Source organism: Eurosta solidaginis, chromosome 5 (genome assembly GCF_040869045.1).
Source record: "Eurosta solidaginis isolate ZX-2024a chromosome 5, ASM4086904v1, whole genome shotgun sequence".
NCBI classification, from domain to species: domain Eukaryota; kingdom Metazoa; phylum Arthropoda; class Insecta; order Diptera; family Tephritidae; genus Eurosta; species Eurosta solidaginis.
The window spans coordinates 24,331,409-24,403,497 of NC_090323.1; the positions used below are offsets into that span (position 1 = coordinate 24,331,409).

Below are 72,089 nucleotides of genomic sequence, written 5' to 3' on the forward strand. Positions count from 1 at the left end.
ATAATAAATAAGCAAAAACATTTCATTCTATATTTCTGGAATTTGAGCAATAAAAACACTTCCGCATTTGAATTAAAGCGATCTATAGAACAGAAAATTTTTATTTTTTTACCAGTCAACCCATTTAACCTTGAGTAAATTTTTGGTTAGAAGTGCCTAATTAAAATTTCAATGCCCTTAATGAGAAAAATAAAAAATATTTATACAGCTTTTTAAAACGGGCGTTTTTTATACTTAGTTGGATGGTGTGAATAATAAATAAGCAAAAACATTTCCTTCTATATTCCGGGAATTTGAACAATAAAAACAATTCCGCATTTGAATTAAAGCGATTTATAGAACGGAAATTTTTTATTTTTTTATCAGTCAACCCATTTAACTTTGAGTAAATTTTTGGTTAGAAGTGCCTAATTAAAATTTCAATGCCCTTAATAAGAAAAATAAAAAATATTTATACAGCTTTTTAAACGGGCTTTTTTTATATATAGTAGGATCGTGTGAATAATAAATAAGCAAAAACATTTCATTCTATATTGCTGGAATTTGAGCAATAAAAACACTTCCGCATTTGAATTAAAGCGATCTATAGAACAGAAAATTTTTATTTTTTTATCAGTCAACCCATTTAACCTTTAGTAAATTTTTGGTTAGAAGTGCCTAATTAAAATTTCAATGCCCTTAAGGAGAAAAATAAAAAATATTTATACAGCATTTTAAAACGGGCGTTTTTTATACTTAGTTGGATGGTGTGAATAATAAATAAGCAAAAACATTTCCTTCTATATTCCGGGAATTTGAACAATAAAAACAATTCCGCATTTGAATTAAAGCGATTTATAGAACGGAATTTTTTTATTTTTTTTTATCAAGCAACCCATTTAACTTTGAGTAAATTTTTGGTTAGAAGTGCCTAATTAAAATTTCAATGCCCTTAATGAGAAAAATAAAAAATATTTATACAGCTTTTTAAAACGAGCGTTTTTTATACATAGTAGGATCGTGTGAATAATAAATAAGCAAAAACATTTCATTCTATATTCCTGGAATTTGAGCAATAAAAACACTTCCGCATTTGAATTAAAGCGATTTATAGAACGGAATTTTTTTATTTTTTTTTATCAAGCAACCCATTTAACTTTGAGTAAATTTTTGGTTAGAAGTGCCTAATTAAAATTTCAATGCCCTTAATGAGAAAAATAAAAAATATTTTTACAGCTTTTTAAAACGGTCGTTTTTTATACTTAGTTGGATGGTGTGAATAATAAATAAGCAAAAACATTTCCTTCTATATTCCGGGAATTTGAACAATAAAAACAATTCCGCATTTGAATTAAAGCGATTTATAGAACGGAAATTTTTTATTTTTTTATCAGTCAACCCATTTAACTTTGAGTAAATTTTTGGTTAGAAGTGCCTAATTAAAATTTCAATGCCCTTAATGAGAAAAATAAAAAATATTTATACAGCTTTTTAAAACGGGCGTTTTTTATACATAGTAGGATCATGTGAATAATAAATAAGCAAAAACATTTCATTCTATATTCCTGGAATTTGAGCAATAAAAACACTTCAGCATTTGAATTAAAGCGATCTATAGAACAGAAAATTTTTATTTTTTTATCAGTCAACCCATTTAACCTTGAGTAAATTTTTGGTTAGAAGTGCCTAATTAAAATTTCAATGCCCTTAATGAGAAAAATAAAAAATATTTGTACAGCTTTTTAAAACGGGCGTTTTTTATACATAGTTGGATCGTGTGAATAATAAATAAGCAAAAACATTTGATTCTATATTCCTGGAATTTGAACAATAAAAACACTTCCGCATTTGAATTAAAGCGATCTAAAGAACGGAAAATTTTTATTTTTTTATCAGTCAACCCATTAAACCTTGAGTAAATGTTTGGTAGAAGTGCCTAATTAAAATTTCAATGCCCTTAATGAGAAAAATAAAAAATATTTATACAGCTTTTTAAAACGGGCGTTTTTTATACATAGTTGGATCGTGTGAATAATAAATAAGCAAAAACATTTCCTTCTATATTCCTGGAATTTGAACAATAAAACCACTTCCGCATTTGAATTAAAGCGATTTATAGAACGGAAATTTTTTATTTTTTTATCAGCCAACCCATATAACCTTGAGTAAATTTTTGATTAGAATGCCTAATTAAAATTTCAATGCCCTTAATGAGAAAAACAAAAAATATTTATACAGCTTTTTAAAACGGGCGTTTTTTATACATAGTGGGATGGTGTGAATAATAAATAAGCAAAAACATTTCCTTCTATATTCCTGGAATTTGAACAATAAAACCACTTCCGCATTTGAATTAAAGCGATTTATAGAACGGAAATTTTTTATTTTTTTATCAGCCAACCCATATAACCTTGAGTAAATTTTTGATTAGAATGCCTAATTAAAATTTCAATGCCCTTAATGAGAAAAACAAAAAATATTTATACAGCTTTTTAAAACGGGCGTTTTTTATACATAGTAGGATCGTGTGAATAATAAATAAGCAAAAACATTTCCTTCTATATTCCTGGAATTTGAACAATAAAACCACTTCCGCATTTGAATTAAAGCGATTCATAGAACGGAAATTTTTTATTTTTTTATCAGCCAACCCATATAACCTTGAGTAAATTTTTGATTAGAATGCCTAATTAAAATTTCAATGCCCTTAATGAGAAAAACAAAAAATATTTATACAGCTTTTTAAAACGGGCGTTTTTTATACATAGTTGGATGGTGTGAATAATAAATAAGCAAAAACATTTCCTTCTATATTCCTGGAATTTGAACAATAAAACCACTTCCGCATTTGAATTAAAGCGATTTATAAAACGGAAATTTTTTATTTTTTTATCAGCCAACCCATATAACCTTGAGTAAATTTTTGGTTAGAATGCCTAATTAAAATTTCAATGCCCTTAATGAGAAAAACAAAAAATATTTATACAGCTTTTTAAAACGGGCGTTTTTTATACATAGTGGGATGGTGTGAATAATAAATAAGCAAAAACATTTCCTTCTATATTCCTGGAATTTGAACAATAAAACCACTTCCGCATTTGAATTAAAGCGATTTATAGAACGGAAATTTTTTATTTTTTTATCAGCCAACCCATATAACCTTGAGTAAATTTTTGATTAGAATGCCTAATTAAAATTTCAATGCCCTTAATGAGAAAAACAAAAAATATTTATACAGCTTTTTAAAACGGGCGTTTTTTATTCATAGTGGGATGGTGTGAATAATAAATAAGCAAAAACATTTCCTTCTATATTCCTGGAATTTGAACAATAAAACCACTTCCGCATTTGAATTAAAGCGATTTATAGAACGGAAATTTTTTATTTTTTTATCAGCCAACCCATATAACCTTGAGTAAATTTTTGATTAGAATGCCTAATTAAAATTTCAATGCCCTTAATGAGAAAAACAAAAAATATTTATACAGCTTTTTAAAACGGGCGTTTTTTATACATAGTGGGATGGTGTGAATAATAAATAAGCGAAAACAATTACTTCTATATTCCTGGAATTTGAACAATAAAACCACTTCCGCATTTGAATTAAAGCGATTTATAGAACGGAAATTTTTTATTTTTTTATCAGCCAACCCATATAACCTTGAGTAAATTTTTGGTTAGAATGCCTAATTAAAATTTCAATGCCCTTAATGAGAAAAACAAAAAATATTTATACAGCTTTTTAAAACGGGCGTTTTTTATACATAGTTGGATGGTGTGAATAATAAATAAGCAAAAACATTTCCTTCTATATTCCTGGAATTTGAACAATAAAACCACTTCCGCATTTGAATTAAAGCGATTTATAGAACGGAATTTTTTTTATTTTTTTATCAGCCAACCCATATAACCTTGAGTAAATTTTTGGTTAGAATGCCTAATTAAAATTTCAATGCCCTTAATGAGAAAAACAAAAAATATTTATACAGCTTTTTAAAACGGGCGTTTTTTATACATAGTGGGATGGTGTGAATAATAAATAAGCAAAAACATTTCCTTCTATATTCCTGGAATTTGAACAATAAAACCACTTCCGCATTTGAATTAAAGCGATTTATAGAACGGAAATTTTTTATTTTTTATCAGCCAACCCATATAACCTTGAGTAAATTTTTGGTTAGAATGCCTAATTAAAATTTCAATGCCCTTAATGAGAAAAACAAAAAATATTTATACAGCTTTTTAAAACGGGCGTTTTTTATACATAGTTGGATGGTGTGAATAATAAATAAGCAAAAACATTTCCTTCTATATTCCTGGAATTTGAACAATAAAACCACTTCCGCATTTGAATTAAAGCGATTTATAGAATGGACATTTTTTATTTATTTTCTTTATCCGTCAACCCATTTAACCATGAGTGAATTTTTGGTTAAAAGTGCCTAATTAAAATTTCAATGCCCTTAATGAGAAAAAAAAAAAAATATTTTATACAGCTTTTTAAAACGGGCGTTTTTTATACATAGTTGGATGGTGTGAATAATAAATAAGCAAAAACATTTCCTTCTATATTCCTGGAATTTGAACAATAAAACCACTTCCGCATTTGAATTAAAGCGATTTATAGAACGGAAATTTTTTATTTTTTTATCAGCCAACTCATATAACCTTGAGTAAATTTTTGGTTAGAATGCCTAATTAAAATTTAAATGCCCTTAACGAGAAAAACAAAAAATATTTATACAGCTTTTTAAAACGGGCGTTTTTTTATACATAGTTGCATGGTGTGAATAATAAATAAGCAAAAACATTTCCTTCTATATTCCTGGAATTTGAACAATAAAACCACTTCCGCATTTGAATTAAAGCGATTTATACAACTGAAATTTTTTATTTTTTTATCAGCCAACCCATATAACCTTGAGTAAATTTTTGATTAGAATGCCTAATTAAAATTTAAATGCCCTTAATGAGAAAAACAAAAAATATTTATACAGCTTTTTAAAACGGGCGTTTTTTTATACATAGTTGCATGGTGTGAATAATAAATAAGCAAAAACATTTCCTTCTATATTCCTGGAATTTGAACAATAAAACCACTTCCGCATTTGAATTAAAGCGATTTATACAACTGAAATTTTTTATTTTTTTATCAGCCAACCCATATAACCTTGAGTAAATTTTTGGTTAGAATGCCTAATTAAAATTTCAATGCCCTTAATGAGAAAAACAAAAAATATTTATACAGCTTTTTAAAACGGGCGTTTTTTATACATAGTTGGATGGTGTGAATAATAAATAAGCAAAAACATTTCTTCTATATTCCTGGAATTTGAACAATAAAACCACTTCCACATTTCAATTAAAGCGATTTATAGAACGGAAATTTTTTATTTATTTTCTTTATCCGTCAACCCATTTAACCATGAGTGAATTTTTGGTTAAAAGTGCCTAATTAAAATTTCAATGCCCTTAATGAGAAAAAAAATACAAAATATTTTATACAGCTTTTTAAAACGGGCGTTTTTTATACATAGTTGGATGGTGTGAATAATAAATAAGCAAAAACATTTCCTTCTATATTCCTGGAATTTGAACAATAAAACCACTTCCGCATTTGAATTAAAGCGATTTATAGAACAGAAATTTTTTATTTATTTTCTTTATCCGTCAACCCATTTAACCTTGAGTAAATTTTTGGTTAAAAGTACCTAATTAAAATATCAATGCCCTTAATGAGAAAAACAAAAAATATTTATACAGCTTTTTAAAACGGGCGTTTTTTATACATAGTTGGATGGTGTGAATAATAAATAAGCTAAAACATTTCCTTCTATATTCCTGGAATTTGAATAATAAGACCACTTCCGCATTTGAATGAAAGCGATTTATAGAACGGAAATTTTTTATTTATCCGTCAACCCATTTAACCTTGAGTAAATTTTTGGTTAAAAGTGCCTAATTAAAATATCAATGCCCTTAATGAGAAAAACAAAAAATATTTATACAGCTTTTTAAAACGGGCGTTTTTTATACTTAGTTGGATGGTGTGAATAATAAATAAGCTAAAATATTTCCTTTTATATTCCTGGAATTTGAACAATAAGACCACTTCCGCATTTGAATTAAAGCGATTTATAGAACGGAAATTTTTTATTTATCCGTCAACCCATTTAACCTTGAGTAAATTTTTGGTTAAAAGTGCCTAATTAAAATATCAATGCCCTTAATGAGAAAAAAAAAATATTTATACAGCTTTTTAAAACGGACGTTTTTTATACATAGTTGGATGGTGTGAATAATAAATAAGCTAAAACACTTCCTTCTATATTCCTGGAATTTGAATAATAAGACCACTTCCGCATTTGAATGAAAGCGATTTATAGAACGGAAATTTTTTATTTATCCGTCAACCCATTTAACCTTGAGTAAATTTTTGGTTAAAAGTGCCTAATTAAAATATCAATGCCCTTAATGAGAAAAACAAAAAATATTTATACAGTTTTTTAAAACGGGCGTTTTTTATACTTAGTTGGATGGTGTGAATAATAAATAAGCTAAAACATTTCCTTCTATATTCCTGGAATTTGAACAATAAGACCACTTCCGCATTTGAATTAAAGCGATTTATAGAACGGAAATTTTTTATTTATCCGTCAACCCATTTAACCTTGAGTAAATTTTTGGTTAAAAGTGCCTAATTAAAATATCAATGCCCTTAATGAGAAAAACAAAAAATATTTATACAGCTTTTTAAAACGGGCGTTTTTTATACTTAGTTGGATGGTGTGAATAATAAATAAGCTAAAACATTTCCTTCTATATTCCTGGAATTTGAACAATAAGACCACTTCCGCATTTAAATTAAAGCGATTTATAGAACGGAAATTTTTTATTTATCCGTCAACCCATTTAACCTTGAGTAAATTTTTGGTTAAAAGGCCTAATTAAAATATCAATGCCCTTAATGAGAAAAAAAAACATTTATACAGCTTTTTAAAACGGGCGTTTTTTATACATAGTTGGATGGTGTGAATAATAAATAAGCAAAAACATTTCCTTCTATATTCCTGGAATTTGAACAATAAAACCACTTCCGCATTTGAATTAAAGCGATTTATAGAACGGAAATTTTTTATTTATCCGTCAACCCATTTAACCTTGAGTAAATTTTTGGTTAAAAGTGCCTAATTAAAATATCAATGCCCTTAATGAGAAAAACAAAAAATATTTATACAGCTTTTTAAAACGGGCGTTTTTTATACTTAGTTGGATGGTGTGAATAATAAATAAGCTAAAACATTTCCTTCTATATTCCTGGAATTTGAACAATAAGACCACTTCCGCATTTGAATTAAAGCGATTTATAGAACGGACATTTTTTATTTATCCGTCAACCCATTTAACCTTGAGTAAATTTTTGGTTAAAAGGCCTAATTAAAATATCAATGCCCTTAATGAGAAAAAAAAAAACATTTATACAGCTTTTTAAAACGGGCGTTTTTTATACTTAGTTGGATGGTGTGAATAATAAATAAGCTAAAACATTTCCTTCTATATTCCTGGAATTTGAACAATAAAAACACTTCCGTCTTCGAATTAAAGCGATTTATAGAATGGAAAATTTTTATTTTTTCATCAGTCAACCCATTTAACTTTGAGTAAATTTATGGTTAGAAGTGCCTAATTAAAATATCAATGCCCTTAATGAGAAAAACAAAAAATATTTATACAGCTTTTTAAAACGGGCGTTTTTTATACTTAGTTGGATGGTGTGAATAATAAATAAGCTAAAACATTTCCTTCTATATTCCTGGAATTTGAACAATAAGACCACTTCCGCATTTGAATTAAAGCGATTTATAGAACGGAAATTTTTTATTTATCCGTCAACCCATTTAACCTTGAGTAAATTTTTGGTTAAAAGGCCTAATTAAAATATCAATGCCCTTAATGAGAAAAAAAAAACATTTATACAGCTTTTTAAAACGGGCGTTTTTTATACATAGTTGGATCGTGTGAATAATAAATAAGCAAAAACATTTCATTCTATATTCCTGTAATTTGAACAATAAAAACACTTCCGTCTTTGAATTAAAGCGATTTATAGAACGGAAAATTTTTATTTTTTTATCAGTCAACCCATTTAACTTTGAGCAAATTTTTGGTTAGAAGTGCCTAGCTAAAACTTCAATGCCCTTAATGAGAAAAATAAAAAATATTTATACAGCTTTTAAAAACGGGCGTTTTTTATACATAGTTGGATCGTGTGAATAATAAATAAGCAAAAACATTTCATTCTATATTCCTGGAATTTGAACAATAAAACCACTTCCGTCTTTGAATTAAAGCGATTTATAGAACGGAAATTTTTTATTTATCCGTCAACCCATTTAACCTTGAGTAAATTTTTGGTTAAAAGTGCCTAATTAAAATATCAATGCCCTTAATGAGAAAAACAAAAAATATTTATACAGCTTTTTAAAACGGGCGTTTTTTATACATAGTTGGATCGTGTGAATAATAAATAAGCAAAAACATTTCATTCTATATTCCTGGAATTTGAACAATAAAAACACTTCCGTCTTTGAATTAAAGCGATTTATAGAACGGAAAATTTTTATTTTTTTATCAGTCAACCCATTTAACTTTGAGCAAATTTTTGGTTAGAAGTGCCTAATTAAAACTTCAATGCCCTTAATGAGAAAAATAAAAAATATTTATACAGCTTTTAAAAACGGGCGTTTTTTATACACAGTTGGATCGTGTGAATAATAAATAAGCAAAAACATTTCCTTCTATATTCCTGGAATTTGAACAATAAAACCACTTCCGTCTTTGAATTAAAGCGATTTATAAAACGGAAAATTTTTATTTTTTCATCAGTCAACCCATTTAACTTTGAGCAAATTTTTGGTTAGAAGTGCCTAATTAAAACTTCAATGCCCTTAATGAGAAAAATAAAAAATATTTATACAGCTTTTAAAAACGGGCGTTTTTTATACATAGTTGGATCGTGTGAATAATAAATAAGCAAAAACATTTCATTCTATATTCCTGGAATTTGAACAATAAAAACACTTCCGTCTTTGAATTAAAGCGATTTATAGAACGGAAAATTTTTATTTTTTTATCAGTCAACCCATTTAACTTTGAGTAAATTTTTGGTTAGAAGTGCCTAATTAAAATTTCAATGCCCTTAATGAGAAAAAAAAAAATATTTATACAGCTTTTTAAAACGGGCGTTTTATATACATAGTTGGATCGTGTGAATAATAAATAAGCAAAAACATTTCATTCTATATTCCTGGAATTTGAACAATAAAAACACTTCCGCATTTGAATTAAAGCGATCTATAGAACGGAAATTTTTTATTTTTTTATCAGTAAACCCATTTAACTTTGAGTAAATTTTTGGTTAGAAGTGCCTAATTAAAATTTCAATGTCCTTAATGAGAAAAATAAAAAATATTTATACAGCTTTTTAAAACGGGCGTTTTATATACATGTAGGATGTGAATTCATTTATTTATTTTTCAAAGTACATTGATTGTTACATTTATAATGATAATGAGTTAAATAAAGTATTTTATGATTAAAATATGTGTTGGATGAATTAAACTGTATATTGGCGTGTTACTTCGTTGAAATTCGTACGTAAACTAACTTGTCGTCTTACCGGTTTTTACTCGTCCGTCTCGTTTAGGTTTAAAAGTCAGGGTTGTATTTGTACATCTGGGTTGCATTTTTACGTCTGGGTTGTTAGTCGCTATGAGGGTTGTACGTCACCGTAAGTACGTCCACTTCTGGTACGTCCCTTATCCGTTCCTACAATCGGCCGTCCTGACATTCGTTCGTCCCCGAACGAAGCTTGCCATTTTTTCATAAATTCCGCTACTGTCGTCGTCCGGTTTGGCCCTTCGTGCTCGCCTACCTTTTCGACATCATACCGACCGTGATTTAATTTGCGGACAACTTTATAAGGACCTAGGAATTTTTTCTTAATTTTCAGAGCGGAACCATACTGTGTACGCTTTATAGCTACTAGCTCGTTTTCTTCATACGTTTGTTCGGCTTTTCGTTTTGCATTAAAACTTTTCCGATTCTCTTCGTGAATTGCCTGAATGCTATCCTTTGCTGTTTCCCTAATGCGTTCGCGCTCCGTCTCCAATTCTTTTATTGCGTCATCCACAATAAACTCATTTAAATCTATATCTTTTGTTAAACGCATATTAAGACCTGTCAAAAGTTTAAATGGGGATACTTTCGTGCTACGACTGGGACAATTATTTAAAAACTGTTGTACATTCCCAACGGTTTTGTACCATTGGTCCGGATTGTTCAAAGAAAGTTTCGTCAACATTGGAATTACGGTTCGGTGGATACGCTCCACTTGACCGTTACCCCTCGGAACTCCTGTCGCTATATAGAGGTGTTGTATACCTTGCTCACTACAGTACTCTTTAAAGGCTTGTGAAGTAAACGCTGCACCTCTGTCAGTTACAATTCGTTTTGGGTTTCCAAAAACGTTGGCTAGTTTGCTCAACCTGTCAACTACAGCTGATGCTCCCGTATCTTTTGTTGGGTATAACCAAACAAACTTGGAGAATGCATTTACGACTGTCAAAATATGGTTATAACACTTTGTTGTAATTGTCAGAGGTCCTAAGTGGTCTAAATGGTACGTGCATAACGGTTGATCATCTTTGGGAATTGGTGTGAGAAACCCCTCTTTCTTACCCATTTTTGCATTTGCCACAATACACTCTACGCAACTGGTTACAATCTTGGCTACCTTTTGACTAAGCTGTGAAATATAGTATGACCTTTCTATTAACTCCTGCGTTTTCCGCGCAGCACAATGACTCTGCCTATGCACGGTTTTTATTATATCCTCTTCCATCTGACAAGGCACAACCACAAGCTCTTTGGAAGGGTCTTTGCATAAGATGCCATGGGATATATAAAAATCTTCATAGGGTCCCTTTTCAAGAATCGTCCTAACAGCTTTTATCCAATCGTCGTTCAACTGAGATTGCAACAACCGATGCCTTAAGGTATCTTCCATATGTAAGCAATGCATTCTGCTTAAGGCATCTACATGCCTCATCTGAGTTCCAGATCTGTGTACAATTTGATAGTCAAATTCTTGTAAGAAAATCGCCCATCTTGCAATACGAGGCGGCACGTCTTCTTTGCGCATCGTAAGTGCGAAAGCGTTACAATCGGTAACGATGGTGAACTTAACACCTTTCAAATAAATTCGCCACTTTTTAAGAGCAGCAATTACTGCCAAAACCTCCAATTCATATGAACTGTAGTTCTCTTCTGCGTGACTTGTTTTTCTACTTAAAAACTGAACGGGATGAAAATTTTGGTCTTCACTCCATTTTTGCATGAAGATCGCCCCATAACCAAATTTTGACGCATCCGTGTGAATCTCCGTCATTGCGTTAGGGTTATATAACCGAAGAACTGGTGAAGTGGTTAAAATTCTTTTTAACTTTTCGAAAGAAGCTACTTGCTCTTCTCCTATTATAAAAATACTATCTTTTTTTAACAAGTCAGATAAAGGTCTTGCTAAAATTGCATACTTGTTTATGAACCGCCTAAAGTATGACGTTAGTCCAAGAAAACGTTCGAGAGTTTTCTTATCCCTCGGAATTGGGTAGGACTCTATCGCTTGTATCTTTTCTTCAGATGGCCTAATTGTACCTTCCTCAATGATGTAGCCCAGAAAGTTAACTCTTTTCTCTAAAAATTGGCATTTCTTCCATTTGATACGTACACCGTACCGCGACCCTACTTCTAAAACGCGTTTCAATTTTAGCAAACCCTCGTCAACATCTTGCGATGGAATGATGATGTCATCCATATACATCGCAATAGTCCCATCTTGTATTAGTTCTCTGAACACAAAGCTTACAAACCTACAGAAAACCGCCGGCGAGTTGCATATACCAAACGGAACGTATTTAAATTCGTATTGTCCATCGGGTGTCACAAAAGATGTGTACTTCCTTGAATCTTTGGCGACTGGAACATGGAAGAACCCATCTTCCAAGTCCAATGTTGTGAAAACCTTACCTCTTTGCAACCTGTCCAGCACGTCATCGATGCGCGCCATGGGAAAATTATCTCGGATAATTTTTTTGTTTAACAATCGGTAATCACAACATAATCTTTTTGAACCGTCTTTTTTCCCTACTATTACGATGGGAGATGCGTAGTTTGAAAAGCTTGGCTGGATAATATCTGCTTTCAACCATTCTTCAACTTGTTGGCTCACAAAATTTTTATCATCCAAGGCCAATCTGCGTGGACGCTGAAATACAGGTACTTCGTCACTCAAAAGTATCTTCATTTCAGTTTGGCACTTTTCGATACGTTGTGGCTTGTAACTTTGTATTAATTCTTGAATAATTGTGTTTTCGCTGTAGACTCCTGCAGTCATACATAACTTTGCAAACTCTTCTAATAACTCCATCTTTTTTCCCTCACTACTTTCTTTTGATTCTGATAGCGTACTAATCCTCTTCTCGAATTTTGTACCTTCTGGCTTTACACTAATATTAACTTTATCGAGTACTGATGTACCTATAAATACTGAATACGGAATCGCGTTTTCACTAGTAATGTGAAATTTTTGTAAGAACTTCAAGTCATCTACTTCAAGCTCTGTGACGAAACTACCGCACGTCGAAAACTCTTTTGCACAAGCGCCGTATAAGGTTCGCTTGTTGTCGGTAACCTCACCGCTGAAATTAATTTTGTTGAACACATCACGCCGGATTAGGCATAAACAACACCCTGTATCGACCAAAGCATCAGTTTCCAACCCACCCACCTTTACAATTTTCACTGGCAACTTTATTTTTTCCTTTTCCATATCTACAACATTAATTTTGTCAGACTCTTTTTTAACTTTCACGATTTCAGTACTCTTACACTCAAAAGACTTGTGTCCAATGCCATTGCACTTAAAGCATTTAGTTTGTTGACTGGTGCAGTCACGAATGAGATGTGTGCTACTTCCACATCTAAAACATGGCCTTGACACCTTTTGAGCGCTAGAAGTACTTGCTGAACTCTGGATTGGTCTAGAGTTTTGATTGGTCGTTTTGCAATGAATTTTCTCGTAAATTTTAATTTTTTCTTTAAGCTCGCCAACGGTCTTTGCCTCATACAAAACCGTTTTGTTTAGCCTGGTGTCTACTATGCCCTCTATAAAGTATGATATCAAACTTTCAGTGTCAATATTTATTGGTTTACCAATTTCAGTAAGTACATACAAATACTCACGAAACGTTTCGCTTGCTTTCTTTTTACGGTTTCTTAATTTGCTATGTACTTCAGATGAAGAAATTTTTTTTCCAAATTCCTCGATAAGTGCATCTTTTAATAACTCCCAACTGACTAAACCTCTCTGACTTCTAATAAATAATTTCGCTGCCCCTCTTAGCAACTGCTTTCCATATATGAATTTCTGCACACTATTCCACCCTACTACCACAGCATTCTCTTCAAATTCATTTATCCATAGCTGTACATCAACGTTATCATCACCATTGAATTGTGTTAGACTTTCCTGTATGTCTTTAAAGGTAAACATTGATCTACCAGCCGGTGCGACGGCGGCAGCGGAATTTGTTTCTGGTGCGTCTTCATACGTACTACCCGATTCGTCATTGTCATCGTTGTTACTTATCTCGTGTCCGTAGTGTGACAATAATCTTTGTTGTAACTCCGCTTTACGCCCCGCAGTTGATTGGTCCAGTTCACGGAGTGCTTGCTGCAACTCCTTTAAATTAAATGTAAGTATTGTCTGTCTGTCCATTTTTACGCTACGCTTTTGTAGTATTTAAAGTAGGTATTATGTTATAAATGAAATTGTATGTTTACCAGTAAGAAAAAATATTCGAATAATAAAATAAAAGATCACTTAAACAAACTACTTTGAATGAAATACATAAGATTGTATGAATATATGTAAGTTCTTTTCTTCGCTTTGTTGTGATATTGATTTCCACTTATCTGTTGTTTCTTCTTTGCTTCAGCTTATTCAATGTTCCGTATCGCTTTTATACTTCTTTTACTTCAATTTGACTTTGTTTTATTATTGCTTTCTTCTCATTTGCTGTCTATTCTTTGCTCTTCTTCCTTCGATGTCTCGAATTTATTACTTTCCTTTGTCTTCGCTTTACTTTGTTTCGTTTTTGGTGTCTCCTTTACTTCAATTGATGCTGCACAACTTTGATTTGTTTCTGCTTGTGTCAGTCGTTCTATTTTCTCGCTGCTTGTGTTGCTATGTTTTCTCTGCTCTGCTTTCCTTCTGATGTATTCTACTATTGACTTCGCTTAGCTATGTTTTGATGTTGATTTCATTACTTCATTTGATGCTGCACAACTTCGCATCGTTTTATTTTCTTGTTCCTTGCATTGCTACGTTCTCTCTGCTCTGCTTTCTTTCTGATGTCTTCTATTCAATTGATGATGCACAACTTCGCATCGTTTTATTGTATCGCTGCTTGTGTTTCTACGTTTTTTCTGCACTGATTCCTCTGATGTCTTCTTCTATTCTGCTTAACAACTCTTGCGTTCTCTTTTGCTCGTTGTCGTTATATTTGTTCTGTCTCTATACGAATTCGCTGTTTTCGTGCCAACGATTTGTCTACTCAAATTCTATTCGTCGCGTTTTGAACGTTACGCAGTTTAAAATTTTATTTGGCTTCGTTGCCACTTTTCACGAGCTTTTGATGACGCTTGCTTAATTTCAAAATTGTATGCTGCGATCGACGGCACAGCGTTTGACGACGCTTTTGTGTCTTTCGGCGTTGAAAATTGGAGCTTGGAGACGCTTGTTCGTTATGAGCTTTTTCACGTACGAATGAAGTCTGCACAAATATTGTACTGCGTTTGATGACGCTTGTTAATTATTTTGCGCTTGAAGACGTTCACAAGTTCAACTTTTCAGCGTTTGGCGACGCTCACACACAGCACAATACACGTTTTATGGCACGATCCCGGTTGAGCACCCAATTTGTAGGATGTGAATTCATTTATTTATTTTTCAAAGTACATTGATTGTTACATTTATAATGATAATGAGTTAAATAAAGTATTTTATGATTAAAATATGTGTTGGATGAATTAAACTGTATATTGGCGTGTTACTTCGTTGAAATTCGTACGTAAACTAACTTGTCGTCTTACCGGTTTTTACTCGTCCGTCTCGTTTAGGTTTAAAAGTCAGGGTTGTATTTGTACATCTGGGTTGCATTTTTACGTCTGGGTTGTTAGTCGCTATGAGGGTTGTACGTCACCGTAAGTACGTCCACTTCTGGTACGTCCCTTATCCGTTCCTACATACATAGTTGGATCGTGTGAATAATAAATAAGCAAAAACATTTCATTCTATATTCCTGGAATTTGAACAATAAAAACACTTCCGTCTTCGAATTAAAGCGATAAATTTTTATTTTTTCATCAGTCAACCCATTTAACTTTGAGTAAATTTATGGTTAGAAGTGCCTAATTAAAATTTCAATGCCCTTAATGAGAAAAATAAAAAATATTTATACAGCTTTTTAAAACGGGCGTTTTATATACATAGTTGGATCGTGTGAATAATAAATAAGCAAAAACATTTCATTCTATATTCCTGGAATTTGAACAATAAAAACACTTCCGCATTTGAATTAAAGCGATCTATAGAACGGAAATTTTTTTATTTTTTTATCAGCCAACCCATTTAACCTTGAGTAAATTTTTGGTTAGAAGTGCCTAATTAAAATTTCAATGTCCTTAATGAGAAAAATAAAAAATATTTATACAGCTTTTTAAAACGGGCGTTTTATATACATAGTTGGATCGTGTGAATAATAAATAAGCAAAAACATTTCATTCTATATTCCTGGAATTTGAACAATAAAAACACTTCCGTCTTCGAATTAAAGCGATTTATAGAACGGAAAATTTTTATTTTTTCATCAGTCAACCCATTTAACTTTGAGTAAATTTATGGTTAGAAGTGCCTAATTAAAATTTCAATGCCCTTAATGAGAAAAATAAAAAACATTTATACAGCTTTTTAAAACGGGCGTTTTATATACATAGTTGGATCGTGTGAATAATAAATAAGCAAAAACATTTCATTCTATATTCCTGGAATTTGAACAATAAAAACACTTCCGCATTTGAATTAAAGCGATCTATAGAACGGAAAATTTTTATTTTTTTATCAGTCAACCCATTTAACCTTGAGTAAATTTTTGGTTAGAAGTGCCTAATTAAAATTTCAATGTTCTTAATGAGAAAAATAAAAAAATTTATACAGCTTTTTAAAACGGGCGTTTTTTATACTTAGTTGGATGGTGTGAATAATAAATAAGCAAAAACATTTCCTTCTATATTCCGGGAATTTGAACAATAAAAACAATTCCGCATTTGAATTAAAGCGATTTATAGAACGGAAATTTTTAATTTTTTTTATCAGTCAACCCATTTAACTTTGAGTAAATTTTTGGTTAGAAGTGCCTAATTAAAATTTCAATGCCCTTAATGAGAAAAATAAAAAATATTTATACAGCTTTTTAAAACGGGCGTTTTTTATACATAGTTGGATCGTGTGAATAATAAATAAGCAAAAACATTTCATTCTATATTCCTGGAATTTGAACAATAAAAACACTTCCGCATTTGAATTAAAGCGATCTATAGAACGGAAAATTTTTATTTTTTTATTAGTCAACCCACTTAACCTTGAGTAAATTTTTGGTTAGAAGTGCCTAATTAAAATTTCAATGCCCTTAATGAGAAAAATAAAAAACATTTATACAGCTTTTTAAAACGGGCGTTTTTATACAACGTTGGATTGTGTGAATAATAAATAAGCAAAAACATTTCATTCTATATTCCTGGAATTTGAACAATAAAAACAATTCCGCATTTGAATTAAAGCGACCTATAGAACGGAAAATTTTTATTTTTTTATCAGTCAACCCATTTAACCTTGGGTAAATTTTTGGTTAGAAGTGCCTAATTAAAATTTCAATGCCCTTAATGAGAAAAATAAAAAACATTTATACAGCTTTTTAAAACGGGCGTTTTTATACAACGTTGGATCGTGTGAATAATAAATAAGCAAAAACATTTCATTCTATATTCCTGGAATTTGAACAATAAAAACACTTCCGCGTTTGAATTAAAGCGATCTATAGAACGGAAAATTTTATTTTTTTATCAGTCAACCCATTTAACATTGGGTAAATTTTTGGTTAGAAGTGCCTAATTAAAATTTCAATGCTCTTAATGAGAAAAATAAAAAAATTTATACAGCTTTTTAAAACGGGCGTTTTTTATACATAGTTGGATCGTGTGAATAATAAATAAGCAAAAACATTTCATTTTATATTCCTGGAATTTGAACAATAAAAACACTTCCGCATTTGAATTAAAGCGATCTAGAGAACGGAAATTTTTTATTTTTTCATCAGTCAACCCATTTAACTTTGAGTAAATTTTTGGTTAGAAGTGCCTAATTAAAATTTCAATGCCCTTAATGAGAAAAAAATGATATAAAATATTTATACAGCTTTTTAAAACGGGCGTTTTATATACATAGTTGGATCGTGTGAATAAAAATAAGCAAAAACATTTCATTCTATATTCCTGGAATTTGAACAATAAAAACACTTGCGCATTTGAATTAAAGCGATCTATAGAACGGAAAATTTTTATTTTTTTATCAGTCAACCCATTTAACCTTGGGCAAATTTTTGGTTAGAAGTGCCTAATTAAAATTTCAATGCTCTTAATGAGAAAAATAAAAAAATTTATACAGCTTTTTAAAACGGGCGTTTTTTATACATAGTTGGATCGTGTGAATAATAAATAAGCAAAAACATTTCATTCTATATTCCTGGAATTTTAACAATAAAAACACTTCCGTCTTTAAATTAAAGCGATTTATAGAACGGAAAATTTTTATTTTTTCATCAGTCAACCCATTTAACTTTGAGTAAATTTTTGGTTAGAAGTGCCTAATTAAAATTTCAATGTCCTTAATGAGAAAAATAAAAAATATTTATACAGCTTTTTAAAACGGGCGTTTTATATACATAGTTGGATCGTGTGAATAATAAATAAGCAAAAACATTTCATTCTATATTCCTGGAATTTGAACAATAAAAACACTTCCGTCTTCGAATTAAAGCGATTTATAGAACGGAAAATTTTTATTTTTTTATCAGCCAACCCATTTAACCTTGAGTAAATTTTTGGTTAGAAGTGCCTAATTAAAATTTCAATGCCCTTAATGAGAAAAATAAAAAATATTTATACAGCTTTTTAAAACGGGCGTTTTATATACATAGTTGGATCGTGTGAATAATAAATAAGCAAAAACATTTCATTCTATATTCCTGGAATTTGGACAATAAAAACACTTCCGTCTTCGAATTAAAGCGATTTATAGAACGGAAAATTTTTATTTTTTCATCAGTCAACCCATTTAACTTTGAGTAAATTTTTGGTTAGAAGTGCCTAATTAAAATTTCAATGCCCTTAATGAGAAAAATAAAAAATATTTATACAGCTTTTTAAAACGGGCGTTTTATATACATAGTTGGATCGTGTGAATAATAAATAAGCAAAAGCATTTCATTCTATATTCCTGGAATTTGAACAATAAAAACACTTCCGTCTTCGAATTAAAGCGATTTATAGAACGGACAATTTTTATTTTTTCATCAGTCAACCCATTTAACTTTGAGTAAATTTTTGGTTAGAAGTGCCTAATTAAAATTTCAATGCCCTTAATGAGAAAAATAAAAAATATTTATACAGCTTTTTAAAACGGGCGTTTTATATACATAGTTGGATCGTGTGAATAATAAATAAGCAAAAACATTTCATTCTATATTCCTAGAATTTGAACAATAAAAACACTTCCGTCTTCGAATTAAAGCGATTTATAGAACGGAAAATTTTTATTTTTTTTATCAGTCAACCCATTTAACCTTGAGTAAGTTTTTGGTTAGTAGTGCCTAATTAAAATTTCAGTGCTCTTAATTAGAAAAATAAAAAATATTTATACAGCTTTTTAAAACGGGCGTTTTTTATACATAGTTGGATCGTGTGAATAAAAATAAGCAAAAACATTTCATTCTATATTCCTGGAATTTGAGCAATAAAAACACTTCCGCATTTGAATTAAAGCGATCTATAGAACGGAAAATTTTTATTTTTTTATCAGTCAACCCATTTAACCTTGAGTAAGTTTTTGGTTAGAAGTGCCTAATTAAAATTTCAATGCTCTTAATTAGAAAAATAAAAAATATTTATACAGCTTTTTAAAACGGGCGTTTTTATACATAGTTGGATCGTGTGAATAGTAAATAAGCAAAAACATTTCATTCTATATTCCTGGAATTGGAACAAAAAAAAAAACACTTCCGCATTTGAATTAAAGCGATCTATGCAACGGAAAATTTTTATGTTTTTATCAGTCAACCCATTTAACCTTGAGTAAATTTTTGGTTAGAAGTGCCTAATTAAAATTTCAATGCCTTTAATGAGAAAAATAAAAAATATTTATACATCTGTTTAAAACGGGCGTTTTTTATACATAGTTGGATCGTGTGAATAATAAATAAGCAAAAACATTTCATTCTATATTCCTGGAATTTGAGCAATAAAAATACTTCCGCATTTGAATTAAAGCGATCTATAGAACGGAAAATTTTTATTTTTTTATCAGTCAACCCATTTAACCTTGAGTAAATTTTTGGTTAGAAGTGCCTAATTAAAATTTCAATGCCCTTAATGAGAAAAATAAAAAATATTTATACAGCTTTTTAAAACGGGCGTTTTTTATACATAGTTGGATCGTGTGAATAATAAATAAGCAAAAACATTTGATTCTATATTCCTGGAATTTGAACAATAAAAACACTTCCGCGTTTGAATTAAAGCGATCTATAGAACGGAAAATTTTTATTTTTTTATCAGTCAACCCATTTAACCTTGAGTAAATTTTTGGTTAGAAGTGCCTAATTAAAATTTCAATGCCCTTAATGAGAAAAATAAAAAATATTTATACAGCTTTTTAAAACGGGCGTTTTTTATCTACATAGTTGGATCGTGTGAATAATAAATAAGCAAAAATATTTCATTCTATATTCCGGGAATTTGAACAATAAAAAAACTTCCGCATTTGAATTAAAGCGATTTATAGAAAGGAAAATTTTTATTTTTTTATCAGTCAACCCATTTAACTTTGAGTAAATTTTTGGTTAGAAGTGCCTAATTAAAATTTCAATGTCCTTAATGAGAAAAATAAAAAATATTTATACAGCTTTTTAAAACGGGCGTTTTATATACATAGTTGGATCGTGTGAATAATAAATAAGCAAAAACATTTCATTCTATATTCCTGGAATTTGAACAATAAAAACACTTCCGTCTTTGAATTAAAGCGATTTATAGAACGGAAAATTTTTATTTTTTCATCAGTCAAACCATTTAACTTTGAGTAAATTTTTGGTTAGAAGTGCCTAATTAAAATTTCAATGCCCTTAATGAGAAAAATAAAAAATATTTATACAGCTTTTTAAAACGGGCGTTTTTTATCTACATAGTTGGATCGTGTGAATAATAAATAAGCAAAAACATTTCCTTCTATATTCCTGGAATTTGAACAATAAAAGCACTTCCGCATTTGAATTAGAGCGATTTATAGAACGGAAAATTTTTATTTTTTATCAGTCAACCCATTTAACCTTGAGTAGATTTTTGGTTAGAAGTGCCTAATTAAAATTTCAATGCTCTTAATGAGAAAAATAAAAAAATATTTATACAGCTTTTTAAAACGGGCGTTTTTTATACATAGTTGGATCGTGTGAATAATAAATAAGCAAAATCGTTTCATTTTATATTCCTGGAATTTGAACAAAAAAACAATTCCGCATTTGAATTAAAGCGATTTATAGAACGGAAAATTTTTATTTTTTCATCAGTCAACCCATTTAACTTTGAGTAAATTTTTGGTTAGAAGTGCCTAATTAAAATTTCAATGCCCTTAATGAGAAAAATAAAAAATATTTATACAGCTTTTTAAAACGGGCGTTTTTTATACATAGTTGGATCGTGTGAATAATAAATAAGCAAAAACATTTCATTCTATATTCCTGGAATTTGAGCAATAAAAACACTTCCGCATTTGAATTAAAGCGATCTATAGAACGGAAAATTTTTATTTTTTTATCAGTCAAGCCATTTAACCTTGAGTAAATTTTTGGTTAGAAGTGCCTAATTAAAATTTCAATGCCCTTAATGAGAAAAATAAAAAATATTTATACAGCTTTTTAAAACGGGCGTTTTTTATACATAGTTGGATGGTGTGAATAATAAATAAGCAAAAACATTTCCCTCTATATTCCTGGAATTTGAACAATAAAACCACTTCCGTCTTTGAATTAAAGCGATTTATAAAACGGAAAATTTTTATTTTTTCATCAGTCAACCCATTTAACTTTGAGCAAATTTTTGGTTAGAAGTGCCTAATTAAAATTTCAATGCCCTTAATGAGAAAAATAAAAAATATTTATACAGCTTTTTAAAACGGGCGTTTTTTATACATAGTTGGTTCGTGTGAATAATAAATAAGCAAAAACATTTCATTCTATATTCCTGGAATTTGAACAATAAAAACACTTCCGCATTTGAATTAAAGCGATCTATAGAACGGAAAATTTTTATTTTTTTTATCAGTCAACTCATTTAACCTTGAGTAAATTTTTCGTTAGAAGTGCCTAATTAAAATTTCAATGCCCTTAATGAGAAAAATAAAAAATATTTATACAGCTTTTTAAAACGGGTGTTTTTTATACATAGTTGGTTCGTGTGAATAATAAATAAGCAAAAACATTTGATTCTATATTCCTAGAATTTGAACAATAAAAACACTTCCGCATTTGAATTAAAGCGATCTATAGAATGGAAGAAACCCGTGAAAAGAGAATCGACACACATCACCTCTTCGTCGACTTTAAAGCCGCTTTCGACAGCACGAAAAGGAGCTGCCTATATGCCGCTACGTCTGAATTTGGTTTCCCCGCAAAACTTATACGGCTGTGCAAAATGACGTTGAGCAACACCATCAGCTCAGTCAGAATTGGGAAGGACCTCTCCGAGCCGTTCGAAACTAAACGAGGTTTCAGACAGGGTGACCCCATATCGTGCGATTTCTTTAATTTGATGCTGGAGAAAATTATACTCTCTGCAGAACTTAACCGCACGGGAACAATATACTATAAAAGCGTGCAATTACTGGCATATGCTGATGACATTGATATCATCGGCCTAAACACCCGCGCTGTTAGTTCTGCTTACTCCAAACTGGAAAAAGAAGCGGTAAAGATGGGTTTGATGGTGAATGAGGACAAAACGAAGTAACTACTGTCATCGAGCAAAGAGTCAGCGCATATGCGCCTTGGCAACCACGCTACTGTTGGCAGCCATAATTTCGAAATAGTAAAAGACTTCGTTTATTTGGTAATCAGCATCAACACTAGCAAAAACATCAGCATTGAAATCCAGCGAAGAATCAATCTTGCCAATAAATGCTACTTTGGACTAGGTAGGCAATTGAAAAGTAAAGTCCTCTCTCGGCGAACGAAAATCATACTCTACAAGTCACTTATCGTACCCGTCCTGCTATATGGGGCAGAAGCATGGACCATGACAACAGCAGATGAAGCAGCTTTGGGAGTGTTCGAGAGAAAAGTTCTTCGAAAGATTTATTGACCTCTACGCGTTGGCGATGGCGAGTACCGAAGAAGATTTAATGATGAGCTGTACGAGCTATAGGCCATGTTATGCGAATGAAAGATGATGCTCCGGCCAAGAAAGTGTTTCTATCGGAACCCGCCTATGGAAGCAGAGGTAGAGAGCGGCCCCCACTCCCTTGGAAGGACCAGGTGGAAAACGATTTAAACTCCCTTGGTGTGACCAATTGGCGCCGGTTGGCGGAGCGAAGGAGCGACTGGCGCGCCTTGTTGGACAGCCATAACCGTTTAGACGGTTAAGCGCCAATTAAGTAAGTAAGTATAGAACGGAAAATTATTATTTTTTTATCAGTCAACCCATTTAACCTTGAGTAAATTTTTGGTTAGAAGTGCCTAATTAAAATTTCAATGCCCTTAATGAGAAAAATAAAAAATATTTATACAGCTTTTTAAAACGGGCGTTTTTTATACTTAGTTGGATGGTGTGAATAATAAATAAGCAAAAACATTTCCTCCTATATTCCGGGAATTTGAACAATAAAAACAATTCCGCATTTGAATTAAAGCGATTTATAGAACGGAAATTTTTTATTTTTTTATCAGTGAACCCTTTTAACCTTGAGTAAATTTTTGGTTAGAAGTGCCTAATTAAAATTGCAATGCCCTTAATGATGAAAAATACAAAATATTTATACAGCTTTTTAAAATGACATTTCGTTTACTTTGCTTGTTGACCTTGAGTAAATTCTATGTTAGAAGTGCCTAATTAAAATTTCAATGCCCTTAATGATGAAAAATACAAAATATATGTACAGCTTTTTAAAATGACATTTCGTTTACTTTGCTTGATGACCTTGAGTAAATTTTATGTTAGAAGTGCCTAATTAAAATTTCAATGCCCCCAATGATGAAAAACACAAAATGTTTATACAGCTTTTTAAAATGACTTCTATAGAAATTTCTTAGTATATTAGCTTTATATTTTTACGAAAAGAACAAAGCTTACACTTAATCCATCGTATACTGTCACATAACCAGAGTTGGGAACAGTGCAATAAATTTTGAGTAGCAACACTGCTCGGTCTTAAGCGGGATGACATAATCAAAATCTTGTTCAAAGTGTTAATGAGACCTTAATTTGTAATGGATTTAAGCATCTTTCCATATTTCTTATGTTCGTAAAATTAATGTGTTTTTGAAGGCTTCTGTAGGAATTTTGAAAATTAGTTTATGTAGCTTCAAATAAATCAAACTTGTTAGTGTAGAGTTTTTGATGGTTTTACAAGAGAATGCGGGGTGCCAATTACGTTTGGTAAGCTTAATGTTTTTTTTTTGCCCTCGTTAGGGTAGGCATATTTTCGTTGGTGTGAGGGCTCAGGAAGTATTGATGGCCTTACCACAGTAAGGGGCGCTGCTGTGGCTGACGGTTCTTTCCCCGTATATAATACTGGACCGCTGAGCCCGCCTTGTCGGGCAGGTGGTCGTACGACCAAGATGAACGACTCATTACCTAATTGTAATAAGGAAAATGATAAGAGGAGGACTGAGTCGCAAACCAAGGACGATAAATACGCATTAAACGATGCGTCGGACTCGAGGAGCGAGAATAGTGCTGATTCAGTGACCTCCGTGTTGGAAAAGCACACAAATGAAAACGGAGTAGCACTAAAAATTGTCCAACGCCTGGGAGCTGTGGTCGACACAACAGAAGTGGAGATTGAGCGCTTGGAATGGGCCCATGATGCGGTAGAAGTAGGGATTTTAAAAGGTTTGCTGCGAAAAACCATTGGTTCTGCAACCGGTACGAGGAGGAAGAAGCGTCGAATGGCAGAATAAAGAGGCAAAGTTCGGCAAAAGGCGACAAGCCTGCTTTTAAAAGGCAGAAAGGACCCAATACTAGAGCCGCGAGGCAGGGCAGTCGCATAGACAAGACAAGTAGGCCCAAAGTTGTAAGACAGATGGTCCCAATAGCGAGGTAGTAACTACCTCGAAAGCTCCGAGTCAGAGGGAAGTTCCAACTACGGAACTAGGAGATAAGCCAAAGGGAGATAACGCTAAGACTCCGGCTTTCTCGGAGGTGCTAAAGGGATTTAAAGCTAAGACTCTGGCTTTTTCGGATGTGACAAAGGGAGATAACACTAAAACTCCGGCTATTGCCGAGAAGATGAGTGATATGGCAAAGCAGCCACTGAATGTGGCGCTGTAGAAAGGGAGCTTATTAGCTTAATGCTTAAGATGATGCGGGAACAACCAAGTAAACCCCTTCCCAACCTTTGATTCGCGGGAGGGGGGGGGAGGTGGTATAATGGTGCGAAGATGCTAGCGTGCGATAACATCGCGAGCTTGCGATGGCTGGAGGAAGTGGTTCCAAAACTCAAGGCAAGGCACGAACGCGCGGCTTGAGGTGGTGGATAAAGCGCAAATACGCACGGTACCGAAAGTTAAGGTATGGATACCATGCGTGATGAAGTCGGAGGATACACTGCGACTTCTGCAGAATAAGAATCCGAACATACCGACACAGGCTTGGAAGGTACTTACTGTATCTCGGCCTATGGAGGAAGGTCAGTTCTACATCTTCCAAATAAACAAGCAGGCGGAGGATATATTGTACACGCAGCTTGGAAAAATGTTCTTTGGTACAGGAAAAATTTATATGCGACTCAGGAAAAGAAGTCCCGAGGATACAAATCCTAACACGCTAGAAGTGGGCGAAGTCGAAAAGGATCTCAAAAGCCTAAGGAAAAAAGGCAGGTGAAAGTAGCCGACGTAACCACGAAGGTGTTACAAGAGGACCAAGAGCCAGATGGTGCTGTGAGTCGCACAGAGGAACACGCAGCACAATAGTTAAAATACGCTGAAGGGGGCTTCGAACACTAATCCAAAAGGGCAACGGGAGAACGACGACGTCACGATGAAGGTGCTGGAGGAGGACAAACAGCCCAATGGTGCTGCGAGTCCTACAGATAAACCTCCAACACAGTAAAGTAGCGTCGAGTGAACTCCTCTCAACCCTTCAGGAGGGTTCGTTTAACGTGGCGCTGATCCAGGAGCCGTGGCTCTCATCGGGAGGAAAGGTTTATGGACTTAGCACGCGCGGATTTGGCGTTTACTATGCGCAAACGGAAGGACGGTTGCGAGCTGTTGTAATGGTAAGGAAATAGCTGAATTCATATATGCTGCCTAATTACACTACTGAGGACCTCTTAGTGGCTGTTGAGCAAAGGAATAAGCAGGAATTTATCCTGGCATCTTGCTACATGACCCATGCTGTGGAGGTTCCACCGATGGAGTGCAAGAGGCTAGTACAGGGCGAAGGGCGCAAAGGGCGGTTGGTTATAGGCGCGCATGCAAATGCGCACCAAAATGTGTGGGAAGGAGCAGACATGAACGAGAGAGGCGAATTAAAGCGATTTATAGAACGGAAATTTTTTATTTTTTTTTTATCCGTCAACCCATTTAACCTTGACTAAATTTTTGGTTAGAAGTGCCTAATTAAAATTTCAATGCCCTTAATGAGAACAAATAAGGAAGGCTAAGTTCGGGTGTAACCGGACATTACATACTCAGCTGAGAGCTATGGAGACAAAATAAGGAAAATCACCATGTAGGAAAATGAATCTAGGGTAACCCTAGAATGTGGTTGTATGACATGTGTATCAAATGGAAGGTATTATAGAGTATTTTAAGAGAGAGTAGGCCATAGTTCTATGGATGGACGCCATTTAGGGATATCGCCATAAAGGTGGACCAGGGCTGACTCTAGAATGTTTGTACGATATGGGTATCAAATGAAAGGTGTTACTGAGCATTTTAAGAGGGAGTGGGCATGAGGTCTATAGGTGGAAGCCTTTTCGAGATATCGCCTTTAGGGTGGGCCAGGGTGACTCTAGAATGTGTTTGAACGATATGGGTATCAAATGAAAGGTGGTACTGATCATTTTAAGAGGGAGTGGGCATTAGGTCTATAGGTGGACGCCTTTTCGAGATATCGCCATAAAGGTGGATCAAGGGTGACTCTAGAATGTTTGTACGATATGGGTATCAAACGAAAGGTGTTACTGAGCATTTTAAGAGAGAGTGGGCATTAGGTCTATAGGTGGACGCCTTTTCGAGATATCGCCATTAGGGTGCGCCAGGGTGACTCTAGAATGTGTTTGTACGATATTGGTATCAAATGAAAGGTGGTGATGAGTATTTTAAAAGGGAGTAATCCTTAGTTCTATAGGTGGACGCCTTTTCGTGATATCGCCATTAAGGTGGACCAAGGGTGACTCTAGAATGTTTGTACGATATGGGTATCAAACGAAAGGTGTTACTGAGCATTTTAAGAGGGAGTGGGTCTATAGGTGGACGCCTTTTCGAGATATCGCCATTAGGGTGGGCCAGGGGTGACTCTAGAATGTTTGTACGATATGGGTATCAAACAAAAGGTGTTACTGAGCATTTTAAGAGGGAGTGGGCATTAGGTCTATAGGTGGACGACTTTTCGATATATCGCCATTAGGGTGGGCCAGGGGTGACTCTAGAATGTTTGTACGATATGGGTATCAAACGAAAGGTGTTACTGAGCATTTTACGAGGGAGTAGACATTAGGTCTATAGGTGGACGCCTTTTCGAGATATCGCCATTAGGGTGGGCCAGGGGTGACTCTAGAATGTTTGTACGATATGGGTTGTAGCGACTAATCCTAGCAAATGAAACTCAAAGGAAATAAGTATTACTTGCTATTAATGGATTTATTTGACAATATTAAAATTTGATGTTTTCTCGGCGGTGTCAATTTTTGAATGTTACAATTTGCACAGTTCTTCGAATCAATTCATTTTAGCTCTAACGGAATATATTTACAGGCAAATGGGGATGTATACACGTACATATGTGCGCTATAATATGAGCAAATGAGAGGATTCGAATATTTAAGTGAGAATTCATGAATATGTATACATATGTAAGAAATATAAATGATCCAAAGTTGCATTTGTATAAAGATAAATTAGGGTGCACCCCATTAGCATGAAGTAAAATTGTAAATTATATTGCGGTAGCAATAACATTCCACCTCCAGGTGAATCACTAAGAGGATTCACAAACATCAAATGCGGCTAGCTTATTGGCTGGTCGTCGTAATACGCCCTGGGTGGTTTGTACTAATGCGGTTCTAACTTGGCCGTCTTTAGCAGTGACTACGTCTTTTATTATACCTTTTATCCATTGGCTACGGGGTAGACCAGAATCGCAAACGATGACAACCTGGCCTGGCTTTAAAGGTTCCACCTTCTCTCTCCATTTGGGTCGGCGTAGTAATGATGGCAAATATTCTCTTACCCATTTCTTCCATAATTTGTCTTTTAAAGCTTGCGATATTCTGTATTGTTTTCGTAGACATGTATGTTCTTCCTCGACATTCGGCGTTTGAGTAGAATTAAGGCTACCCAATAGGAAGTGGTTTGGGGTTAACGGCTACGGGTCATTCGGAGATACGGGAACATCCGTAAGAGGGCGACTATTTAATATGTTTTCCGCTTCGATGAGCGTACTTCTAAAGGTTTTCAAACGTGGTGACGCTTCTTTTAGGATGTGGTAAAGCAGACGTTTTACGCAACGTACTAACCTTTCCCAGCACCCGCCAGCTGATGGATTGGCAGGACAATTAAATACCCATTCAATGCCACGCTTCGTACACTCTTGTTCGATCCTGTGGAAATCAAATAGGCTGTTCCCGGACTGCAGGATTTTCTGGGCGCCAACAAAATTAGTACCGTTGTCACTTCTAATTCGGATTGGCGTTCCCCTTCTGTTGACAAAGTTTCGTAAACATATCAGAAATGAATCGGTAGACAAATCTTCTGCCACCTCCAGATGTATAGCTCGCACGGTGAGACAATTGAATAGAGCGACCCAACGTTTTTCACGTCGTCGACCAATGGCTATTTGGAATGGACCACAATAGTCGACCCCTGTGTAACTAAAAGGGCGAGTATATGGCGTTAAACGGTCGATTGGCAATTGTCCCATCGTTGGCGTATTAGGCTTTGCGGCGTTCATTTTGCACGTTGGACATGATCTTTTTACGGACTTCAATACCGAGCGGATGTGCGGTGCCCAGTACTTTTGCCTGACTTCGTTTATGGTTAAGTTGTCGTTTTGGTGGTGAAACATTTTATGGAAATGATCAACGATCAAGCGAGTGAAATAGTGATTTTGCGGCAATATAACTGGACGACGAGCTGATACTGGGAGACAAAATGCTGCATCGATACGACCGTTGACCTTTATTAACCCATCGGCATCAAGAAATGGAGTTAGTCCGTAAATGTGACTGGTCTTATCGACTCTTTGTTTGGATTGCAATTGGAGAAGTTCGGCAGCGAATTTTTCCTCCTGGATACGGTGACATATGGCATTTTCTGATTCAGCAATTTCGAAAGGTTTCAGTTCCCCTGTACGTCGTTGACAACTTTTGACATTGTGTATAAATCTCAGTACCCAACCCATGACTCTTAGTACCTTAAAGAAAGATGAAAATTTATTTAAATTCAAGATATACTCATCTTTTGGCAACATGAGTAACATAATGTTCTTTTTCTCTTCGTTGGCGCATTTATCGGATGTGAAATCAGCGGGTTCTGGCGGCCATTCTTCCTCTCCGGATCGTAAAAAGTCTGGTCCCTTTATCCATCTACCGTTTGGATTAATTTCTGACACAGGTTTACCTCGTGTGGCATCGTCAGCCACACTTAGCGATGTTGGTACCCACCTCCACTGACACGGTTCTGTTAAAGCAAGAATTTCAGCTTTAGAGTCTTTCATTTAGAGTCACTCCAATAGACGATTTTATCAATGTTAAATTCATGGCAATCTTGTACGGATTTCGACAAACGGCACCCTAAGACAGCTGCCTGAAGCTCTAGACGAGGTACCGTCATACCTTTCAGCGGAGCGCATCGTGCTTTAGCCGCAACAAAGGCGACATCAAGGGTACTATCTTTGCACATACGCAAATAGGCAACGGCTGCATATGCACTTGAGCTAGCGTCGACGAACACGTGCAGCTGGATTTTATCAGCTGACATTAGTACGGGTGAGTAGCACCTTGGTACGGAAAATGACGACACATTTTGAAAACTTTCCCACCATGATATCCATTGGTGATTGAGCTGTTGTGGTAGTGGATCGTCCCACTGTGTTTGACATTTCCAGAGTGGTTGTAGAAGCAGCTTCATGTAGATGGTAACATTGGCTAAAAGTCCAAATATATCGTAAATTGCCATTACGATACCTAAAAGTTCACGCTTCGTTGGTGGACGGTTACCGCTCAACACATCTCGAGCAATTTTATGAAATTTGATGTGGAATTCGAAAGAATCAGTGTGTGTGTTCCAAAACATACCCAAGACCTTATCTACAGTAGGCTCGTGCTCCATGTTCACGAACGTCATCGGCGTCTCTATGTCACCACATAGTATACTTTGAAGTGCCTTATCGTTTGACAAAAAGTTTCGTAATTTGAAACCAGCGGCTAAACTTATGACAATGGCTTCTTTAACGACTTTCTCGGCTTCAGTGGGATCGTTAAAGCTGATTACTAAATCATCGACATACATATTGTGAATTACGGCTGCGGAACCCTGTGGCATGGTTGACTTAAACCTGGCAGCGTTTGTATTTTTAACAAATTCGGCACAGCATGGAGAACAAATTGCTCCGAAAATCATTGACGACATTACATATGTCTGAATCGGCTTTGTCGGATCACCGTTCCGCCACAAAAATCGCTGCGAACTTTGATCGTCATCTCTTATTTTCACCTGCGAAAACATCTCTTGAATGTCGGCTGCTACTGCCACGACACCCTGTCGGAATTTGTGAATAATGGCAATGAGTGGTTTCGCATGGTCAGGACCTTTTAACAAAACTGAATTTAAGGAAACATTGGAGGTGGCGGCCGCGGCGTCGAAAACAATACGTAATTTGTTTGGTTTATGGGGATTAACCACCCCAAAATGCGGCAAATACCAGGTAGTAGGTCTTGACTTTAACCTTTCTTCCTGTCGCAATGGCCGGGCGTAACCTTTACTTATATACGCGTCTATCTCGTTTTTATATCTCTCAGCAAAACTAGCATCCTTGAGCATTCGTGTCTCCAGATTTTTTAAACGATGACAAGCCATATCATAACTAGGCGGTAGTATTGTTGTATCACTTCGCCATAACAAACCTACTTCGTATTTTTTACCAATTTCTTTAGTGGTGTTTTGTAAAATGGCCCTTGCTCTACGGTCATCATCTGACTCCATCACGACGTTCGTACTACGTACCCCAAAGTTCTCTACCGAATAGTGCTCTTGCACTAACCTATGCAACTCGTGTAATGACTGTGACTGACGAACGTGCAACACTCTTGGTTGCGAAACTTGCTTATGTTGGCGGGGTCCATACACCACCCACCCCAATCGCGTGGCGGTAGCAATTGGTTGCTTCGGACCTGCCTCTACCGTGCTGTCACCTATACCGAGGTAACTGTTGTCCAGACCTAACAACAATACCGGCTTAACGTTTGTATAACTTTTTATTGGCAAAGACTGCAAATGTGCAAATAGTTGTTTATCAAAAGTTTGATTTGGCAAATTCAGTGACTTGACTGTATGTACTTTTTTAAGATAAAACTCTGTTGTACTACCCTTAATGGCAACCGATACTTCTCTGGACTGTTCTTTGACTTGACTTTCGCCATACCACTGCAATGTAAGTGGCATGGTCCTACCACGAAGACCTAATTGGTTGGCAATATTTTCTTCTAATAACGTGATTGACGACCCTTCGTCGAACATTGCGTATGCAGACAACTTTCCGTTTGGACCGTATAATGTGATGGGCACGATTTTAAAAAGTGTCGACTGCCCATCAGAGGAACAGTTTAAAACACGTTCTACCTCTTCGGTGGCCACGGGAGCGGATTCGGATGCACTTTGATGTAGCGACGTGTAATGCATGCGCTTACAACCATCAACCGTACATTCTTTACGTTGGCGACAATTGCCTAAACTATGGCCTTTGCGCAAGCAACCAAAACACAAATGATTATTTTTGACAAAGCTCCACTTTATTGGGAGATCAAGCGAAAGAAATTGTTTACATTCACCTATTTTATGAGTCTGACTACATTTTAAACATACACCCTTCGTTTCCGGCTGCACTTCTTTGTTATGCAATACACGACGTGCATTATTTGCATTAGAACGGATCACGCTCTTTGACTGCGTAGTCGACGCTGCCTGCATAACGTTGGCTTGGATGGAGCGGAGCGATACATCCGACACACCTGGCAACAATGACACAAATTTGGCAATTTCACTAAGCCATTCCGTAAAATTTTCTACGGTAGGAAAGGGGGTAATACCTGCCGCGCGCTGACTCCACTCGTATTGCTTCGATGGAGGCAATTTCGCAACTAAACACTCAAGCAATGTAGGATTCATTAAATGATGAGCACATCTTGCCGACTTAAAAAATGCAACCATATTTCTGGTGCGGTTAGAAAAATCTAAAATCTGATCTAACCGACTCTCATCTATAGATGTAAACCTCTGTACCCTCTGTAATTGGGCTTTTATTAATAACTCAGGGCGGCCAAAGTTAAACTCAAGTTCTTGAATAACCTTTGGAACATCTTCGGGATATATTAGCAGCGACGTAACTGCTCGTTTCGCGCCGCCTTGCAAGGCTTTGTGAAGGCGCATCAGATTTTGTCTGTTACTATATTGAAACTCCATGGTTGTGTCATTATAATTGGCTAAGAAAAGTGGCCAGTCTTCCGGATTACCATCAAAATTTGGTAACGGAAAAAGCTTGGCGGCAGAATTGTCCATAAATGTTAACGTACCTGTATTGAATGTTTGCGTTGGCAGCATTCGTGTTGGCAAATATGTAGATGACAAAGGCTGTTGTATTTGTGGTGGTATATGTATTGATGACGAAGGCAGATGTCTCTGCGATGTTAAATACGTTGATGACGGCAGCGGCTGCTGGAATTGTGACGTCGAATAAGTTGGCATATGGATTGACGACGAAGATTGCTGTGTTGTTAAGAACGTTGACGATAGTGGCTGCTGTGTCGGTGCTGGCTGCTGAACAACATGTGGGCGTAGCTGCTCTGCTGACGATTGCGTTTGCGGTGACGTTTGTAGCGGTGGCTGAGCATTGTCGGACCGAACAGCGTTGGCAGAGCTGTCTCCGACCACATGCTTACTACGAGTGGCGTCAATTCGCAACTCCTCGACACATTCACGAAGCGATTTAATGCTGGACACCAATAACGCTATTTGATCAGCAGGAAGCGCTATTGGATGACTTCCACCTGCAGCTTCTTGCTGTGCTTCATCCTTACCTGGTCCCTGTTGTTCTTCCGCGTCCGAGTGTTCACTTATGGATTCTGAGCTTCCTGTTAGCTTTTTTGCGTTTCTTGTAAGCGGCATTTTGTAAATGACACCGAGAAAACAAATTTTAAACAAATGTAGCGACTAATCCTAGCAAATGAAACTCAAAGGAAATAAGTATTACTTGCTATTAATGGATTTATTTGACAATATTAAAATTTGATGTTTTCTCGGCGGTGTCAATTTTTGAATGTTACAATTTGCACAGTTCTTCGAATCAATTCATTTTAGCTCTAACGGAATATATTTACAGGCAAATGGGGATGTATACACGTACATATGTGCGCTATAATATGAGCAAATGAGAGGATTCGAATATTTAAGTGAGAATTCATGAATATGTATACATATGTAAGAAATATAAATGATCCAAAGTTGCATTTGTATAAAGATAAATTAGGGTGCACCCCATTAGCATGAAGTAAAATTGTAAATTATATTGCGGTAGCAATAACATGGGTATCAAACGAAAGGTGTTACTGAGCATTTTAAGAGGGAGAGGGCATTAAGTCTATAGGTGGACGCCTTTTCGAGATATCGCCATTAGGGTGCGCCAGGGTGACTCTAGAATGTGTTTGTACGATATGGATATCAAATTAAAGGTATTAATGAGGGTTTTAAAAGCGAGTGGCCCTTAGATGTATATGTGAAGGCGTTCTCGCGATATCGACCAAAATGTGGACCAGGTGATCCAGAAAATCATCTGTCGGGTACTGCTAATTTATTTATATATGCAATACCACTAACAGTATTCCTGCCAAGATTCCAAGGGCTGTTGATTTCGCCTTGTAGAACTTTTTCATTTTCTTCTACTTAATATGGTAGGTGTAACACCCATTTTACAAAGTTTTTTCCAAAGTTATATTTTGCGTCAATAAACCAATCCAGTTACCATGTTTAATCCCTTTTTTCGTATTTGGTATAGAATTATGGTTTTTCTTTCATTTTTCGTAATTTTCGATATCGATAAAGTGGGCGTGGTTATGGTCGGATTTCGGCCATTTTTTATACCAAGATAAAGTGAGTTCAGATAAGTACGGGGGCTAAGTTTAGTAAATATATATCGGTTTTTGCTCAAGTTATTGTGTTAACGGCCGAGCGGAAGGACAGACGGTGGACTGTGTATAAAAACTGGGCGTGGCTTCCACCGATTTCGCCCATTTTCACAGAGAACAGTTACCGTCATAGAATCTATGCCACTACCAAATTTGAGAAGGATTGGTAAATTTTTGTTCGACTTATGGCATTAAAAGTATTCTAGACAAACTAAATGAAAATGGGCGGAGCCACGCCCATTTTGAAATTTTCTTTTATTTTTGTATTTTGTTGCATCATATAATTACTGGAGTTGAATTTTGACTTAATTTACTTATATACAGTAAAGATATTAAATTTTTTGTTAAAATTTGAATTAAAATTTTTTTTTTTTTTTAAAGTGGGCGTGTTCTTCATCCAATTTTGCTAATTTGTATTTAGCACATATATAGTAATAGTATTAACGTTCGTGCCAAATTTCATCATGATATCTTCAACGACTGCCAAATTACAGCTTGCAAAACTTTTAAATTGCCTTCTTGTAAAAGTGGGCGGTGCCACGCTCATTGTCCAAAATCTTACTAATTTTCTATTCCGCGTCATAACGTCAACCAATCTACCAAGTTTCATCGCTTTATCCGCCTTTGGCAATGAATTATCGCATTTTTTCGGTTTTTCGAAATTTTCGATATCGAAAAAGTGGGCGTGGTTATAGTCCAATATCGTTCATTTTAAATAGCGATCTGAGATGAGTGCCCAGGAATCTACATACCAAATTTCATCAAGATACCTCAAAATTTACTCAAGTTATCGTGTTAACGGACAGACGGAAGGACGGACGGACGGACGGACGGACGGACGGATGGACGGACGGACATTGCTCAATCAAATTTTTTTTCGATACTGATGATTTTGTTATATGGAAGTCTATATCTATCTCGATTCCTTTATACCTGTACAACCAACCGTTATCCAATCAAAGTGAATATACTCTGTGAGCTCTGCTCAACTGAGTATAAAAACAAGTAAGGAAGGCTAAGTTCGGGTGTAACCGAACACTACATACTCAGTTGAGAGCTATGGAGACAAAATAAGGGAAAATCACCATGTAGGAAAATGAACATGCGTATCAAATGGCAGGTATTAAAGAGTATTTTAAGAGGGAAGGGCCATAGTTCTATAGGTGGACGCCTTTTCGGGATATCGTTATAAAAGTGGACCAGGGTTGACTCTAGAATGCGTTTGTACATTATGGGTATCAAATGAAAGGTGATAATGAGTATTTTAAAAGGGAGTGGGCCTTAGTTCTACAGGTGGACGCCTTTTCGATATATCGCCATAAAGGTGGACCAGGGGTGACTCTATAATGTGTTTGTACAATATGGGTGTCAAATTAAATGTATTAATAAGAATTTTAAAAGGGAGTGGCGGTAGTAGTATATGTGAAGGCGTTTTCGAGATATCGACCAACATGTGGACCAGGGTGACCCAGAACATCATCTGTCGGGTACCGCTAATTTATTTATATATGTAATACCACGAACAGTAATCCTGCCATGATTCCAAGGGCTTTTGATTTCGCCCTGCAGAACTTTTTCATTTTCTTCTACTTAATATGGTAGGTGTCACACCCATTTTACCAAGTTTTTTTCTAAAGTTATATTTTGCGTCAATAGACCAATACAATTACCATGTTTCATTCCTTCTTTCGTATTTGGTATATAATTATGGCATTTTTTTCATTTTTCGTAATTTTCGATATCGAAAAAGTGGTTGTGGTCATAGTCGGATTTCGGCCATTTTTTACACCAATACAAAGTGAGTTCAGATAAGTACGTGAACTGAGTTTAGTAAAGATATATCGATTTTTGCTCAAGTTATCGTGTTAACGGCCGAGCGGATGGACAGACGGTCGACTGTGTATAAAAACTGGGCGTGGCTTCAACCGATTTCGCCCTTTTTCACAGAAAACAGTCATCGTCCTAGGAGCTAAGCCTCTACCAAAATTTCACAAGGATTGGTTAATTTTTGTTCGACTTATGGCATTAAAAGCATCCTAGACAAATTAAATGAAAAAGGGCGGAGCCACGCCCATTTTGAAAATTTCTTTTATTTTTGTATTTTGTTCCACCATAGCATTACTGGAGTTGAATGTTAACATAATTTACTTATATACTGTAAAGATATTAAATTTTTTGTAAAAATTTCACTTTAAAAAAAATTTTTTTTCAAAAGAGAGCGTGGTCGTTCTCCGATTTTGTTAATTTTTATTAAGCATACATATAGTAATAGGAGTAACGTTCCTGCCAAATTTCATCATGATATCTTCAACGACTGCCAAATTACAGCTTGCAAAACTTCTAAATTACCTTCTTTTAAAAGTGGGCGGTGCTACGCCCATTGTCCAAAATTTTAGTTATTTTCTATTCTGCGTCATAAGCTGAACCCACCTACCAAGCTTCATCGCTTTATCCCTCTTTGGTAATGAATTATCGCAATTTTTCGATTTTTCGAAATTTTCGATATCGAAAAAGTGGGCGTGGTTATAGTCCGATATCGTTCATTTTAAATAGCGATCTGAGATGAGTGCCCAGTAACCTACGTACCAAACTTCATCAAGATTCCTAAAAATTTACTCAAGTTATCGTGTTAACGGACGCACGGACGGACATGGCTGAATCGAATTTTTTTTCGATACTGATGATTTTGATATATGGAAGTCTATATCAATCTCGATTCCTTTATACCTGTACAACCAACCGTTATTCAATCAAAGTTAATATACTCTGTGAGCTCTGCCTAACTGAGTATAAAAACCATTCGGGATAATTTTCCAATGCCACTGATAGAAGACTGTTTAGAGTATTTGTCGGGTAAGAAAATTTTTACAGTTTTGTATCACGGAATTTTTTTATCCGTAAACCCATTTAACCTTGAGTAAATTTTTGGTTAGAAGTGCCTAATTAAAATATCAATGCCCTTAATGAGAAAAACAAAAAATATTTATACAGCTTTTTAAAACGGGCGTTTTTTATACATAGTTGGATGGTGTGAATAATAAATAAGCTAAAACATTTCCTTCTATATTCCTGGAATTTGAACAATAAAACCACTTCCGCATTTGAATTAAAGCGATTTATACAACGGAAATTTTTTATTTTTTTATCAGCCAACCCATATAACCTTGGGTAAATTTTTGGTTAGAATGCCTAATTAAAATTTCAATGCCCTTAATGAGAAAAACAAAAAATATTTATACAGCTTTTTAAAACGGGCGTTTTTTATACATAGTTGGATGGTGTGAATAATAAATAAGCAAAAAACATTTCCTTCTATATTCCTGGAATTTGAACAATAAAACCACTTCCGCATTTGAATTAAAGCGATTTATACAACGGAAATTTTTTATTTTTTTTATCAGCCAACCCATATAACCTTGAGTAAATTTTTGTTTAGAATGCCTAATTAAAATTTCAATGCCCTTAATGAGAAAAACAAAAAATATTTATACAGCTTATTAAAACGGGAGTTTTTTATACATAGTTGGATGGTGTGAATAATAAATAAGCAAAAACATTTCCTTCTATATTCCTGGAATTTGAACAATAAAACCACTTCCGCATTTGAATTAAAGCGATTTATACAACGGAAATTTTTTATTTTTTTATCAGCCAACCCATATAACCTTGAGTAAATTTTTGTTTAGAATGCCTAATTAAAATTTCAATGCCCTTAATGAGAAAAACAAAAAATATTTATACAGCTTATTAAAACGGGAGTTTTTTATACATAGTTGGATGGTGTGAATAATAAATAAGCAAAAACATTTCCTTCTATATTCCTGGAATTTGAACAATAAAACCACTTCCGCATTTGAATTAAAGCGATTTATAGAACGGAAATTTTTTATTTATCCGTCAACCCATTTAACCTTGAGTAAATTTTTGGTTAGAAGTGCCTAATTAAAATATCAATGCCCTTAATGAGAAAAACAAAAAATATTTATACAGCTTTTTAAAACGGGCGTTTTTTATACATAGTTGGATGGTGTGAATAATAAATAAGCAAAAACATTTCCTTCTATATTCCTGGAATTTGAACAATAAAACCACTTCCGCATTTGAATTAAAGCGATTTATACAACGGAAATTTTTTATTTTTTTATCAGCCAACCCATATAACCTTGAGTAAATTTTTGTTTAGAATGCCTAATTAAAATTTCAATGCCCTTAATGAGAAAAACAAAAAATATTTATACAGCTTATTAAAACGGGAGTTTTTTATACATAGTTGGATGGTGTGAATAATAAATAAGCAAAAACATTTCCTTCTATATTCCTGGAATTTGAACAATAAAACCACTTCCGCATTTGAATTAAAGCGATTTATAGAACGAAAATTTTTTATTTATCCGTCAACCCATTTAACATTGAGTAAATTTTTGGTTAGAAGTGCCTAATTAAAATATCAATGCCCTTAATGAGAAAAACAAAAAATATTTATACAGCTTTTTAAAACGGGCGTTTTTTATACATAGTTGGATGGTGTGAATAATAAATAAGCAAAAACATTTCCTTCTATATTCCTGGAATTTGAACAATAAAACCACTTCCGCATTTGAATTAAAGCGATTTATAGAACGGAAATTTTTTATTTATTTTCTTTATCCGTCAACCCATTTAACCTTGAGTAAATTTTTGGTTAGAAGTGCCTAATTAAAATATCAATGCCCTTAATGAGAAAACCAAAAAATATTTATACAGCTTTTTAAAACGGGCGTTTTTTATACATAGTTGGATGGTGTGAATAATAAATAAGCTAAAACATTTCCTTCTATATTCCTGGAATTTGAACAATAAAACCACTTCCGCATTTGAATTAAAGCGATTTATAGAACGGAAATTTTTTATTTATTTTCTTTATCCCTCAACCCATTTAACCTTGAGTAATTTTTTGGTTAGAAGTGCCTAATTAAAATATCAATGCCCTTAATAAGAAAAACAAAAAATATTTATACAGCTTTTTAAAACGGGCGTTTTTTGTACATAGTTGGATGGTGTGAATAATAAATAAGCTAAAACATTTCCTTCTATATTCCTGGAATTTGAACAATAAAACCACTTCCGCATTTGAATTAAAGCCATTTATAGAACGGACATTTTTTATTTATTTTCTTTATCCGTCAAACCATTTAACCTTGAGTAAATTTTTGGTTAGAAATGCCTAATTAAAATATCAATGCCCTTAATGAGAAAAACAAAAAATATTTATACAGGTTTTTAAAACGGGCGTTTTTTGTACATAGTTGGATGGTGTGAATAATAAATAAGCTAAAACATTTCCTTCTATATTCCTGGAATTTGAACAATAAAACCACTTCCGCATTTGAATTAAAGCGATTTATAGAAAGGAAATTTTTTATTTATTTTCTTTATCCGTCAACCCATTTAACCTTGAGTAAATTTTTGGTTAGAACTGCCTAATTATAATATAAATGCCCTTAATGAGAAAAACAAAAAATATTTATACAGCTTTTTAAAACGGGCGTTTTTTATACATAGTTGGATGGTGTGAATAATAAATAAGCTAAAACATTTCCTTCTATATTCCTGAAATTTGAACAATAAAACAACCTCCGCATTTGAATTAAAGCGATTTATAGAAAGGAAATTTTTTATTTATTTTCTTTATCCGTCAACCCATTTAACCTTGAGTAAATTTTTGGTTAGAATTGCCTAATTATAATATCAATGCCCTTAATGAGAAAAACAAAAAATATTTATACAGCTTTTTAAAACGGCCGTTTTTTGTACATAGTTGGATGGTGTGAATAATAAATAAGCTAAAACATTTCCTTCTATATTCCTGGAATTTGAACAATAAAACCACTTCCGCATTTGAATTAAAGCCATTTATAGAACGGACATTTTTTATTTATTTTCTTTATCCGTCAAACCATTTAACCTTGAGTAAATTTTTGGTTAGAAATGCCTAATTAAAATATCAATGCCCTTAATGAGAAAAACAAAAAATATTTATACAGCTTTTTAAAACGGGCGTTTTTTATACATTGTTGGATGGTGTGAATAATAAATAAGCTAAAACATTTCCTTCTATATTCCTGAAATTTGAACAATAAAACAACTTCCGCATTTGAATTAAAGCGATTTATAGAAAGGAAATTTTTTATTTATTTTCTTTATCCGTCAACCCATTTAACCTTGAGTAAATTTTTGGTTAGAATTGCCTAATTATAATATCAATGCCCTTAATGAGAAAAACAAAAAATATTTATACAGCTTTTTAAAACGGGCGTTTTTTGTACATAGTTGGATGGTGTGAATAATAAATAAGCTAAAACATTTCCTTCTATATTCCTGGAATTTGAACAATAAAACCACTTCCGCATTTGAATTAAAGCGATTTATAGAAAGGAAATTTTTTATTTATTTTCTTTATCCGTCAACCCATTTAACCTTGAGTAAATTTTTGGTTAGAACTGCCTAATTATAATATCAATGCCCTTAATGAGAAAAACAAAAAATATTTATACAGCTTTTTAAAACGGGCGTTTTTTATACATAGTTGGATGGTGTGAATAATAAATAAGCTAAAACATTTCCTTCTATATTCCTGAAATTTGAACAATAAAACAACTTCCGCATTTGAATTAAAGCGATTTATAGAACGGAAATTTTTTATTTATTTTCTTTATCCGTCAACCCATTTAACCTTGAGTAAATTTTTGGTTAGAAGTGCCTAATTAAAATATCAATGCCCTTAATGAGAAAAACAAAAAATATTTATACAGCTTTTTAAAACGGGCGTTTTTTATACATAGTTGGATGGTGTGAATAATAAATAAGCTAAAACATTTCCTTCTATATTCCTGAAATTTGAACAATAAAACCACTTCCGCATTTGAATTAAAGCGATTTATAGAAAGGAAATTTTTTATTTATTTTCTTTATCCGTCAACCCATTTAACCTTGAGTAAATTTTTGGTTAGAACTGCCTAATTATAATATCAATGCCCTTAATGAGAAAAACAAAAAATATTTATACAGCTTTTTAAAACGGGCGTTTTTTATACATAGTTGGATGGTGTGAATAATAAATAAGGTAAAACATTTCCTTCTATATTCCTGGAATTTGAACAATAAAACCACTTCCGCATTTGAATTAAAGCGATTTATAGAACGGAAATTTTTTATTTTTTTATCAGCCAACCCATTTAACCTTGAGTAAATTTTTGGTTAGAAGTGCCTAATTAAAATTTCAATGCCCTTAATGAGAAAAACAAAAAATATTTATACAGCTTTTTAAAACGGGCGTTTTTTATACATAGTTGGATGGTGTGAATAATAAATAAGCTAAAACATTTCCTTCTATATTCCTGGAATTTGAACAATAAAACCACTTCCGCATTTGAATTAAAGCGATTTATAGAACGGAAATTTTTTATTTATTTTCTTTATCCGTCAACCCATTTAACCTTGAGTAAATTTTTGGTTAGAAGTGCCTAATTAAAATTTCAATGCCCTTAATGAGAAAAACAAAAAATATTTATACAGCTTTTTAAAACGGGCGTTTTTTATACATAGTTGGATGGTGTGAATAATAAATAAGCTAAAACATTTCCTTCTATATTCCTGGAATTTGAACAATAAAACCACTTCCGCATTTGAATTAAAGCGATTTATAGAAAGGAAATTTTTTATTTATTTTCTTTATCCGTCAACCCATTTAACCTTGAGTAAATTTTTGGTTAGAATTGCCTAATTATAATATCAATGCCCTTAATGAGAAAAACAAAAAATATTTATACAGCTTTTTAAAACGGGCGTTTTTTATACATAGTTGGATGGTGTGAATAATAAATAAGCTAAAACATTTCCTTCTATATTCCTGGAATTTGAACAATAAAACCACTTCCGCATTTGAATTAAAGCGATTTATAGAACGGAAATTTTTTATTTTTTTATCAGCCAACCCATTTAACCTTGAGTAAATTTTTGGTTAGAAGTGCCTAATTAAAATTTCAATGCCCTTAATGAGAAAAACAAAAAATATTTATACAGCTTTTTAAAACGGGCGTTTTTTATACATAGTTGGATGGTGTGAATAATAAATAAGCTAAAACATTTCCTTCTATATTCCTGGAATTTGAACAATAAAACCACTTCCGCATTTGAATTAAAGCGATTTATAGAACGGAAATTTTTTATTTATTTTCTTTATCCGTCAACCCATTTAACCTTGAGTAAATTTTTGGTTAGAAGTGCCTAATTAAAATTTCAATGCCCTTAATGAGAAAAACAAAAAATATTTATACAGCTTTTTAAAACGGGCGTTTTTTATACATAGTTGGATGGTGTGAATAATAAATAAGCTAAAACATTTCCTTCTATATTCCTGGAATTTGAACAATAAAACCACTTCCGCATTTGAATTAAAGCGATTTATAGAAAGGAAATTTTTTATTTATTTTCTTTATCCGTCAACCCATTTAACCTTGAGTAAATTTTTGGTTAGAACTGCCTAATTATAATATCAATGCCCTTAATGAGAAAAACAAAAAATATTTATACAGCTTTTTAAAACGGGCGTTTTTTTATACATAGTTGGATGGTGTGAATAATAAATAAGCTAAAACATTTCCTTCTATATTCCTGGAATTTGAACAATAAAACCACTTCCGCATTTGAATTAAAGCGATTTATAGAACGGAAATTTTTTATTTTTTTATCAGCCAACCCATTTAACCTTGAGTAAATTTTTGGTTAGAAGTGCCTAATTAAAATTTCAATGCCCTTAATGAGAAAAACAAAAAATATTTATACAGCTTTTTAAAACGGGCGTTTTTTATACATAGTTGGATGGTGTGAATAATAAATAAGCTAAAACATTTCCTTCTATATTCCTGAAATTTGAACAATAAAACCACTTCCGCATTTGAATTAAAGCAATTTATAGAAAGGAAATTTTTTATTTATTTTCTTTATCCGTCAACCCATTTAACCTTGAGTAAATTTTTGGTTAGAACTGCCTAATTATAATATCAATGCCCTTAATAGGAAAAACAAAAAATATTTATACAGCTTTTTAAAACGGGCGTTTTTTATACATAGTTGGATGGTGTGAATAATAAATAAGCTAAAACATTTCCTTCTATATTCCTGAAATTTGAACAATAAAACCACTTCCGCATTTGAATTAAAGCAATTTATAGAAAGGAAATTTTTTATTTATTTTCTTTATCCGTCAACCCATTTAACCTTGAGTAAATTTTTGGTTAGAACTGCCTAATTATAATATCAATGCCCTTAATAGGAAAAACAAAAAATATTTATACAGCTTTTTAAAACGGGCGTTTTTTATACATAGTTGGATGGTGTGAATAATAAATAAGCTAAAACATTTCCTTCTATATTCCTGAAATTTGAACAATAAAACCACTTCCGCATTTGAATTAAAGCGATTTATAGAAAGGAAATTTTTTATATATTTTCTTTTTCCGTCAACCCATTTAACCTTGAGTAAATTTTTGGTTAGAACTGCCTAATTATAATATCAATGCCCTTAATGAGAAAAACAAAAAATATTTATACAGCTTTTTAAAACGGGCGTTTTTTTACATAGTTGGATGGTGTGAATAATAAATAAGCTAAAACATTTCCTTCTATATTCCTGGAATTTGAACAATTAAACCACTTCCGCATTTGAATTAAAGCGATTTATAGAACGGAAATTTTTTATTTATTTTCTTTATCCGTCAACCCATTTAACCTTGAGTAAATTTTTGGTTAGAAGTGCCTAATTAAAATTTCAATGCCCTTAATGAGAAAAACAAAAAATATTTATACAGCTTTTTAAAACGGGCGTTTTTTATACATAGTTGGATGGTTCAATGCCCTTAATGAGAAAAACAAAAAATATTTATACAGCTTTTTAAAACGGGCGTTTTTTATACATAGTTGGATGGTGTGAATAATAAATAAGCTTAAACATTTCCTTCTATATTCCTGAAATTTGAACAATAAAACCACTTCCGCATTTGAATTAAAGCGATTTATAGAAAGGAAATTTTTTATTTATTTTCTTTATCCGTCAACCGATTTAACCTTGAGTAAATTTTTGGTTAGAACTGCCTAATTATAATATCAATGCCCTTAATGAGAAAAACAAAAAATATTTATACAGCTTTTTAAAACGGGCGTTTTTTATACATAGTTGGATGGTGTGAATAATAAATAAGCTAAAACATTTCCTTCTATATTCCTGGAATTTGAACAATTAAACCACTTCCGCATTTGAATTAAAGCGATTTATAGAACGGAAATTTTTTATTTATTTTCTTTATCCGTCAACCCATTTAACCTTGAGTAAATTTTTGGTTAGAAGTGCCTAATTAAAATTTCAATGCCCTTAATGAGAAAAACAAAAAATATTTATACAGCTTTTTAAAACGGGCGTTTTTTATACATAGTTGGATGGTTCAATGCCCTTAATGAGAAAAACAAAAAATATTTATACAGCTTTTTAAAACGGGCGTTTTTTATACATAGTTGGATGGTGTGAATAATAAATAAGCTAAAACATTTCCTTCTATATTCCTGAAATTTGAACAATAAAACCACTTCCGCATTTGAATTAAAGCGATTTATAGAAAGGAAATTTTTTATTTATTTTCTTTATCCGTCAACCCATTTAACCTTGAGTAAATTTTTGGTTAGAACTGCCTAATTATAATATCAATGCCCTTAATGAGAAAAACAAAAAATATTTATACAGCTTGTTAAAACGGGCGTTTTTTATACATAGTTGGATGGTGTGGATAATAAATAAGCTAAAACATTTCCTTCTATATTCCTGAAATTTGAACAATAAAACCACTTCCGCATTTGAATTAAAGCGATTTATAGAAAGGAAATTTTTTATTTATTTTCTTTATCCGTCAACCCATTTAACCTTGAGTAAATTTTTGGTTAGAACTGCCTAATTATAATATCAATGCCCTTAATGAGAAAAACAAAAAATATTTATACAGATTTTTAAAACGGGCGTTTTTTATACATAGTTGGATGGTGTGAATAATAAATAAGCTAAAACATTTCCTTCTATATTCCTGGAATTTGAACAATTAAACCACTTCCGCATTTGAATTAAAGCGATTTATAGAACGGAAATTTTTTATTTATTTTCTTTATCCGTCAACCCATTTAACCTTGAGTAAATTTTTGGTTAAAGTGCCTAATTAAAATTTCAATGCCCTTAATGAGAAAAACAAAAAATATTTATACAGCTTTTTAAAACGGGCGTTTTTTATACATAGTTGGATGGTGTGAATAATAAATAAGCTAAAACATTTCCTTCTATATTCCTGGAATTTGAACAATTAAACCACTTCCGCATTTGAATTAAAGCGATTTATAGAACGGAAATTTTTTATTTATTTTCTTTATCCGTCAACCCATTTAACCTTGAGTAAATTTTTGGTTAGGAGTGCCTAATTAAAATTTCAATGCCCTTAATGAGAAAAACAAAAAATATTTATACAGCTTTTTAAAACGGGCGTTTTTTATACATAGTTGGATGGTGTGAATAATAAATAAGCTAAAACATTTCCTTCTATATTCCTGAAATTTGAACAATAAAACCACTTCCGCATTTGAATTAAAGCGATTTATAGGAAGGAAATTTTTTATTTATTTTCTTTATCCGTCAACCCATTTAACCCTGAGTAAATTTTTGGTTAGAACTGCCTAATTATAATATCAATGCCCTTAATGAGAAAAACAAAAAATATTTATACAGCTTTTTAAAACGGGCGTTTTTTATACATAGCTGGATGGTGTGAATAATAAATAAGCTAAAACATTTCCTTCTATATTCCTGAAATTTGAACAATAAAACCACTTCCGCATTTGAATTAAAGCGATTTATAGAAAGGAAATTTTTTATTTATTTTCTTTATCCGTCAACCCATTTAACCTTGAGTAAATTTTTGGTTAGAACTGCCTAATTATAATATCAATGCCCTTAATGAGAAAAACAAAAAATATTTATACAGCTTTTTAAAACGGGCGTTTTTTATACATAGTTGGATGGTGTGAATAATAGATAAGCTAAAACATTTCCTTCTATATTCCTGGAATTTGAACAATTAAACCACTTCCGCATTTGAATTAAAGCGATTTATAGAACGGAAATTTTTTATTTATTTTCTTTATCCGTCAACCCATTTAACCTTGAGTAAATTTTTGGTTAGAAGTGCCTAATTAAAATTTCAATGCCCTTAATGAGAAAAACAAAAAATATTTATACAGCTTTTTAAAACGAGCGTTTTTTATACATAGTTGGATGGTTCAATGCCCTTAATGAGAAAAACAAAAAATATTTATACAGCTTTTTAAAACGGGCGTTTTTTATACATAGTTGGATGGTGTGAATAATAAATAAGCTAAAACATTTCCTTCTATATTCCTGAAATTTGAACAATAAAACCACTTCCGCATTTGAATTAAAGCGATTTATAGAAAGGAAATTTTTTATTTATTTTCTTTATCCGTCAACCCATTTAACCTTGAGTAAATTTTTGGTTAGAACTGCCTAATTATAATATCAATGCCCTTAATGAGAAAAACAAAAAATATTTATACAGCTTTTTAAAACGGGCGTTTTTTATACATAGTTGGATGGTGTGAATAATAAATAGGCTAAAACATTTCCTTCTATATTCCTGGAATTTGAACAATTAAACCACTTCCGCATTTGAATTAAAGCGATTTATAGAACGGAAATTTTTTATTTATTTTCTTTATCCGTCAACCCATTTAACCTTGAGTAAATTTTTGGTTAGAAGTGCCTAATTAAAATATCAATGCCCTTAATGAGAAAAACAAAAAATATTTATACAGCTTTTTAAAACGGGCGTTTTTTATACATAGTTGGATGGTGTGAATAATAAATAAGCTAAAACATTTCCTTCTATATTCCTGAAATTTGAACAATAAAACCACTTCCGCATTTGAATTAAAGCGATTTATAGATAGGAAATTTTTTATTTATTTTCTTTATCCGTCAACCCATTTAACCTTGAGTAAATTTTTGGTTAGAACTGCCTAATTATAATATCAATGCCCTTAATGAGAAAAACAAAAAATATTTATACAGCTTTTTAAAACGGGCGTTTTTTATACATAGTTGGATGGTGTGAATAATAAATAAGCTAAAACATTTCCTTCTATATTCCTGGAATTTGAACAATAAAACCACTTCCGCATTTGAATTAAAGCGATTTATAGAACGGAAATTTTTTATTTATTTTCTTTATCCGTCAACCCATTTAACCTTGAGTAAATTTTTGGTTAGAAGTGCCTAATTAAAATATCAATGCCCTTAATGAGAAAAACAAAAAATATTTATACAGCTTTTTAAAACGGGCGTTTTTTATACATAGTTGGATGGTGTGAATAATAAATAAGCTAAAACATTTCTTTCTATATTCCTGGAATTTGAACAATAAAACCACTTCCGCATTTGAATTAAAGCGATTTATAGAAAGGAAATTTTTTATTTATTTTCTTTATCCGTCAACCCATTTAACCTTGAGTAAATTTTTGGTTAGAACTGCCTAATTAAAATTTCAATGCCCTTAATGAGAAAAACAAAAAATATTTATACAGCTTTTTAAAACGGGCGTTTTTTATACATAGTTGGAAGGTGTGAATAATAAATAAGCTAAAACATTTCCTTCTATATTCCTGAAATTTGAACAATAAAACCACTTCCGCATTTGAATTAAAGCGATTTATAGAAAGGAAATTTTTTATTTATTTTCTTTATCCGTCAACCCATTTAACCTTGAGTAAATTTTTGGTTAGAAGTGCCTAATTAAAATATCAATGCCCTTAATGAGAAAAACAAAAAATATTTATACAGCTTTTTAAAACGGGCGTTTTTTATACATAGTTGGATGGTGTGAATAATAAATTAGCTAAAACATTTCCTTCTATATTCCTGAAATTTGAACAATAAAACCACTTCCGCATTTGAATTAAAGCGATTTATAGAACGGAAATTTTTTATTTATTTTCTTTATCCGTAAACCCATTTAACCTTGAGTAAATTTTTGGTTAGAAGTGCCTAATTAAAATATCAATGCCCTTAATGAGAAAAACAAAAAATATTTATACAGATTTTTAAAACGGGCGTTTTTTATACATAGTTGGATGGTGTGAATAATAAATAAGCTCAAACATTTCCTTCTATATTCCTGAAATTTGAACAATAAAACCACTTCCGCATTTGAATTAAAGCGATTTATAGAACGGAAATTTTTTATTTATTTTCTTTATCCGTCAACCCATTTAACCTTGAGTAAATTTTTGGTTAGAAGTGCTTAATTAAAATATCAATGCCCTTAATGAGAAAAACAAAAAATATTTATACAGCTTTTTATAACGGGCGTTTTTTATACATAGTTGGATGGTGTGAATAATAAATAAGCAAAAACATTTCCTTTTATATTCCTGGAATTTGAACAATAAAACCACTTCCGCATTTGTATTAAAGCGATTTATAGAACGGAAATTTTTTATTTATTTTCTTTATCCGTCAACCCATTTAACCTTGAGTAAATTTTTGGTTAGAAGTGCCTAATTAAAATATCAATGCCCTTAATGAGAAAACCAAAAAATATTTATACAGCTTTTTAAAACGGGCGTTTTTTATACATAGTTGGATGGTGTGAATAATAAATAAGCAAAAACATTTCCTTCTATATTCCTGAAATTTGAACAATAAAACCACTTCCGCATTTGAATTAAAGCGATTTATAGAACGGAAAATTTTTATATTTTTATCAGCCAACCCATTTAACCTTGAGTAAATTTTTGGTTAGAAGTGCCTAATTAAAATTTCAATGCCCTTAATGAGAAAAATAAAAAATATATTTATACAGCTTTTTGAAACGGGCGTTTTTTATACATAGTTGGATCGTGTGAATAATAAATAAGCAAAAACATTTCCTTCTAGATTCCAGGAATTTAAACAATAAAACCACTTCCGCATTTGAATTAAAGCGATTTATAGAACGGAAATTTTTAATTTTTTTATCAGCCAGCCCATTTAACCTTGAGTGAATTTTTGGTCAGAAGTGCCTAATTAAAATTTCAATGCCCTTAATGAGAAAAATAAAAAATATTTATACAGCTTTTTAAAACGAGCGTTTTTTATACATAGTTGGATCGTGTGAATAATAAATAAACAAAAACATTTCCTTCTAGATTCCAGGAATTTAAACAATAAAACCACTTCCGCATTTGAATTAAAGCGATTTATAGAACGGAAATTTTTTATTTTTTTATCAGTCAACCCATTTAACCTTGAGTAAATTTTTGGTCAGAAGTGCCTAATTAAAATTTCAATGCCCTTAATGAGAAAAATAAAAAATATTTATACAGCTTTTTAAAACGAGCATTTTTTATACATAGTTGGATCGTGTGAATAATAAATAAGCAAAAACATTTCCTTCTAGATTCCAGGAATTTAAACAATAAAACCAATTCCGCATTTGAATTAAAGCGATTTATAGAACGGAAATTTTTTATTTTTTTATCAGCCAACCCATTTAACCTTGAGTAAATTTTTGGTCAGAAGTGCCTAATTAAAATTTCAATGCCTTTAATGAGAAAAATAAAAAATATTTATACAGCTTTTTAAAACGAGCGTTTTTTATATATAGTTGGATCGTGTGAATAATAAATAAGCAAAAACATTTCCTTCTAGATTCCAGGAATTTGAACAATAAAACCACTTCCGCATTTGAATTAAAGCGATTTATAGAACGGAAATTTTTTATTTTTTTATCAGCCAACCCATTTAACCTTGAGTAAATTTTTGGTTAGAAGTGCCTAATTAAAATTTCAATGCCCTTAATGAGAAAAATAAAAAATATTTATACAGCTTTTTAAAACGAGCGTTTTTTATACATAGTTGGATCGTGTGAATAATAAATAAGCAAAAACATTTTCTTCTAGATTCCAGGAATTTAAACAATAAAACCAATTCCGCATTTGAATTAAAGCAATTTATAGAACGGAACTTTTTTATTTTTTTATCAGCCAACCCATTTAACCTTGAGTAAATTTTTGGTCAGAAGTGCCTAATTAAAATTTCAATGCCTTTAATGAGAAAAATAAAAAATATTTATACAGCTTTTTAAAACGAGCGTTTTTTATATATAGTTGGATCGTGTGAATAATAAATAAGCAAAAACATTTCCTTCTAGATTCCAGGAATTTGAACAATAAAACCACTTCCGCATTTGAATTAAAGCGATTTATAGAACGGAAATTTTTTATTTTTTATCAGCCAACCCATTTAACCTTGAGTAAATTTTTGGTTAGAAGTGCCTAATTAAAATTTCAATGCCCTTAATGAGAAAAATAAAAAATATTTATACAGCTTTTTAAAACGAGCGTTTTTTATATATAGTTGGATCGTGTGAATAATAAATAAGCAAAAACATTTCCTTCTATATTCTAGGAATTTGAACAATAAAACCACTTCCGCATTTGAATTAAAGCGATTTATAGAACGGAAAATTTTTATTTTTTTATCAGCCAACCCATTTAACCTTGAGTAAATTTTTGGTTAGAAGTGCCTAATTAAAATTTCAATGCCCTTAATGAGAAAAATAAAAAATATTTATACAGATTTTTAAACGAGCGTTTTTATATATAGTTGGATCGTGTGAATAATAATAAGCAAAAACATTTCCTTCTATATTCTAGGAATTTGAACAATAAAACCACTTCCGCATTTGAATTAAAGCGATTTATAGAACAGAAAATTTTTATTTTTTTTATCAGCCAACCCATTTAACCTTGAGTAAATTTTTGGTTAGAAGTGCCTAATTAAAATTTCAATGCCCTTAATGAGAAAAATAAGAAATATTTATACAGCTTTTTAAAACGAGCGTTTTTTATATATAGTTGGATCGTGTGAATAATAATTAAGCAAAAACATTTCCTTCTATATTCTAGGAATTTGAACAATAAAACCACTTCCGCATTTGAATTAAAGCGATTTATAGAACGGAAAACTTTTATTTTTTTTATCAGACAACCCATTTAACCTTGAGTAAATTTTTGGTTAGAAGTGCCTAATTAAAATTTCAATGCCCTTAATGAGAAAAATAAAAAATATTTATACAGATTTTTAAAACGAGCGTTTTTTATATATAGTTGGATCGTGTGAATAATAAATAAGCAAAAACATTTCCTTCTATATTCTAGGAATTTGAACAATAAAACCACTTCCGCATTTGAATTAAAGCGATTTATAGAACAGAAAATTTTTATTTTTTTTATCAGCCAACCCATTTAACCTTGAGTAAATTTTTGGTTAGAAGTGCCTAATTAAAATTTCAATGCCCTTAATGAGAAAAATAAGAAATATTTATACAGATTTTTAAAACGAGCGTTTTTTATATATAGTTGGATCGTGTGAATAATAAATAAGCAAAAACATTTCCTTCTAGATTCCAGGAATTTGAACAATAAAACCACTTCCGCATTTGAATTAAAGCGAATTATAGAACGGAAAATTTTTATTTTTTTATCACCCAACCCATTTAACCTTGAGTAAATTTTTTGTTAGAAGTGCCTAATTAAAATTTCGATGCCCTTAATGAGAAAAATAAAAAAATATTTATACAGCTTTTTGAAACGGGCGTTTTTTTATACATAGTTGGATCGTGTGAATAATAAATAAGCAAAAACATTTCCTTCTAGATTCCAGGAATTTGAACAATAAAGCCATTTCCGCATTTGAATTAAAGCGATTTATAGAAGGGAAAATTTTTATTTTTTTATCAGTCAACCCATTTAACCTTGAGTAAATTTTTGGTTAGAAGTGCCTAATTAAAATTTCAATGCTTTTAATGAGAAAAATAAAAAAATATTTATACAGCTTTTTAAAACGAGCGTTTTTTTATACATAGTTTGATCGTGTGAATAATAAATAAGCAAAAACATTTCCTTCTAGATTCCAGAAATTTGGACATAAAACCACTTCCCCATTTGAATCAAAGCGATTTATATAACGGAAAAATTTTTATTTTTTTATCAGCCAACCCATTTAACCTTGAGTAAATTTTTGGTTAGAAGTGCCTAATTAAAATTTGAATGCCCTTAATGAGAAAAATAAAAAAATATTTATACAGCTTTTAAAACGAGCGTTTTTTTATACATAGTTGGATCGTGTGAATAATAAATAAGCAAAAACATTTCCTTCTATATTCCAGGAATTTGAACAATAAAACCATTTCCGCATTTGAATTAAAGCGATTTATAGAAGGGAAAATTTTTATTTTTTTATCAGCCAACCCATTTAACCTTGAGTAAATTTTTGGTTAGAAGGGCCTAATTAAAATTTGAATGCCCTTAATGAGAAAAATAAAAAATATTTATACAGCTTTTAAAACGAGCGTTTTTTATACATAGTTGGATCGTGTGAATAATAAATAAGCAAAAACATTTCCTTCTAAATTCCAGGAATTTGAACAATAAAACCATTTCCGCATTTGAATGAAAGCGATTTATAGAAGGGAAAATTTTTATTTTTTTATCAGCCAACCCATTGAACCTTGAGTAAATTTTTGGTTAGAAGTGCCTAATTAAAATTTGAATGCCCTTAATGAGAAAAATAAAAAATATTTATACAGCTTTTAAAACGAGCGTTTTTTATACATAGTTGGATCGTGTGAATAATTAATAAGCAAAAACATTTCCTTCTAGATTCCAGGAATTTGAACAATAAAACCATTTCCGCATTTGAATTAAAGCGATTTATAGAAGGGAAAATTTTTATTTTTTTATCAGCCAACCCATTTAACCTTGAGTAAATTTTTGGTTAGAAGTGCCTAATTAAAATTTGAATGCCCTTAATGAGAAAAATAAAAAATATTTATACAGCTTTTAAAACGAGGGTTTTTTATACATAGTTGGATCGTGTGAATAATTAATAAGCAAAAACATTTCCTTCTAGATTCCAGGAATTTGAACAATAAAACCATTTCCGCATTTGAATTAAAGCGATTTATAGAAGAGAAATTTTTATTTTTTTATCAGCCAACCCATTTAACCTTGAGTAAATTTTTGGTTAGAAGTGCCTAATTAAAATTTGAATGCCCTTAATGAGAAAAATAAAAAATGTTTATACAGCTTTTAAAACGAGCGTTTTTTATACATAGTTGGATCGTGTGAATAATTAATAAGCAAAAACATTTCCTTCTAGATTCCAGGAATTTGAACAATAAAACCATTTCCGCATTTGAATTAAAGCGATTTATAGAAGGGAAAATTTTTATTTTTTTATCAGCCAACCCATTTAACCTTGAGTAAATTTTTGGTTAGAAGTGCCTAATTAAAATTTGAATGCCCCTAATGAGAAAAATAAAAAATTTTTATACAGCTTTTAAAACGAGCGTTTTTTATACATAGTTGGATCGTGTGAATAATTAATAAGCAAAAACATTTCCTTCTAGATTCCAGGAATTTGAACAATAAAACCATTTCCGCATTTGAATTAAAGCGATTTATAGAAGGGAAAATTTTTATTTTTTATCAGCCAACCCATTTAACCTTGAGTAAATTTTTGGTTAGAAGTGCCTAATTAAAATTTCGATGCCCTTAATGAGAAAAATAAAAAAATATTTATACAGCTCTTTGAAACGGGCGTTTTTTTATACATAGTTGGATCGTGTGAATAATAAATAAGCAAAAATATTTCCTTCTAGATTCCAGGAATTTGAACAATAAAACCATTTCCGCATTTGAATTAAAGCGATTTATAGAAGGAAAAATTTTTATTTTTTTATCAGTCAACCCATTTAACCTTGAGTAAATTTTTGGTTAGAAGTGCCTAATTAAAATATCAATGCCCTTAATGAGAAAAACCAAAAATATTTATACAGATTTTTAAAACGGGCGTTTTTTATACATAGTTGGATGGTGTGAATAATAAATAAGCTCAAACATTTCCTTCTATATTCCTGAAATTTGAACAATAAAACCACTTCCGCATTTGAATTAAAGCGATTTATAGAACGGAAATTTTTTATTTATTTTCTTTATCCGTCAACCCATTTAACCTTGAGTAAATTTTTGGTTAGAAGTGCTTAATTAAAATATCAATGCCCTTAATGAGAAAAACAAAAAATATTTATACAGCTTTTTAAAACGGGCGTTTTTTATACATAGTTGGATGGTGTGAATAATAAATAAGCAAAAACATTTCCTTCTATATTCCTGGAATTTGAACAATAAAACCACTTCCGCATTTGTATTAAAGCGATTTATAGAACGGAAATTTTTTATTTATTTTCTTTATCCGTCAACCCATTTAACCTTGAGTAAATTTTTGGTTAGAAGTGCCTAATTAAAATATCAATGCCCTTAATGAGAAAAACAAAAAATATTTATACAGCTTTTTAAAACGGGCGTTTTTTATACATAGTTGGATCGTGTGAATAATAAATAAGCAAAAACATTTCCTTCTATATTCCTGGAATTTGAACAATAAAACCACTTCCGCATTTGAATTAAAGCGATTTATAGAACGGAAAATTTTTATATTTTTATCAGCCAACCCATTTAACCTTGAGTAAATTTTTGGTTAGAAGTGCCTAATTAAAATTTCAATGCCCTTAATGAGAAAAATAAAAAAAATATTTATACAGCTTTTTGAAACGGGCGTTTTTTATACATAGTTGGATCGTGTGAATAATAAATAAGCAAAAACATTTCCTTCTAGATTCCAGGAATTTAAACAATAAAACCACTTCCGCATTTGAATTAAAGCGATTTATAGAACGGAAATTTTTTATTTTTTTATCAGCCAGCCCATTTAACCTTGAGTGAATTTTTGGTCAGAAGTGCCTAATTAAAATTTCAATGCCCTTAATGAGAAAAATAAAAAATATTTATACAGCTTTTTAAAACGAGCGTTTTTTATACATAGTTGGATCGTGTGAATAATAAATAAACAAAAACATTTCCTTCTAGATTCCAGGAATTTAAACAATAAAACCACTTCCGCATTTGAATTAAAGCGATTTATAGAACGGAAATTTTTTATTTTTTTATCAGTCAACCCATTTAACCTTGAGTAAATTTTTGGTCAGAAGTGCCTAATTAAAATTTCAATGCCTTTAATGAGAAAAATAAAAAATATTTATACAGCTTTTTAAAACGAGCGTTTTTTATATATAGTTGGATCGTGTGAATAATAAATAAGCAAAAACATTTCCTTCTAGATTCCAGGAATTTGATCAATAAAACCACTTCCGCATTTGAATTAAAGCGATTTATAGAACAGAAAATTTTTATTTTTTTTATCAGCCAACCCATTTAACCTTGAGTAAATTTTTGGTTAGAAGTGCCTAATTAAAATTTCAATGCCCTTAATGAGAAAAATAAGAAATATTTATACAGATTTTTAAAACGAGCGTTTTTTATATATAGTTGGATCGTGTGAATAATAAATAAGCAAAAACATTTCCTTCTAGATTCCAGGAATTTGAACAATAAAACCACTTCCGCATTTGAATTAAAGCGAATTATAGAACGGAAAATTTTTATTTTTTTATCACCCAACCCATTTAACCTTGAGTAAATTTTTTGTTAGAAGTGCCTAATTAAAATTTCGATGCCCTTAATGAGAAAAATAAAAAAATATTTATACAGCTTTTTGAAACGGGCGTTTTTTTATACATAGTTGGATCGTGTGAATAATAAATAAGCAAAAACATTTCCTTCTAGATTCCAGGAATTTGAACAATAAAACCATTTCCGCATTTGAATTAAAGCGATTTATAGAAGGGAAAATTTTTATTTTTTTATCAGTCAACCCATTTAACCTTGAGTAAATTTTTGGTTAGAAGTGCCTAATTAAAATTTCAATGCTTTTAATGAGAAAAATAAAAAAATATTTATACAGCTTTTTAAAACGACCGTTTTTTTTATACATAGTTTGATCGTGTGAATAATAAATAAGCAAAAACATTTCCTTCTAGATTCCAGAAATTTGGACATAAAACCACTTCCCCATTTGAATCAAAGCGATTTATATAACGGAAAAATTTTTATTTTTTTATCAGCCAACCCATTTAACCTTGAGTAAATTTTTGGTTAGAAGTGCCTAATTAAAATTTGAATGCCCTTAATGAGAAAAATAAAAAATATTTATACAGCTTTTAAAACGAGCGTTTTTTATACATAGTTGGATCGTGTGAATAATAAATAAGCAAAAACATTTCCTTCTATATTCCAGGAATTTGAACAATAAAACCATTTCCGCATTTGAATTAAAGCGATTTATAGAAGGGAAAATTTTTATTTTTTTATCAGCCAACCTATTTAACCTTGAGTAAATTTTTGGTTAGAAGGGCCTAATTAAAATTTGAATGCCCTTAATGAGAAAAATAAAAAATATTTATACAGCTTTTAAAACGAGCGTTTTTTATACATAGTTGGATCGTGTGAATAATAAATAAGCAAAAACATTTCCTTCTAAATTCCAGGAATTTGAACAATAAAACCATTTCCGCATTTGAATGAAAGCGATTTATAGAAGGGAAAATTTTTATTTTTTTATCAGCCAACCCATTTAACCTTAAGTAAATTTTTGGTTAGAAGTGCCTAATTAAAATTTGAATGCCCTTAATGAGAAAAATAAAAAATATTTATACAGCTTTTAAAACGAGCGTTTTTTATACATAGTTGGATCGTGTGAATAATTAATAAGCAAAAACATTTCCTTCTAGATTCCAGGAATTTGAACAATAAAACCATTTCCGCATTTGAATTAAAGTGATTTATAGAAGGGAAAATTTTTATTTTTTTATCAGCCAACCCATTTAACCTTGAGTAAATTTTTGGTTAGAAGTGCCTAATTAAAATTTGAATGCCCTTAATGAGAAAAATAAAAAATATTTATACAGCTTTTAAAACGAGCGTTTTTTATACATAGTTGGATCGTGTGAATAATTAATAAGCAAAAACATTTCCTTCTAGATTCCAGGAATTTGAACAATAAAACCATTTCCGCATTTGAATTAAAGCGATTTATAGAAGGGAAAATTTTTATTTTTTTATCAGCCAACCCATTTAACCTTGAGTAAATTTTTGGTTAGAAGTGCCTAATTAAAATTTGAATGCCCTTAATGAGAAAAATAAAAAATATTTATACAGCTTTTAAAACGAGCGTTTTTTATACATAGTTGGATCGTGTGAATAATTAATAAGCAAAAACATTTCCTTCTAGATTCCAGGAATTTGAACAATAAAACCATTTCCGCATTTGAATTAAAGCGATTTATAGAAGGGAAAATTTTTATTTTTTTATCAGCCAACCCATTTAACCTTGAGTAAATTTTTGGTTAGAAGTGCCTAATTAAAATTTGAATGCCCTTAATGAGAAAAATAAAAAATATTTATACAGCTTTTAAAACGAGCGTTTTTTATACATAGTTGGATCGTGTGAATAATTAATAAGCAAAAACATTTCCTTCTAGATTCCAGGAATTTGAACAATAAAACCATTTCCGCATTTGAATTAAAGCGATTTATAGAAGGGAAAATTTTTATTTTTTTATCAGCCAACCCATTTAACCTTGAGTAAATTTTTGGTTAGAAGTGCCTAATTAAAATTTGAATGCCCCTAATGAGAAAAATAAAAAATATTTATACAGCTTTTAAAACGAGCGTTTTTTATACATAGTTGGATCGTGTGAATAATTAATAAGCAAAAACATTTCCTTCTAGATTCCAGGAATTTGAACAATAAAACCATTTCCGCATTTGAATTAAAGCGATTTATAGAAGGGAAAATTTTTATTTTTTTATCAGCCAACCCATTTAACCTTGAGTAAATTTTTGGTTAGAAGTGCCTAATTAAAATTTGAATGCCCTTAATGAGAAAAATAAAAAATGTTTATACAGCTTTTAAAACGAGCGTTTTTTATACATAGTTGGATCGTGTGAATAATTAATAAGCAAAAACATTTCCTTCTAGATTCCAGGAATTTGAACAATAAAACCATTTCCGCATTTGAATTAAAGCGATTTATAGAAGGGAAAATTTTTATTTTTTTATCAGCCAACCCATTTAACCTTGAGTAAATTTTTGGTTAGAAGTGCCTAATTAAAATTTGAATGCCCTTAATGAGAAAAATAAAAAATGTTTATACAGCTTTTAAAACGAGCGTTTTTTATACATAGTTGGATCGTGTGAATAATTAATAAGCAAAAACATTTCCTTCTAGATTCCAGGAATTTGAACAATAAAACCATTTCCGCATTTGAATTAAAGCGATTTATAGAAGAGAAAATTTTTATTTTTTTATCAGCCAACCCATTTAACCTTGAGTAAATTTTTGGTTAGAAGTGCCTAATTAAAATTTGAATGCCCTTAATGAGAAAAATAAAAAATGTTTATACAGCTTTTAAAACGAGCGTTTTTTATACATAGTTGGATCGTGTGAATAATTAATAAGCAAAAACATTTCCTTCTAGATTCCAGGAATTTGAACAATAAAACCATTTCCGCATTTGAATTAAAGCGATTTATAGAAGGGAAAATTTTTATTTTTTTATCAGCCAACCCATTTAACCTTGAGTAAATTTTTCGTTAGAAGTGCCTAATTAAAATTTGAATGCCCCTAATGAGAAAAATAAAAAATATTTATACAGCTTTTAAAACGAGCGTTTTTTATACATAGTTGGATCGTGTGAATAATTAATAAGCAAAAACATTTCCTTCTAGATTCCAGGAATTTGAACAATAAAACCATTTCCGCATTTGAATTAAAGCGATTTATAGAAGGGAAAATTTTTATTTTTTATCAGCCAACCCATTTAACCTTGAGTAAATTTTTGGTTAGAAGTGCCTAATTAAAATTTCGATGCCCTTAATGAGAAAAATAAAAAAATATTTATACAGCTTTTTGAAACGGGCGTTTTTTTATACATAGTTGGATCGTGTGAATAATAAATAAGCAAAAATATTTCCTTCTAGATTCCAGGAATTTGAACAATAAAACCATTTCCGCATTTGAATTAAAGCGATTTATAGAAGGAAAAATTTTTATTTTTTTATCAGTCAACCCATTTAACCTTGAGTAAATTTTTGGTTAGAAGTGCCTAATTAAAATATCAATGCCCTTAATGAGAAAAACAAAAAATATTTATACAGATTTTTAAAACGGGCGTTTTTTATACATAGTTGGATGGTGTGAATAATAAATAAGCTCAAACATTTCCTTCTATATTCCTGAAATTTGAACAATAAAACCACTTCCGCATTTGAATTAAAGCGATTTATAGAACGGAAATTTTTTATTTATTTTCTTTATCCGTCAACCCATTTAACCTTGAGTAAATTTTTGGTTAGAAGTGCTTAATTAAAATATCAATGCCCTTAATGAGAAAAACAAAAAATATTTATACAGCTTTTTAAAACGGGCGTTTTTTATACATAGTTGGATGGTGTGAATAATAAATAAGCAAAAACATTTCCTTCTATATTCCTGGAATTTGAACAATAAAACCACTTCCGCATTTGTATTAAAGCGATTTATAGAACGGACATTTTTTATTTATTTTCTTTATCCGTCAACCCATTTAACCTTGAGTAAATTTTTGGTTAGAAGTGCCTAATTAAAATATCAATGCCCTTAATGAGAAAAACAAAAAATATTTATACAGCTTTTTAAAACGGGCGTTTTTTATACATAGTTGGATCGTGTGAATAATAAATAAGCAAAAACATTTCCTTCTATATTCCTGGAATTTGAACAATAAAACCACTTCCGCATTTGAATTAAAGCGATTTATAGAACGGAAAATTTTTATATTTTTATCAGCCAACCCATTTAACCTTGAGTAAATTTTTGGTTAGAAGTGCCTAATTAAAATTTCAATGCCCTTAATGAGAAAAATAAAAAAAATATTTATACAGCTTTTTGAAACGGGCGTTTTTTATACATAGTTGGATCGTGTGAATAATAAATAAGCAAAAACATTTCCTTCTAGATTCCAGGAATTTAAACAATAAAACCACTTCCGCATTTGAATTAAAGCGATTTATAGAACGGAAATTTTTTATTTTTTTATCAGCCAGCCCATTTAACCTTGAGTGAATTTTTGGTCAGAAGTGCCTAATTAAAATTTCAATGCCCTTAATGAGAAAAATAAAAAATATTTATACAGCTTTTTAAAACGAGCGTTTTTTATACATAGTTGGATCGTGTGAATAATAAATAAACAAAAACATTTCCTTCTAGATTCCAGGAATTTAAACAATAAAACCACTTCCGCATTTGAATTAAAGCGATTTATAGAACGGAAATTTTTTATTTTTTTATCAGTCAACCCATTTAACCTTGAGTAAATTTTTGGTCAGAAGTGCCTAATTAAAATTTCAATGCCTTTAATGAGAAAAATAAAAAATATTTATACAGCTTTTTAAAACGAGCGTTTTTTATATATAGTTGGATCGTGTGAATAATAAATAAGCAAAAACATTTCCTTCTAGATTCCAGGAATTTGAACAATAAAACCACTTCCGCATTTGAATTAAAGCGATTTATAGAACAGAAAATTTTTATTTTTTTTATCAGCCAACCCATTTAACCTTGAGTAAATTTTTGGTTAGAAGTGCCTAATTAAAATTTCAATGCCCTTAATGAGAAAAATAAGAAATATTTATACAGATTTTTAAAACGAGCGTTTTTTATATATAGTTGGATCGTGTGAATAATAAATAAGCAAAAACATTTCCTTCTAGATTCCAGGAATTTGAACAATAAAACCACTTCCGCATTTGAATTAAAGCGAATTATAGAACGGAAAATTTTTATTTTTTTATCACCCAACCCATTTAACCTTGAGTAAATTTTTTGTTAGAAGTGCCTAATTAAAATTTCGATGCCCTTAATGAGAAAAATAAAAAAATATTTATACAGCTTTTTGAAACGGGCGTTTTTTTATACATAGTTGGATCGTGTGAATAATAAATAAGCAAAAACATTTCCTTCTAGATTCCAGGAATTTGAACAATAAAACCATTTCCGCATTTGAATTAAAGCGATTTATAGAAGGGAAAATTTTTATTTTTTTATCAGTCAACCCATTTAACCTTGAGTAAATTTTTGGTTAGAAGTGCCTAATTAAAATTTCAATGCTTTTAATGAGAAAAATAAAAAAATATTTATACAGCTTTTTAAAACGACCGTTTTTTTTATACATAGTTTGATCGTGTGAATAATAAATAAGCAAAAACATTTCCTTCTAGATTCCAGAAATTTGGACATAAAACCACTTCCCCATTTGAATCAAAGCGATTTATATAACGGAAAAATTTTTATTTTTTTATCAGCCAACCCATTTAACCTTGAGTAAATTTTTGGTTAGAAGTGCCTAATTAAAATTTGAATGCCCTTAATGAGAAAAATAAAAAATATTTATACAGCTTTTAAAACGAGCGTTTTTTATACATAGTTGGATCGTGTGAATAATAAATAAGCAAAAACATTTCCTTCTATATTCCAGGAATTTGAACAATAAAACCATTTCCGCATTTGAATTAAAGCGATTTATAGAAGGGAAAATTTTTATTTTTTTATCAGCCAACCTATTTAACCTTGAGTAAATTTTTGGTTAGAAGGGCCTAATTAAAATTTGAATGCCCTTAATGAGAAAAATAAAAAATATTTATACAGCTTTTAAAACGAGCGTTTTTTATACATAGTTGGATCGTGTGAATAATAAATAAGCAAAAACATTTCCTTCTAAATTCCAGGAATTTGAACAATAAAACCATTTCCGCATTTGAATGAAAGCGATTTATAGAAGGGAAAATTTTTATTTTTTTATCAGCCAACCCATTTAACCTTGAGTAAATTTTTGGTTAGAAGTGCCTAATTAAAATTTGAATGCCCTTAATGAGAAAAATAAAAAATATTTATACAGCTTTTAAAACGAGCGTTTTTTATACATAGTTGGATCGTGTGAATAATTAATAAGCAAAAACATTTCCTTCTAGATTCCAGGAATTTGAACAATAAAACCATTTCCGCATTTGAATTAAAGTGATTTATAGAAGGGAAAATTTTTATTTTTTTATCAGCCAACCCATTTAACCTTGAGTAAATTTTTGGTTAGAAGTGCCTAATTAAAATTTGAATGCCCTTAATGAGAAAAATAAAAAATATTTATACAGCTTTTAAAACGAGCGTTTTTTATACATAGTTGGATCGTGTGAATAATTAATAAGCAAAAACATTTCCTTCTAGATTCCAGGAATTTGAACAATAAAACCATTTCCGCATTTGAATTAAAGCGATTTATAGAAGGGAAAATTTTTATTTTTTTATCAGCCAACCCATTTAACCTTGAGTAAATTTTTGGTTAGAAGTGCCTAATTAAAATTTGAATGCCCTTAATGAGAAAAATAAAAAATATTTATACAGCTTTTAAAACGAGCGTTTTTTATACATAGTTGGATCGTGTGAATAATTAATAAGCAAAAACATTTCCTTCTAGATTCCAGGAATTTGAACAATAAAACCATTTCCGCATTTGAATTAAAGCGATTTATAGAAGGGAAAATTTTTATTTTTTTATCAGCCAACCCATTTAACCTTGAGTAAATTTTTGGTTAGAAGTGCCTAATTAAAATTTGAATGCCCTTAATGAGAAAAATAAAAAATATTTATACAGCTTTTAAAACGAGCGTTTTTTATACATAGTTGGATCGTGTGAATAATTAATAAGCAAAAACATTTCCTTCTAGATTCCAGGAATTTGAACAATAAAACCATTTCCGCATTTGAATTAAAGCGATTTATAGAAGGGAAAATTTTTATTTTTTTATCAGCCAACCCATTTAACCTTGAGTAAATTTTTGGTTAGAAGTGCCTAATTAAAATTTGAATGCCCCTAATGAGAAAAATAAAAAATATTTATACAGCTTTTAAAACGAGCGTTTTTTATACATAGTTGGATCGTGTGAATAATTAATAAGCAAAAACATTTCCTTCTAGATTCCAGGAATTTGAACAATAAAACCATTTCCGCATTTGAATTAAAGCGATTTATAGAAGGGAAAATTTTTATTTTTTTATCAGCCAACCCATTTAACCTTGAGTAAATTTTTGGTTAGAAGTGCCTAATTAAAATTTGAATGCCCTTAATGAGAAAAATAAAAAATGTTTATACAGCTTTTAAAACGAGCGTTTTTTATACATAGTTGGATCGTGTGAATAATTAATAAGCAAAAACATTTCCTTCTAGATTCCAGGAATTTGAACAATAAAACCATTTCCGCATTTGAATTAAAGCGATTTATAGAAGGGAAAATTTTTATTTTTTTATCAGCCAACCCATTTAACCTTGAGTAAATTTTTGGTTAGAAGTGCCTAATTAAAATTTGAATGCCCTTAATGAGAAAAATAAAAAATGTTTATACAGCTTTTAAAACGAGCGTTTTTTATACATAGTTGGATCGTGTGAATAATTAATAAGCAAAAACATTTCCTTCTAGATTCCAGGAATTTGAACAATAAAACCATTTCCGCATTTGAATTAAAGCGATTTATAGAAGGGAAAATTTTTATTTTTTTATCAGCCAACCCATTTAACCTTGAGTAAATTTTTGGTTAGAAGTGCCTAATTAAAATTTGAATGCCCTTAATGAGAAAAATAAAAAATGTTTATACAGCTTTTAAAACGAGCGTTTTTTATACATAGTTGGATCGTGTGAATAATTAATAAGCAAAAACATTTCCTTCTAGATTCCAGGAATTTGAACAATAAAACCATTTCCGCATTTGAATTAAAGCGATTTATAGAAGGGAAAATTTTTATTTTTTTATCAGCCAACCCATTTAACCTTGAGTAAATTTTTGGTTAGAAGTGCCTAATTAAAATTTGAATGCCCTTAATGAGAAAAATAAAAAATGTTTATACAGCTTTTAAAACGAGCGTTTTTTATACATAGTTGGATCGTGTGAATAATTAATAAGCAAAAACATTTCCTTCTAGATTCCAGGAATTTGAACAATAAAACCATTTCCGCATTTGAATTAAAGCGATTTATAGAAGGGACAATTTTTATTTTTTTATCAGCCAACCCATTTAACCTTGAGTAAATTTTTGGTTAGAAGTGCCTAATTAAAATTTGAATGCCCTTAATGAGAAAAATAAAAAATGTTTATACAGCTTTTAAAACGAGCGTTTTTTATACATAGTTGGATCGTGTGAATAATTAATAAGCAAAAACATTTCCTTCTAGATTCCAGGAATTTGAACAATAAAACCATTTCCGCATTTGAATTAAAGCGATTTATAGAAGGGAAAATTTTTATTTTTTTATCAGCCAACCCATTTAACCTTGAGTAAATTTTTGGTTAGAAGTGCCTAATTAAAATTTGAATGCCCTTAATGAGAAAAATAAAAAATGTTTATACAGCTTTTAAAACGAGCGTTTTTTATACATAGTTGGATCGTGTGAATAATTAATAAGCAAAAACATTTCCTTCTAGATTCCAGGAATTTGAACAATAAAACCATTTCCGCATTTGAATTAAAGCGATTTATAGAAGGGAAAATTTTTATTTTTTTATCAGCCAACCCATTTAACCTTGAGTAAATTTTTGGTTAGAAGTGCCTAATTAAAATTTGAATGCCCTTAATGAGAAAAATAAAAAATATTTATACAGCTTTTAAAACGAGCGTTTTTTATACATAGTTGGATCGTGTGAATAATTAATAAGCAAAAACATTTCCTTCTAGATTCCAGGAATTTGAACAATAAAACCATTTCCGCATTTGAATTAAAGCGATTTATAGAAGGGAAAATTTTTATTTTTTTATCAGCCAACCCATTTAACCTTGAGTAAATTTTTGGTTAGAAGTGCCTAATTAAAATTTGAATGCCCTTAATGAGAAAAATAAAAAATATTTATACAGCTTTTAAAACGAGCGTTTTTTATACATAGTTGGATCGTGTGAATAATTAATAAGCAAAAACATTTCCTTCTAGATTCCAGGAATTTGAGCAATAAAACCATTTCCGCATTTGAATTAAAGCGATTTATAGAAGGGAAAATTTTTATTTTTTTATCAGCCAACCCATTTAACCTTGAGTAAATTTTTGGTTAGAAGTGCCTAATTAAAATTTGAATGCCCCTAATGAGAAAAATAAAAAATATTTATACAGCTTTTAAAACGAGCGTTTTTTATACATAGTTGGATCGTGTGAATAATTAATAAGCAAAAACATTTCCTTCTAGATTCCAGGAATTTGAACAATAAAACCATTTCCGCATTTGAATTAAAGCGATTTATAGAAGGAAAATTTTTATTTTTTTATCAGCCAACCCATTTAACCTTGAGTAAATTTTTGGTTAGAAGTGCCTAATTAAAATTTGAATGCCCTTAATGAGAAAAATAAAAAATGTTTATACAGCTTTTAAAACGAGCGTTTTTTATACATAGTTGGATCGTGTGAATAATTAATAAGCAAAAACATTTCCTTCTAGATTCCAGGAATTTGAACAATAAAACCATTTCCGCATTTGAATTAAAGCGATTTATAGAAGGGAAAATTTTTATTTTTTTATCAGCCAACCCATTTAACCTTGAGTAAATTTTTGGTTAGAAGTGCCTAATTAAAATTTGAATGCCCCTAATGAGAAAAATAAAAAATATTTATACAGCTTTTAAAACGAGCGTTTTTTATACATAGTTGGATCGTGTGAATAATTAATAAGCAAAAACATTTCCTTCTAGATTCCAGGAATTTGAACAATAAAACCATTTCCGCATTTGAATTAAAGCGATTTATAGAAGGGAAAATTTTTATTTTTTATCAGCCAACCCATTTAACCTTGAGTAAATTTTTGGTTAGAAGTGCCTAATTAAAATTTGAATGCCCTTAATGAGAAAAATAAAAAATATTTATACAGCTTTTAAAACGAGCGTTTTTTATACATAGTTGGATCATGTGAATAATTAATAAGCAAAAACATTTCCTTCTAGATTCCAGGAATTTGAACAATAAAACCATTTCCGCATTTGAATTAAAGCGATTTATAGAAGGGAAAATTTTTATTTTTTTATCAGCCAACCCATTTAACCTTGAGTAAATTTTTGTTTAGAAGTGCCTAATTAAAATTTGAATGCCCTTAACGAGAAAAATAAAAAATATTTATACAGCTTTTAAAACGAGCGTTTTTTATACATAGTTGGATCGTGTGAATAATTAATAAGCAAAAACATTTCCTTCTAGATTCCAGGAATTTGAACAATAAAACCATTTCCGCATTTGAATTAAAGCGATTTATAGAAGGGAAAATTTTTATTTTTTTATCAGCCAACCCATTTAACCTTGAGTAAATTTTTGGTTAGAAGTGCCTAATTAAAATTTCAATGCCCTTAATGAGAAAAATAAAAAATATTTATACAGCTTTTAAAACGAGCGTTTTTTATACATAGTTGGATCGTGTGAATAATAAATAAGCAAAAACATTTCCTTCTAGATTCCAGAAATTTGGACAATAAAACCACTTCCGCATTTGAATTAAAGCGATTTATATAACGGAAATTTTTTTATTTTTTTATCAGCCAACCCATTTAACCTTGAGTAAATTTTTGGTTAGAAGTGCTTAATTAAAATTTCAATGCCCTTAATGAGAAAAATAAAAAATATTTATACAGCTTTTTAAACGAGCGTTTTTTTATACATAGTTGGATCGTGTAAATAATAAATAAGCAAAAACATTTCCTTCTAGATTCCAGAAATTTGGACAATAAAACCACTTCCGCATTTGAATTAAAGCGATTTATATAACGGAAAATTTTTTATTTTTTTATCAGCCAACCCATTTAACCTTGAGTAAATTTTTGGTTAGAAGTGCTTAATTAAAATTTCAACGTCCTTAATGAGAAAAATAAAAAATATTTATACAGCTTTTTAAAACGAGCGTTTTTTTATACATAGTTGGATCGTGTGAATAATAAATAAGCAAAAACATTTCCTTCTATATTCCAGAAATTTGGACTATAAAACCACTTCCGCATTTGAATTAAAGCGATTTATATAACGGAAAAATTTTTATTTTTTTATCAGCCAACCCATTGAACCTTGAGTAAATTTTTGGTTAGAAGTGCCTAATTAAAATTTGAATGCCCTTAATGAGAAAAATAAAAAATATTTATACAGCTTTTAAAACGAGCGTTTTTTATACATAGTTGGATCGTGTGAATAATAAATAAGCAAAAACATTTCCTTCTATATTCTAGGAATTTGAACAAGAAAACCACTTCCGCATTTGAATTAAAGCGATTTATAGAACGGAAATTTTTTATTTTTTTATCAGTCAACCCATTTAACCTTGAGTAAATTTTTGGTCAGAAGTGCCTAATTAAAATTTCAATGCCCTTAATGAGAAAAATAAAAAATATTTATACAGCTTTTTAAAACGAGCGTTTTTTATACATAGTTGGATCGTGTGAATAATAAATAAGCAAAAACATTTCCTTCTAGATTCCAGGAATTTAAACAATAAAACCAATTCCGCATTTGAATTAAAGCGATTTATAGAACGGAAATTTTTTATTTTTTTATCAGCCAACCCATTTAACCTTGAGTAAATTTTTGTTTAGAAGTGCCTAATTAAAATTTGAATGCCCTTAATGAGAAAAATAAAAAATATTTATACAGCTTTTAAAACGAGCGTTTTTTATACATAGTTGGATCGTGTGAATAATAAATAAACAAAAACATTTCCTTCTAGATTCCAGGAATTTAAACAATAAATCCACTTCCGCATTTGAATTAAAGCGATTTATAGAACGGAAATTTTTAATTTTTTTATCAGTCAACCCATTTAACCTTGAGTAAATTTTTGGTCAGAAGTGCCTAATTAAAATTTCAATGCCCTTAATGAGAAAAATAAAAAATATTTATACAGCTTTTTAAAACGAGCGTTTTTTATACATAGTTGGATCGTGTGAATAATAAATAAGCAAAAACATTTCCTTCTAGATTCCAGGAATTTAAACAATAAAACCAATTCCGCATTTGAATTAAAGCGATTTATAGAACGGAAATTTTTTATTTTTTTATCAGCCAACCCATTTAACCTTGAGTAAATTTTTGGTCAGAAGTGCCTAATTAAAATTTCAATGCCTTTAATGAGAAAAATAAAAAATATTTATACAGCTTTTTAAAACGAGCGTTTTTTATATATAGTTGGATCGTGTGAATAATAAATAAGCAAAAACATTTCCTTCTAGATTCCAGGAATTTGAACAATAAAACCACTTCCGCATTTGAATTAAAGCGATTTATAGAACGGAAATTTTTTATTTTTTTATCAGCCAACCCATTTAACCTTGAGTAAATTTTTGGTTAGAAGTGCCTAATTAAAATTTCAATGCCCTTAATGAGAAAAATAAAAAATATTTATACAGCTTTTTAAAACGAGCGTTTTTTATACATAGTTGGATCGTGTGAATAATAAATAAGCAAAAACATTTTCTTCTAGATTCCAGGAATTTAAACAATAAAACCAATTCCGCATTTGAATTAAAGCAATTTATAGAACGGAACTTTTTTATTTTTTTATCAGCCAACCCATTTAACCTTGAGTAAATTTTTGGTCAGAAGTGCCTAATTAAAATTTCAATGCCTTTAATGAGAAAAATAAAAAATATTTATACAGCTTTTTAAAACGAGCGTTTTTTATATATAGTTGGATCGTGTGAATAATAAATAAGCAAAAACATTTCCTTCTAGATTCCAGGAATTTGAACAATAAAACCACTTCCGCATTTGAATTAAAGCGATTTATAGAACGGAAATTTTTTATTTTTTTATCAGCCAACCCATTTAACCTTGAGTAAATTTTTGGTTAGAAGTGCCTAATTAAAATTTCAATGCCCTTAATGAGAAAGATAAAAAATATTTATACAGCTTTTTAAAACGAGCGTTTTTTATATATAGTTGGATCGTGTGAATAATAAATAAGCAAAAACATTTCCTTCTATATTCTAGGAATTTGAACAATAAAACCACTTCCGCATTTGAATTAAAGCGATTTATAGAACGGAAAATTTTTATTTTTTTATCAGCCAACCCATTTAACCTTGAGTAAATTTTTGGTTAGAAGTGCCTAATTAAAATTTCAATGCCCTTAATGAGAAAAATAAAAAATATTTATACAGCTTTTTAAAACGAGCGTTTTTTATATATAGTTGGATCGTGTGAATAATAATTAAGCAAAAACATTTCCTTCTATATTCTAGGAATTTGAACAATAAAACCACTTCCGCATTTGAATTAAAGCGATTTATAGAACGGAAAACTTTTATTTTTTTTATCAGACAACCCATTTAACCTTGAGTAAATTTTTGGTTAGAAGTGCCTAATTAAAATTTCAATGCCCTTAATGAGAAAAATAAAAAATATTTATACAGATTTTTAAAACGAGCGTTTTTTATATATAGTTGGATCGTGTGAATAATAAATAAGCAAAAACATTTCCTTCTATATTCTAGGAATTTGAACAATAAAACCACTTCCGCATTTGAATTAAAGCGATTTATAGAACAGAAAATTTTTATTTTTTTTATCAGCCAACCCATTTAACCTTGAGTAAATTTTTGGTTAGAAGTGCCTAATTAAAATTTCAATGCCCTTAATGAGAAAAATAAGAAATATTTATACAGATTTTTAAAACGAGCGTTTTTTATATATAGTTGGATCGTGTGAATAATAAATAAGCAAAAACATTTCCTTCTAGATTCCAGGAATTTGAACAATAAAACCACTTCCGCATTTGAATTAAAGCGAATTATAGAACGGAAAATTTTTATTTTTTTATCACCCAACCCATTTAACCTTGAGTAAATTTTTTGTTAGAAGTGCCTAATTAAAATTTCGATGCCCTTAATGAGAAAAATAAAAAAATATTTATACAGCTTTTTGAAACGGGCGTTTTTTTATACATAGTTGGATCGTGTGAATAATAAATAAGCAAAAACATTTCCTTCTAGATTCCAGGAATTTGAACAATAAAACCATTTCCGCATTTGAATTAAAGCGATTTATAGAAGGGAAAATTTTTATTTTTTTATCAGTCAACCCATTTAACCTTGAGTAAATTTTTGGTTAGAAGTGCCTAATTAAAATTTCAATGCTTTTAATGAGAAAAATAAAAAAATATTTATACAGCTTTTTAAAACAACCGTTTTTTTATACATAGTTTGATCGTGTGAATAATAAATAAGCAAAAACATTTCCTTCTAGATTCCAGAAATTTGGACATAAAACCACTTCCCCATTTGAATCAAAGCGATTTATATAACGGAAAAATTTTTATTTTTTTATCAGCCAACCCATTTAACCTTGAGTAAATTTTTGGTTAGAAGTGCCTAATTAAAATTTGAATGCCCTTAATGAGAAAAATAAAAAATATTTATACAGCTTTTAAAACGAGCGTTTTTTATACATAGTTGGATCGTGTGAATAATAAATAAGCAAAAACATTTCCTTCTATATTCCAGGAATTTGAACAATAAAACCATTTCCGCATTTGAATTAAAGCGATTTATAGAAGGGAAAATTTTAATTTTTTTATCAGCCAACCTATTTAACCTTGAGTAAATTTTTGGTTAGAAGGGCCTAATTAAAATTTGAATGCCCTTAATGAGAAAAATAAAAAATATTTATACAGCTTTTAAAACGAGCGTTTTTTATACATAGTTGGATCGTGTGAATAATAAATAAGCAAAAACATTTCCTTCTAAATTCCAGGAATTTGAACAATAAAACCATTTCCGCATTTGAATGAAAGCGATTTATAGAAGGGAAAATTTTTATTTTTTTATCAGCCAACCCATTTAACCTTGAGTAAATTTTTGGTTAGAAGTGCCTAATTAAAATTTGAATGCCCTTAATGAGAAAAATAAAAAATATTTATACAGCTTTTAAAACGAGCGTTTTTTATACATAGTTGGATCGTGTGAATAATTAATAAGCAAAAACATTTCCTTCTAGATTCCAGGAATTTGAACAATAAAACCATTTCCGCATTTGAATTAAAGCGATTTATAGAAGGGAAAATTTTTATTTTTTTATCAGCCAACCCATTTAACCTTGAGTAAATTTTTGGTTAGAAGTGCCTAATTAAAATTTGAATGCCCTTAATGAGAAAAATAAAAAATATTTATACAGCTTTTAAAACGAGCGTTTTTTATACATAGTTGGATCGTGTGAATAATTAATAAGCAAAAACATTTCCTTCTAGATTCCAGGAATTTGAACAATAAAACCATTTCCGCATTTGAATTAAAGCGATTTATAGAAGGGAAAATTTTTATTTTTTTATCAGCCAACCCATTTAACCTTGAGTAAATTTTTGGTTAGAAGTGCCTAATTAAAATTTGAATGCCCTTAATGAGAAAAATAAAAAATATTTATACAGCTTTTAAAACGAGCGTTTTTTATACATAGTTGGATCGTGTGAATAATTAATAAGCAAAAACATTTCCTTCTAGATTCCAGGAATTTGAACAATAAAACCATTTCCGCATTTGAATTAAAGCGATTTATAGAAGGGAAAATTTTTATTTTTTTATCAGCCAACCCATTTAACCTTGAGTAAATTTTTGGTTAGAAGTGCCTAATTAAAATTTGAATGCCCTTAATGAGAAAAATAAAAAATGTTTATACAGCTTTTAAAACGAGCGTTTTTTATACATAGTTGGATCG

The 72,089-nt window shown here is 31.0% G+C and overlaps 1 protein-coding gene across 1 annotated transcript; it reads right to left on the minus strand.

The window, feature by feature from the left end:
- Positions 1–29,339: 29,339 nt before the first annotated feature.
- LOC137252100 (uncharacterized) lies at positions 29,340–31,691 on the minus strand. Its single transcript, XM_067787332.1, has 2 exons — positions 29,528–31,691; positions 29,340–29,449 (listed from the first exon to the last, which is right to left on the minus strand). The coding sequence occupies exon 1, from the start codon at positions 31,599–31,601 to the stop codon at positions 29,577–29,579; it is 2,025 nt and encodes a 674-aa protein (XP_067643433.1). The 5' UTR covers positions 31,602–31,691; the 3' UTR covers positions 29,340–29,449; positions 29,528–29,576.
- Positions 31,692–72,089: the final 40,398 nt, after the last annotated feature.

Excerpts from the sequence above, each read along its gene's own strand:
- LOC137252100 (XM_067787332.1), bottom strand. The coding sequence starts at position 31,601 with ATGTTCGACGAAGGGTCGTCAATCACGTTATTAGAAGAAAATATTGCC.